The sequence below is a fragment of the Pongo pygmaeus genome, chromosome 3, assembly GCF_028885625.2.
Source record: "Pongo pygmaeus isolate AG05252 chromosome 3, NHGRI_mPonPyg2-v2.0_pri, whole genome shotgun sequence".
Taxonomy (NCBI): domain Eukaryota; kingdom Metazoa; phylum Chordata; class Mammalia; order Primates; family Hominidae; genus Pongo; species Pongo pygmaeus.
Genome location: NC_072376.2, coordinates 79,175,889 through 79,247,977, shown reverse-complemented (window position 1 = coordinate 79,247,977; position 72,089 = coordinate 79,175,889). Strand labels below are relative to the sequence as shown.

Below are 72,089 nucleotides of genomic sequence, written 5' to 3'. Positions count from 1 at the left end.
GCCACCGTGAGGCCTGAGCTGGGCCTGGGGAGCTTGGCTTCAGGAAGTTGTGGGCCTACCAGGGCCGCCAGGAGCTGGGCGGGAGCTGAGTCCAAAGAGGTTGTTGGGAGGCCGGAGTCGGGCCTGGAGACGCAGCCGGGAGGAAGAACTGGGCCCAGAGAGGATGCCGGGAGGCTGCAAGTGGGTCTGGAGAGGCCGACTTGAGGAGGCCCAGCCTCTGCCTCCCTCATGGCGGCCTCTGCAGGCCCAGCTCTTCCTCCTGGCTGCATCTCTCAGCCCAGACCCTGACTCCCAGCAAGCAAGCTCTTTTGGCTCAGCTCCTGCTGGCATTTGTAGGCCCCGAAGCTTCTGCAGCCAAGCTGTTCATGCCCACATCCTGCCTCCCGGTGGCCTGTACAGGCCCAGCTCTGGCTGGAGAAGAGCCTCTGCAGGCCCCACTGTTGCCTCCCAGGGGCCTCTCCAGACCCAGCTGTCGCCCCACGGCGGCCTCCCAGGACCAAGTCCCCGCCTGCCTCCCGGCAGCCCGCGTGCAGCGCAGCTCCTCCCTCACGGTGGCCTGTTCAGGCCCAACTCATGCCTCTGGCACCCTGCCCAGAGGCGTGAGCCCCTGCCTCACACTGGCCTCTCTCACGCTGAGAGAGGTCCTCCATCACGCTGGCCTGTTGAGGCCCAGCTCATGACTCCGGTGGCCTCTCCAGGCCCAGCCCCTGCCTCGCGGAGGCCCTCCGGAGGCCAAGCTCATGCGTCACGGCGGCCTCTCCCGGCCTGCGTTTGCTCCCTTGCATGCGCTCCAGAGCCTGCATTTCCTCCAGTCGGCCTCTCCAGGCCCAGCTCTTCCTCCCAGCCACCTCTACAGGCCCAAGTCTTCCTCAAGTTGGCCACCCCGGGCCTGCAGAGGCCACCGGGAGGCAGGACAGGCCGACTTGACGACAGTCTGGGCCTGCAGAGGCCGCCGGGACGCAGGACAGGCCGATTTGACGACAGTTTGGGCCTGCAGAGGCCGCCGGGAGGAAGAGCTGGGCCTGGAGAGGCCGACTGGAGGAAGTGCAGGGCCTGGAGCACATGCAATGGAGCAAACGCCAGGCCGGGAGAGGCCGCCGTGACGCATGAGCTTGGCCTCCGGAGGGCCTCCACGAGGCAGGAGCTGGGCCTGCGGAGGCCGTCCCGAGGCGGGAGCCTGGCCCGAGGAGGCCACGGCGAGGCAAGAGGTGGGCCTGGAGGGCCCACTGTTGAGGTAGAGGCTGGGCCTCTAGAAGCCGCCAGCCAACAGGCAGGGACTGGGCCTGGAGAGGCCACCAGAGTCATGAGCTGGGCCTCAACAAGCTACCATCAGGGAGGACCTCTCAGCGTGAGAGAGGTCCTCAGAGAGGGGTCCTCTCTCACGCTGAGAGAGTGGCTCTGAGAGGGGTCCTCTCTCACGCTAAGAGAGGTCCTCTGAGAGGGGTCCTCTCTCACGCTGAGAGAGGTCCTCTGACAGGTCCTCTCTCACACTGAGGTCCTCTCTCACACTGAGAACTCCCAGCGTGAGAGAGGCCAGTGTGAGGCAGGGGCTCACGCCTCTGGGCAGGGTGCCAGAGGCATGAGTTGGGCCTCAACAGGCCAGCGTGAGAGAGGCCCTCTGAGAGGGGTCCTCTCTCACGCTGAGAGGTCCTCTTAGAGGGGTCCTCTCTCACGCTGAGAGAGGTCCTCTGAGAGGGGTCCTCTCTCACGCTGAGAGAGGTCCTCTGAGAGGGGTCCTCTCTCACGCTGAGAGAGGTCCTCTGAGAGGGGTCCTCTCTCACGCTGAGAGAGGTCCTCTGAGAGGGGTCCTCTCTCACGCTGAGAGAGGTCCTCTGAGAGGGGTCCTCTCTCACGCTGAGAGAGGTCCTCTGAGAGGGGTCCTCTCTCCGCTGAGAGAGGTCTTCTGAGAGGGGTCCTCTCTCACGCTGAGAGAGGTCCGTTCTCACGCTGAAAGAGGTCCTCTCTCATGCTGAGAGGTCCTCTAACATGTCCTCTCTCACGCTGAGAGAGGCCAGTGTGTGGCAGGGGCTCACGCCTCTGGGCAGGGTGCCAGAGACATGAATTGGGCCTCAACAGGCCAGCGTGAGGGAGGACCTCTCTCAGTGTGAGGGAGGTCCTCTGAGAGGGGTCCTCTCTCAGGGTGAGAGAGGTCTTCTGAGAGGGTCCTCTCTCACGCTGAGAGAGGTCCTCTCACAGGTCCTCTCTCACGCTGAGAGAGGTCCTCTCACAGGTCCTCTCTCACGCTGAGATCCTCTCTCACGCTGAGAGAAGTCCTAGCGTGAGAGAGGACCTCTCTCAGCGTGAGAGAGGCCAGTGTGAGGCAGGGACTCATGCCTCTGGGCAGGGTGCCAAAGGCATGAGTTGGGCCTCAACAGGCCACCATGAGGGAGGAGCTGGGCCGCTCGCAGGCTGCCGGGAGGCAGGCAGGCAGTTGGCCCCGGGAGGCCACTGTGGGTCGAGCGCCGGGCCTGGAGAGGCCCCTGGGAGGCAAGAGCGGGGCCTGCAGAGGCTGTTCTCCAGCCAGAGCTGGGCCAGCTCAGGCACCGGGAGGCAGGAGGTGGGCCTGAAGAGCTTGGCTGGAGAAAGTTCGGGGCCTACAAAGGCCAGCGGGAGCTGGGCAGGAGCTGAGCCAAAAGAGCTTGCTTGCTGGGAGGCCGGAGCTGGGCCTGGAGAGGCCGACTTCAGGATGACTTAGGCCTGCAGAGGTTGCCAGGAGGCCCAAGCTGGGCCAGGAAGAGTCCACTGACCGGACGCCATTTGGAGCCTGGAGACGCCATCGGAGGGCAGGAGGTGAGCCTGGAGAGGCCACTGTGAGGCCTGAGCTGGGCCTGGGGAGCTTGGCTTCAGGAAGGTGTGGGCCTACCAGGGCCGCCAGGAGCTGGGCGGGAGCTGAGTCCAAAGAGGTTGTTGGGAGGCCGGAGTCGGGCCTGGAGACGCAGCCGGGAGGAAGAACTGGGCCCAGAGAGGATGCCGGGAGGCTGCAAGTGGGTCTGGAGAGGCCGACTTGAGGAGGCCCAGCCTCTGCCTCCCTCATGGCGGCCTCTGCAGGCCCAGCTGTTCCTCCTGGCTGCGTCTCCCAGCCCAGCTCCTGACTCCCAGCAAGCAAGCTCTTTTGGCTCAGCTCCTGCTGGCGTTTGTAGGCCCCGAAGTTTCTGCAGCCAAGCTGTTCATGCCCACGTCCTGCCTCCCGGTGGCCTGTACAGGCCCAGCTCTGGCTGGAGAGAAGCCTCTGCAGGCCCCGCTGTTGCCTCCCAGGGGCCTCTCCAGACCCAGCTGTCGCCCCACGGCGGCCTCCCAGGACCAAGTCCCCGCCTGCCTCCCGGCAGCCCACGTGCAGCCCAGCTCCTCCCTCACGGTGGCCTGTTCAGGCCCAACTTATGCCTCTGGCACCCTGCCCAGAGGCGTGAGCCCCTGCCTCACACTGGCCTCTCTCACGCTGAGAGAGGTCCTCCATCACGCTGGCCTGTTGAGGCCCAGGTCATGACTCCGGTGGCCTCTCCAGGCCCAGCCCCTGCCTCGCGGAGGCGCTCCAGAGGCCAAACTCATGCGTCACGGCGGCCTCTCCCGGCCTGGCGTTTGCTCCCTTGCATGCGCTCCAGACCCTGCACTTCCTCCAGTCGGCCTCTCCAGGCCCAGCTCTTCCTCCCAGCGGCCTCTACAGGCCCAAGTCGTCCTCAAGTTGGCCACCCCAGGCCTGCAGAGGCCGCCGGGAGGCAGGACAGGCCGACTTGACGACAGTCTGGGCCTGCAGAGGCCGCCAGGAGGAAGAGCTGGGCCTGGAGAGGCCGACTGGAGGAAGTGCAGGGCCTGGAGCGCATGCAATGGAGCAAACGCCAGGCCGGGAGAGGCCGCGTGACGTATGAGCTTGGCCTCCAGAGGGCTTCCACGAGGCAGGAGCTGGGCCTGCGGAGGCCGTCCCGAGGCAGGAGCCTGGCCCGAGGAGGCCACGGCGAGGCAAGAGGTGGGCCTGGAGGGCCCACTGTTGAGGTAGAGGCTGGGCCTCTAGAAGCCGCCAGCCAACAGGCAGGGACTGGGCCTGGAGAGGCCACCAGAGTCATGAGCTGGGCCTCAACAAGCTACCGTGAGGGAGGACCTCTCTCAGCGTGAGAGAGGTCCTCTGAGAGGGGTCCTCTCTCATGCTGAGAGAGGTCCTCTGAGAGGGGTCCTCTCTCACGCTGAGAGAGGTCCTTTCTCACACTGAAAGAGGTCCTCTCTCACGCTGAGAGGTCCTCTGACAGGTCCTCTCTCACGCTGAGGTCCTCTCTCACACTGAGAAGTCCTAGCGTGAGAGAGGCCAGTGTGAGGCAGGGGCTCACGCCTCTGGTCAGGGTGCCAGAGACATGGGTTGGGCCTCAACAGGCCAGTGTGAGGGAGGACCTCTCTCAGCATGAGAGAGGCCCTCTGAGAGGGGTCCTCTCTCACACTGAGAGGTCCTCTTAGAGGGGTCCTCTCACGCTGAGAGAGGTCCTCTGAGAGGGGTCCTCTCTCACGCTGAGAGAGGTCCCTTCTCACGCTGAAAGAGGTCCTCTCTCATGCTGAGAGGTCCTCTAACATGTCCTCTCTCACGCTGAGAGAGGCCAGTGTGAGGCAGGGGCTCACGCCTCTGGGCAGGGTGCCAGAGGCATGAATTGGGCCTCAACAGGCCAGTGTGAGGGAGGACCTCTCTCAGTGTGAGAGAGGTCCTCTGAGACGGGTCCTCTCTCAGCGTGAGAGAGGTCCTCTGAGAGGGTCCTCTCTCACGCTGAGAGGAGTCCTCTCTCACGCTGAGAGGAGTCCTCTCTCACGCTGAGAGAGGTCCTCTCACAGGTCCTCTCTCACGCTGAGAGAGGTCCTCTCACAGGTCCTCTCTCATGCTGAGAGAGGTCCTCTCACAGGTCCTCTCTCACACTGAGGTCCTCCCTCAAGCTGAGAGAAGTCCTAGTGTGAGAGAGGCCAGTGTGAGGCAGGGGCTCACGCCTCTGGGCAGGGTGCCAAAGGCATGAGTTGGGCCTCAACAGGCCACCATGAGGGAGGAGCTGGGCCGCTCGCAGGCTGCCGGGAGGCAGGCAGGGAGTTGGCCCCGGGAGGACGCCGTGGGTCGAGAGCCGGGCCTGGAGAGGCCCCTGGGAGGCAAGAGCGGGGCCTGCAGAGGCTGTTCTCCAGCCAGAGCTGGGCCAGTTCAGGCACCGGGAGGCAGGAGGTGGGCCTGAAGAGCTTGGCTGGAGAAAGTTCGGGGCCTACAAAGGCCAGCGGGAGCTGGGCAGGAGCTGAGCCAAAAGAGCTTGCTTGCTGGGAGGCCGGAGCTGGGCCTGGAGAGGCCGACTTCAGGACGACCTGGGCCTGCAGAGGTTGCCGGGAGGCCCAAGCTGGGCCAGGAGGAGCCCACCGACCGGACGCCGTTTGGAGCCTGGAGACGCCGTCGGAGGGCAGGAGCTGAGCCTGGAGAGGCCACCATGAGGCCTGAGCTGGGCCTGGGGAGCTTGGCTTCAGGAAGTTGTGGGCCTACCAGGGCCACCGGGAGCTGGGCGGGAGCTGAGTCCAAAGAGTTGTTGGGAGGCCAGAGTCGGGCCTGGAGACGCAGCCGGGAGGAAGAACTGGGCACAGAGAGGATGCCGGGAGGCTGCAAGTGGGTCTGGAGAGACCAACTTGAGGAGGTTCTGGGCCCGAAGAGGCCGCCGGAAGGGAAAAACTGGGCCTGGAAAGGCCATTGTGAGGAATGAGCCCCATGGGCCTGAAGATGCCACTGGCAGGCGGGAGCTGGGCCTGCTGAAGCGGCTGAGAGGCAGGAGCTTTGGACTGGGGAGGCCACAGTGAGGCGAGGGCTAGCTGGGCATGGATAGTCTGCTGTGAGGCAGAGGCTGGGCCTGTGCAGGCCTTCGGGAGGCAGGAGGCCGGGCCTGGAGAGGCTGACTGGAAGTCAAATTCGGGCCTGCAGAGGCCGCCAAAAGTCAAAAGCGGGGCCTGCGAAGGCCGCCAGGAGGCATGAGCTGGGCTGGGCTGAAAGAGGCCACTGGGAGGCAGGAGGAGCTGGGTCTGGAGAGGCTGACTCGAGGAACTTTTGCACCCGGAGAGGCCGCTGAGAGGCTGGAGCTGGGTCTGTGGAGGCTGACTTGAGGACGACCTGGGCCTGCAGAGGCCGCCGGGAGGCAGGAGCTGACCCTGGACAGGCCGACTTGACAACAGTCTGGGCCTGCAGCAGCCACTGGGAGGAAGAGCTGGGCCTGGAGAGGCCCACTTGAGGAAGTTCTGGGTCTGGAGATGCTGCCAAAAGGCAAAAGCTGGGCCAGAATGGCCACTGTGAGGCATAAGTTTGCCCTAGAGAGGCCATTGAGGTAGGAGTGGGGCCTGTAGAGGCTGCTGAAAGGCAGCAGATTGGCCTAGGGGGTTGCGGTGAGGCACATGCTGGGCTGGGAAAATGTGCTGTGAGGCAGAGGTTGAGCCTGTAGATGCTGACGGAAGGCACGAGTTGGGCCTGGAATGGCAGACTTGAGAAAGTTCTCGGTCTAGAGAAGGTGCTGGGATGCAGGAGCTGGGCCTGGAGAGGCCACCAAGGCATGAGCTGTGCCTAAAGAGGCCAATGTTAGGCAGGAGCTGTGCCTGGAGAGGCCGACTTGAGGAAGTTTTGGGCACGGACAGCCTGTCGAGGGGCAGGAGCTGGGCCTGGAGAGGCCATGGTGAGGTATGAGCTGGGCCTAATGAGATTAGTGTGAAGCAGGATCTGGGCCTGTTGAGGCTGCTGGGAGGCAGGTAGGACCTTGTTTGGGGAAGGCTTCTGTGAGGCAAAAGCTGGGCCTGGAGAGGCCATTGTCACGCAGGAGCTGGGCCTGTCCAGGCCATTGGGAGGCAGAAGGTGGGCCTGGAAAGCTTGACTTGAGGCAGTTTTGGGCCTACAAAGGCCACTAGGAGCTGGGCAGGAGCTGAGCCAAAAGAGGTTGTTCTGAGGCAGGAGTTGGACCTCCAGACACAGTCAGAAGAAAGAGCACGGCCTGTAGAGGCCACCTGGGGGCAGCAGCTGGGCCTGGAGATGCCAACGAAAGGCAGGAGCTGGGCCTTGAGAGGCCAACTTGTGGACATTTTGGCCCTGGATTTTGTGGCCTGGACTTGAGGACATTTGGGCCTCCTGCAAAGAGGCAGGAGCTGGGACTAAAGAGGCTGTTGTAAGGCAGGAGCTGGGCCTGTACAGGCTGACCAGAGTCAGAAGATGGGCTTCAAGAGGCCACTGTACAACAGGAGCTGGGTCTTGGAAGGTGGCCGTGAGGCAAAAGCTGGCCCTTGGGAGGCCAATGAGTGGCAGGAGCTGGGTCTGGTGAGGTCGACTTGAGAAAGTTCAGGGCCTGGAGAGAAGCCTGGGAGGCAGGAACTGGGTCTAAAGAGGCCATTGTAACGATGGAGCTGTGCCTGTGGAGGCTGTTGTGAGGCAGTAGCCTCATCTGCGGAGACTGCCATGAGGTAGGGTATGGGCCTAAATAGGCCATTGTGAGTCATGAGCTTGGTCTGTAGAGGCTGACTGGAGAAAGTTCTGGGCCTGGAGAGGCTGCCGGGAGGTAGGAGCTGGGCCAAAAGATTTAAGCACATTACATTTATTAGGCACTTTATTTCCATTATTACACTGTAATATATAATAAAATAATTATAGAACTCACCATAATGTAGAATCAGTGGGCGTGTTAAGCTTGCTTTCCTACAAGTAGATGGTCCCACCTGAGCGTGATGGGAGAAAGTGACAGATCAATAGGTATTAGATTCTCATGAGGACAGCGCAACCTAGATCCCTCTCATGCACGGCTCACAACAGGGTGCGTTCTCCTATGAGAATCTAATGCTGCTGCTGATCTGAGAAGGTGGAGCTCAGGCGGGAATGTGAGCAAAGGGGAGTGGCTGTAAATACAGACCAAGCTTCCCTCACTCCCTCACTTGACACCACTCACCTCCTGCTGTGTGGCTCCTTACGGCTCCATGGCTCAGAGGTTGGGGACCCCTGCTCAAGTGCATCCAAAACAACCCTTCCCACACCAGTCTTCATAGTGGTCAAGTGCAGCAACCACTTAGCTCCCAAGGCATGAGCCTCAGCTGGCATTTTGTCACAATCAACAGTAAGTGGTAGCTTGAGTCATTGTGAGGTCACTTCCTGGAAATCACCAGCATCCCATTTCCCACTGGCAAAGAGCTCAGCACTGCCCCCTGGGAAACCAAACCTATGTCCAAATCCCATCTGTGTGGGTTTATCTCCTGGGACCCTTCCTAGCATATTAGTCAGAGTCCAATCAGGAAGCATAAACCACTCAAAAGTTTAAAGTGGTAAAATTTAATACAGAGAATTATTCATTATAACAGGTGAACAGCATAATGAGAGATTGGCTAGCACAAAGTAAAGAGAACTCTAGAGAATATAGGACTAGCCCAGGCCAGGCATGGTGGCTCATGCCTGAAATTCCAGCAATTTCGGAAGCTAATGCAGGAGGATTGCTTAAGGCCAGGAGCTAGAGACTGCTCTGGACAACACAGTGAGACCCTGTCTCTATCCAAAAAAAGAAAAAAAATTAGCTGGGAGTGGTGGTGCACACTTGTAGTCCCAGCTACTCAGAATGCTGAAGTTTGAGCCTGGCAGGTCAAGGCTGCAGTGAGGCATGATTATGCCACTACAGTCCAGCCTGGTGACAGAGCAAGACCCTGTCTCAAAGAACAAAACAACAACAACCATTTACAGACAAAAAAGAAATAGAGCTAATAAGCTAAGGAAAGATGTTGAAATGTGACAAGTAAAGTAATATGAGGTCTTTTATCTATTTAAAATAATCAAACAAAAAATGACTTACTAAATTATAATACCCTGTGCTGGCAAAGGTGCAGTGAAATGGGCACTTTCTTATACTATAAGGGGTGTTTAAATTGTGTATAAGCCTTCCAGGGTAAAGCTTGTCAATTTTTTAAAATAATAGAGACAGGGTCTCACCATACTGCCATACTGCCTCCTCCAACTCTTGGCCTCAAGCAATCCTCCTGTCTTAGCCTCCCAAAGTGCTAAGATTATAGCTGGGAGGCACCCAAAACCTTGTCAATTTACATCAAGGGTAATGAGAATGTCCATTCACCGTGACTCACAGTAATCTTACTTCTGGGGAGACAATTCAATCTAAACAAAAGGTCATCTGTACAAACACAGTAAAAATCTGGGAGTAACTGAAGACAGAGTTGGTAAGTGAAATAAGAAACAGTTATAAGAAATTAAACTATGGTATTAATAGGTACCTGGTAAAAGGTCAGTTGATGTTAGCTGCTACTTTTTTGTCGTTTTGAGACAGGGTCTCACTCTGTCACCCAGGCTGGAGTGCAGAGGCCTGATCATGACTCACTGCAGTCTCAGCCTCCCTGGGCTCAAGTGATCCTCCCACCTCAGCCTACCAAGGAGCTGGGACTACAGGAACATGCCACCACACTAGGCTAATTCATGTATTTTTCTGTAGGGATGGCAACTCCCTTTGTTTCCAAGGCCTATCGCAAACTCTTGGCCTCAAGCCATCCTCCTGCCTCAGCCTCCCAAAGTGTTGCGATTACCAGTGTGAGCCACCACACCTGGCCAGCTGCTACTTTTATCAATATTATTATTATTCCACTCAATTAAAAATTATTATTTTCAAGGCTATGCAACAGTATGTATCCTACAGCATAATTGTAAAAACATATACAGTCGTCACTCAGTATACAGAATTAGTTCCAGCCCCCCATCTCTGCATATACCAAAATCCATGCTTACTCACGTTTCACTGTCACCCCTCTGGAATCCATGTATAGGAAAATTCCGAATATTAGCTGGGCATAGTGGAAAGCACCTATAGTCTCAGCCACGTGGGAGGTTGAGATGGGAGGATCGCTTCAGCCTGGAAGTTTGAGGCTGCAGTCAGCTGTGATAGCACTACTACACTCCAGCCTTGGACAACAGAGGGAGACTCTGTCTCAGAAAAAAAACAAAATAAAACAGGTTAGAAATTGTAATGAGGTCTGTTGGGCAAAATTCCATATAAGCAAAGTATAAATTAATAAAGCAAATGGTGATAAATTAGTATGATTGACTTTCTGGAGTTTCTGACAATAAAAATAAGAAAAATGCAAAACACAAAGACAGAGGGTAAAAAGAGAAATTAGGAAAGCATTCTACATGTTTAACAGGAAGACACTGGCCATGTTCGTGCAGCAGCAGTATGTCATGATATGACATACCTTGGAGAGAAGTTAACAGATGAGGAAGTTGATAAAAATCATCAGAGAAGCAAAATACTGGTAGCGACACTCAAGTAAACAACGAAATTTCCATAACTTATGTCAGCAAAATGGGAATATTGTACGGTGTGTGTTGAAGTTCGTATACAACATTGTTTATCTGCCTTTTGTTTGTTTGTAAGGAATGTATATACTAAAAGTTCTTCTTGCTGTCAAAAGAATATGTGTGAATAAATCATTTTAACTTATTCTTCTGTTTTTCTTTTATCTTCCTGCCATCATCCCACAGCCTTACTTTAGAAATTTGTTTTTTAGAACATTGAACAAGTGCTCCTTGTAGTGGCACACACCTCTAGGATGGGAGGCAGGGGTGGAAGGGTCACTTGAGGCCATGAGTTTGACACCAGCCTGGCCAACAAAGTGAGACCCCACGTCTACAAAACAATTTAAAAATTAGCCAAGTATCATCACGTATACCTACAGTCCCAGCTACTCAGGAGGCTCAGGTAGGAGGATCCTTAGCCCAGGAGTTCAACGCTGCAGCGAGCTGTGATAGCACTACTGTACTCAAGCCTGGGTGACAGGGTGAGACCCCATCTCCTAAAATAAAAATCAAAGAAAAAAATAGTTCAAGTAGCAAGTAGTATGTGGCTTACTCTGAATATTTCTAAACTAGAAATTCTCAATCTTTTGGGATCTAACATCCCTTTACATTTTTTAACTTTATTGAAGATCTCTAAGACTATTTCTTTCTGTAGATAATTATATTAAAACTAGAAAATAAGACACAAGTTCTTAAATATTATTCATCACATATTAAAGCCATTACATGTTGATATAATACAAGATTTTAAAAATATTTAATATTCATTACATATTAATAATAAAACCATTACATGTTGATATAATACTTTTTTTTTTCTTTGAGACAAAGTCTTGTTCTTTTGCCCAGGCTGGAGTGAAGTGGTGCAATCTCAGCTCATTGCAACCTCCGCCCCGCAGGTTCAAGCAATTCTCCTACCTCAGCCTCCCAAGTAGCTGGGATTACAGGGGCCCACTACCATGTCCAGCTAATTATTGTATTTTCTTAGTAGAGAAGGAGTTTCGCCATGATGGCAAGGCTGGTCTTGAACTCTTGACCTCAGGTGATCCACCCGCCTGGGTCTCCCTAAGTGCTGGGATTACAGGTGTGAGCCACCGCGCCCACGCCGATTAATATATGTTTTAAAACACTGATTAGTCAGGCAACAACACCGGGCAGGGGTCTCCTCATTCTCAGTGACACAAACCCCACTGCACGGCTGAGGGGTTGCAAGTGCTGCAGAGCCAAAAGGCTCTGACTTGAGATTTCATTATTTTACTTGTATTTTTATTTGTATTGTGAGACAGGTCCTGCTCTGTCACCCAGACTGGAGTGCAGCTGTGCCCTTATAGCTCACTGCAGCCTCGACCTCCTGGGCTCAAGCCATCTTCCTGCCTCAGCTCCCCAGTAGCTGGTAGTACAGTTGAGTGCCACCATGCCTGGTTCCTTTTTAATTTTTTTGTAGAGTGAGGGGTCTTGCTATGTTGCCCAAGCTGGCCTCAAACTCCTGACCTCAAGAGATCTGCCCACTTCAGCCTCCTGAGTAGCTGAAACTACAAGTACACATCACCACGCCTAGCTACATTTATTTAATTTTGAAAAATATTTTTGTAAAGAGCAGATCTTGCTGTGTTGTCCAGGCTGGTCTTGAACACCTGCCCTTAAAAGATACTCCCACCTCTGCTTACCAAACAGCTGGGACTACAGGCATGAGCCACCGCAATGAGCCTGAAGAGATTTCTTTAATCTAGCATCCCATACTTGGTAGAATTGGGAAAGGCAGTAGTGTTTTTTAAAATTACTTAATAATTTCAGTAACAATCAAACTCAACCTTGACCCCGGCCTTCTCTCACACCCCATATCCAGTCTGTCAGGAAATCCTGTTGACTGTCTTCGACATGTACTAAAGGTCCCCACCCAGCAACTCCCTGGCCTCCTCCCCTATTTCTCCCCTCTGACCATCTCTCAACACCACCATGACCCTGGTCAGGACCACCATCATCTCCCGCCTGGATGTTGCCAAAGCTTGGCCCCCATGCTTCTACCCACATCTTCCCATAGTCTTTCTCAACTCAGCAGCCAGAGAATGCTTTTAAATCAGGAGACAGAGCACGTCGTCACTCTGCTCAGAATCCTCCCGCAGTTCCCATCTGAGTCAGAGTAAAAGCCAAAGCCCCAGCAATAACCTCCCGGGGCTTATGTGATTTGTACTGATCCCCACCCAGCAACTCCCTGGCCCCCTCCCCTAATTCTCTCCCTCTCTCCGTCTGCTCCATGGGCCTCCTTCCAGAGCCTCAGACACACCTCAGACACTTTATTCTATTGTTTCTGCCTACAGTCCTCTTCCCTCAGCACCTTGACCAGCTCCTTCCCCTCCTTCAAGCCTTTACTCAATTTTCACTTAGGAGGCCACCCCTGACCATTCTATTTAACATTGCCATCTGTCCCCATGCCCACCATGCTCATTTCTTCTTTACTTTCTTCTTTTTTTCAAGATCTCACTGTCACCAAGGCTGGAGTGCAGTGGCACAATCACAGCTCACTGCAACCTCAAATTTCCAAGCTCAAGCGATCCTCCCACCTCAGCCTCCCCAGTAGCTGGGACTCCAGGTTCATGCCATCATGCCTGGCTAAATTTTTTAGTATTTTATTTTATTTTATTTTGAGACAGAGTTTCACTCTTCTTGCCCAGGCTGTAGTGTAATGGTGTGATCCCGGCTCACTACAACCTCCACCTCCCAGATTCAAGTGATTCTCCAGCCTCAGCCTTCCAAGTAGCTGGGATTACAGGTGCGTGCCACCACACCCAGCTAATTTTTGTATTTTTAGTAGAGCCGGGATTTCGCAATGTTGGCCAGGCTGGTCACGATCTCCTGACCTCAGGTAATCTGCCCGCTTCGGCCTCCCAAAGTGCTGGAATTACAGGCGTGAGCCACCACGCCTGGCCAATTTTTTCATTTTTTGTAGAGACAAGGTCTTACTATGTTGCCCAGACTGGTCTTGAACTCCTGGCCTCAAGTGATCCTCCTGCCTAAATTCCTAAAGTGCTGGGATTACCGGCATGAGCCATCATGCCTGGCTTCATGTTCATTTCTTCTTGCCGTTGCAACATAGTTTGCAGTTTCCTACATTTAGTGGCTTAAAACACCACAAAACTACCATCTTACGGTTCTAGGGGCCAGAAACCCAAACTAGGTCTATTAAGGCTAAAGTCAAGGTGTCAGCAGGGCTGCATTCCTTCTGGAGACTCTAAAGTGTTCCCTTGGCTTTTCCAGCTTCTACAAGCCACCCCCATTCCTTGGATCATGGCCCCTGACTCCATCTTCAAAGCCAGAAGTGAAGCATCTTCAAATCTCCCTCTCTTACCTCTGCTTTCATCACCACATCTCCTGCTCCAATTCTGAATCTCCTACTCTCTTTCTTTTATAAAGACCCTTGTGATTGCTGGGCATGATGGCTCCCACCCAGAATCCCAAAACTTTGGGAGGTCAAGGCAGGAGGAACACTTGAGGCCCGAAGTTTGAAACTAGCATGAACAACATAGTGAGACCCCCACCTCTAGAAAAAAAATAAAAATAAATATTAGCCCGACATGGTGGTATGTGCCTGTAGTCCCAGCTACTTGAGAGGCTGAAGTGAGACAATCGATTTAGCCCAGGAGTTTGAGATCAGCCTGAATGACATAACTAAATCGCATCTCTACAAGGAAGAGGTGGGAGGATCACTTGAGCCCAGGAATTTGTGGCCAGCCTGGGCAACAAAAGAAGACCCCATCTGGCCAACACGGCCAACCTGGCAACCATGGTGAAACTCCAACTCTACAAAAATGAGCTGGGCATGGGTGACATGCATGTGTAGTCCTACCTACTTGGGAGGTTGAGATGGGAGGATCGCTTGATCTCAGAAGGCCAAAGCTATAGTGAGCTATGATCACATCACTGCACTCCAGCCTGGATGACACAGGGAGATTCTGTCTCAAAAAAAGAAAAGAAAAGAAATATATATTTCATCTCTGTCCCTGGTTCCTGGCACAGAGCTTCTAAAGCTCTTAGAAAGACCTCAGTGATAGATGTGACAGGAACATCTTTTGTTTTAATATTTGGTCTTGGTCCCAGGTTTCTAACACAAGAGCCTCTAAGAACTTTGGGATCTCCAGCATGGTAAGAATGCATTTGGGGATGTTGTTGAGATGACTGGGTGACTGCAAGCTCCTACATTTCTTCAAGAGGAGGGCTGATTACCATGCAACCACATGGTAAGAGGCTTGGAACTTTCAGCCTCATGCACTGAACTCCAGGAGGAAGAGGGGCTGGAGACTGACTTAATCACCAACAGCCAAAGATTTTATCAATCATGCTTGCATAATAAAGCCTCCATAAACACCCTGAACGGGGTTTGCAGAGCTTTCAGGGTTGCTGGACACAGGAGATGCTGGGAGGGTCGCATGTTCAACAGAGGGCATGGGAGCTCTGTGCTCCTCTGAACTTAACTTGCCCTGGGTATCTTTCTTTTTTTTGAGACAGGATCAGCCTCTTTTGTCCAAGCTAGAGTGCAGTGGCACAATCTCAGCTTACTGTAACCTAAGCCTCCCCAGTCCCCAGCTCAAGGCATCCTCTCATCTCAGCTTCCCTAGAAGTTGGAACTCTAGGTGCACAACACCACACCGGTTATTATTATTATTTTTTAATTTTTTATAGAGACAGGTTTTCACCATGTTGCCCAGGCTGGTCTCAAACTCCTGAGTTTAAGCAATCCTCCCACCTTGTCCTCCCAAAGTGCTGAGATTACAGGCATGAACCACTGCATCCAGGATGCACGTCTCTTTCATTGACTGTTTCTGAGATGTATCCTTCACAATGAACCAGTAATAGGAAATGAACTGGCCGGATGTGGTGGCTCACATCTGTAATCCCAGCACTTTCAGAGGCTGAGGTGGGAGGATCACTTGAGACCAGGAATTTGTGGCCAGCCTGGCCAACACAACAAGACCCCATCTATACAAAAAATAAAAGAAACTAGCCAGATGTGGTGTTGCAGGCATGTAGTCTCAGCTACTAGGGAGGCTGAGATGGGAAACCACTGGAGCCCAGACAATCAAGGCTGCAATGAGCTATGACTGCACCATTGCACACCAGCCTGGGCAACAAAATAAGACCCTCTCTCTCAGAAAAAAAGAAAATAAACTGTTTTTCTGAGTTCCATAAACTGTTCTAGCAAATTATTAAACCCAAGAAAACAGTTATGGGAACCCCCGATTTGTAACCGGTTGGTCAAAAGTACAGGTGACAACTTAGGACTTGCCATTGGCATCTGAAGTCAGGATGGTCTCATGGGACTGAGGCCCTAACTTGTAGGGTCTGTGCTAACTCCAGGTAGTGTCAGAATAAAGTCATGGGACACCCAGTTAATATCCAGAGCACTGAAGAGTTTGGTGTAGAAACTCCATACATACATTCAGTCAGAAGTGTACGAGTAGAGACAAACATGGGCTTTTCTGTCACCTGTCTACCGCTTAACTGCATAGGAGAGGCAATACGTGGTGCTCATGAACAAAGCAAACATTAAAGTCAGACCAGACCCAACATTTGACTCAGTCTTAATATCCAGGTGAGCTTGGGCAAATCATTCATTATTCCCAAGGCTTCATCACTCCATTCATCAAATAGGGATAACTGTGGCACCTACCTGTGATTCTGTGAGAATTAACGAAATATTATGCTTGGGGTTATTGTGATCATTATACCCATTCCAAACTATTTGACAAGGACAGTGATGGATGATGACATCAAAAAATCAGAAACTGCAATGAGGTCTCTTAGGCAAAATTCCATACAAGCAAATTACTGTCTCTACAAAGCATTCCTGCCACACTTAATTCACCATTCCCTGAACAAAATATGCCATCTTCGTTGTTCAGGTCTGTACAGTGCTGGTTTCCCTTCCTGGGCAGTTTGCTTCATCCCATCCCAGCCCATTCCCCATCCCGCCATCTCCCCCTTCCCTCCCCACTCTTATACAACTCTTCCTCATCTTTCAGGACTTGGCTTCAAGGTCACCTTAACTGGAAGCTTCTCTCACTCTCCAGAAGAGCTTCCCGTTGCACTTGATGCATGCACTATCATTTGATCATTTTTGAGTTACAGTCCAAATCTTTTTGTACCTGAATAACATGTTGCCCAGTCAGTCTCTCTTCCTGGATTCAGAAGTCGTTCATGGTAGATCCAGCTGGAAGTGACAAAAAGACATCTTTTGACATAAAGGGATGACACAGACAGACATAAGTTCTTAAACGTCTTAAATGTTATGTGAAAATTAAACAGAATTCAAAGATTTGTGGGGAACACTTAGGAGGAAAAGTTACTGGGAACATCATAAAGGGTTAATTTGTATTTTATTTTATTTTTTGAGACAGTCTCATTCCGTCACCTAGGCTGGAGTGCAGTGGTGCAATCAGGCTCACTGCAGCCTTGACCACCTGGGCTCAAGTAATCTCACTTAATTTTTATTTGGTTTAAGAAAGTCTTGGTTGAGGGTGGTGGCTTATGCCTGTAATCTCAGCACTTTGGGAGGCTGAGAGAGGTCTATTACTTGAGGCCAGGAGTTTGAGATCAGCCTGGGCAATATATTAAGACCCTGCCTCTACCAAAAAACAGAGTGAATGTGTGGAAGACAATTTTTCCACAGACTGGGAGTGAGGGAATAATTTCAGGATGATTCAAGTGCATTACATATATTGTGCACTTTATTTCTATTATTACTACATAGTAATATATAATGAAATGATTCTACAACTCATTATAACGTAGACTCAGTGGGATCTCTGAGCTTGTTTTCCTGCAACTAGACTGTCCATCTGGGGTGATGGGAGACAGTAACAGAATATCAGGCATTAGATTCTCATAAGGCGTACACAACCTAGATCCCTCGCATGCACACTTCACAACAGAGTTTGTGCTCCTATGAGAATCTAATGCTGCTGCTGATCTGACAGGACATGGAGCTCAGGTGGTCATGCAAGCGATGGGAGGGGCTAGAAATACAGATGAAGTTTCCCTTCACTCGCCTGCCGCTCACCTCCAGCTCTGTGGCCCTGTGGTTGGAGACCGCTGCTCAAGTGCATTCGAAAGGATCCATCCCATGCCATTCTTCAGAGTCATCTTTACTGCTGCAGTGGTCAACCTGTAGCACCCCTAAGCTCACAGGACATATGCTTCAACTGGCATTTCACAATCAACAGTATATGGTAGCTTGAGTCATTGTGAAGTCACTTCCTGGAAATCACCAGCATCCCATATCCCATTAGCAAGGAGCTCAGCACTGCTCCTTGGATAACCAAACCTACTCCCAAATCCCATCTGTGTGAGTCTATCTCCTGGTACCCTTCCTAGCATCGACTCTGTATTTGTAGGAGTCCAATCAGGAGACACAAACCATTCAAAAGTTTAAACTAGAATGAGCAAGGTGGCTCACACCTGTAATCCCAGCACTTTAGGAGGCCAAGGTGGGTGGACTGCTTTGAGCTCAGGAGTTTGAGAACAGTCTGGGAAACATGGCGAAACCTCGTCTCTACGAAAAACACAAAAATCAGCTGGGTGTGGTGGCACTTACCTGTAATCCCAGCTACTCGGGAGGCTGAGGCAGGAGAATTGCTTGAGCCTGCCAGGTGGAGGCTGCAGTGAGCAGAGGTTGTGCCACTGTACTCCAGCCTGGGTGACAGTGCGAGACCCGGTATCAAAAAGAAAAAATGTATATATATGTAAATTTAATATAAAAAGTATTAATTTTGGCCAGGCACAATGGCTCATGCCTGTAATCCCAGCACTTTGGGAGACCAAGGCAGACAGATCACCTGAGGTCAGGAGTTCGAGACCAGCCTGACCAGCATGGAGCAACCCCATCTCTACTAAAAATACAAAATTAGCTGGGCATGGTGGCACATGCCTGTAATCCCAACTACTCGGGAGGCCGAGGCAGGAGAATCGCTTGAACCAGGCAGGTGGAGGTTGCGCTGAGCCAAGATAGCGCCATTGCACTCCAGCCTGGGCAACAAGAGTGAAACTCCATCTTGAAAAAAAGAAAAGGTATTAATTTTTACAGAGGATCAGCACAATGAGGGACACACTAGCACAAAGTAAAGACAACTCTAGAGAATACAGAACTATCAGAGGCCAGGCATTGTGGCTCATGCCTGTAATCCCAGCAATTTGGGAAGCCTAGGCAGGAGGATCACTTGAGGCCAGGAGTTGGAGACCAATCAGCACAAAATAGTGAGACTCTGTGTCTACCAAAAAAAGAAACATTAGCCAGGTGTGGTGGTGGTGCACACCCGTAGTTCCGGCTACTTGGGAGTCTGGGGTGGGAGAACCCCTTAAGCCTGGGAAGTCTGCACTACAATGAGCCAAGATTGTGCCACTGCACTCCAGCCTGGGTGACAGAGTGAGACTCTGTCTCAGAAAGAAAAAAGAAAAGAAAGTGTTAATCCCCCTGTGAGAATCTCCTCTTCTCCTGCCTTCTCTGGAACCTCACTTGTCAGTTCTTCCTCCCACTTTCCTGTATCTTTAACCTATCCCCCACTTTTAGCTCCTTCCCATCATCATTTAAATTACTCAAACTTCTTCTGTTTAAAAAACCTCTCCCTAAACTCAGTGAGAGGTCTCCTGCACACCCATTGAGCCATCTGCTCTCCCTGGTGCCTTCTCTACAGCAGCCTGAGCCATGTCTCTAATCCATGAATCTCATCATGTTACTCCCCCATTTACATCACTTCTCCTTGCCTCAGGGATTAAGTCCAAACTCCTTAACAGCCCCTGCTCTGCCCTGCCTTGCAAGGCAGCCTCACTGCTTGCCCCTCTCCATTTCATCTGCTATGGAGTCCAACTGAGCCTCATCTGCCCCTTCAATGCAAACTCTTTCTCCTCTGGGAGTCTCTGAAGTGGGTGATATCCTCTGCTTATAATATGTTTCCCCTTAAACCTCTACTCTCTTCCTAGCTAGCTTTGACTCCTCTGTCACTTGTCCGCTTTGGCATCACCTCCTCATGGAAGACTTCTTTGACTCCCCAGATTCTCAGGAGCATGGCAGGTGAGGTGCTCCTCCCAAGAATGGATGGAGATTAGGGAGTGTGTGTTATTCATGCTTAATTCACCAGTGCTTAGCTGAGTACCTGGCATAAAATAGTTACTGTGGTGGCCAAAGTAATAACCCCCACCCCCACTAATTGCTCATGTCCTATGTTACACAGCACAATTACATAGAAAGGTGGAATTAAGAGTGCAGATAAAATTAATGTTGCTCATCAGCTGACCTTAAAACAAGATTATCCTGGAGTATCTAGGAGAACCCATGTAATTACACGCATTCTTTAAAACTGGAAGAGGGAGGCAGAAGGTTAAGAACCAGAGACGGTGGGCACAATGGCTCATGCCTGTAATACCAATACTTTGGGAGGCCAGGTCAGGAAAATCCCTTGAGTGTAGGAGTTCAAGGTCAGCCGTGGCAACATACTGAGGCCCCATCTCTACAAAAAAATAAAAACGAAATTCACTGAGTGTCACGATGCTTGCATGTAGTCCCAGTTACTGGGAAGGCTGACATGGTAGGACTGCTTGAGCCTAGGAGTTTGAGGCTACAATGAGCCACGATTGGACCACTGAACTCCATCCTGAGTGACAGGGCAAGGTCCTGTTTCGAAAGAAAAAAAGGACATTGGAATCAGGGTCCTCTCCATCCTGAGGTGCCTACAAGGCATCTCTCTCTGCAAATGAGTAAACATCACCCTCCAACTCCTTACAGAGTGGAGCAGCAGGAAAACTCCTTCACCTCATTTCTGTGCTGTTTGGGAGGCCTGGACAGCCCAATAACAAGCTCCTTGCTGATGAAGCAATCAGGAAATGGCTCGAGTTGAGCTAAGGAGAATTTGGATCCTTCTTTTGGTTCTCAATAGGCAGGGTAGGGGCCAGGCATGGTGGCTCATACCTGTAATCTTTGCACTGTGGGAGGCCAAGGTGAGAGGATTGCTTGAGGCCAGGAGCTCAAGACCAGCCTGGGCAACATAGCAAGACCTGGGTGGCATACACCTGTGGTCCCTACTACTTGGTAGGATGAGGAGGGAGGATCAATCACTTGATCCCAGGAGTTTCAGGCTGCAGTGAGCCATGATCACACTACTGCACTTCAGCCTGGGTGACAGAGCCAGACCATGTCACAAAAAGTTAGAAAGAAAAAAAAAAGAGAGAGGGAGAGAGACTATACACAGGCACCACCACATTTAGCTAATTTTTAAATATTCTGTAGAGACAAGGTCTTGCTAGGTTGCCCAGGCTAGTCTAAAACTCCTGGCGTCAGGTTGGGCATGGTGGCTCATGCTTGTAATCCCAGCACTTTGGGAGGCTGAGGCAGGCAAATCACCTGAAGTCTGGAGTTCAAGACCATCCTGGCCAACATGGTGAAACTCTGACTCTATCAAAAATACAAAAATTAGCTGGGCAGTAGTGGCATGTACCTGTAGTCTCAGCTACTCGGGAGGCTGAGGCAGGAGAATCACTTGAACCTGCGAGGCAGAGGTTGCAGTGGACCCCATCACTGCACTCTACCCTGGGTGACAGAGTGAGACTCTGTCAAAAACAACAACAACAACAACAACAACAAAAACTCCTGGCATCAAGACATCTTCCTGTCAGCCTCCCAATGCCCTGGGATTATACTGTTTCCTATAATTGAAGACACTTGTTCTCATACTGCTTTAAGGTATAAAGGAAAAAAAAAACACAGATAATGGCAAATGTTGGTAAAGGCCGGGCATGGTGGCAGCCTGTAATTCCAGAACTTAGGGAGGCTGAGGTGGGCAGATCACTTGAGACCAGGAGTATGAGATCAGCCTGGGCAACATGGTAAAATCCCATCACTACAGAATAAAATATAAAAATTAGCCAGGCATGGTGGCATACACCTGCAATTTTCAGCTACTCAGGAGGCTGAGATGAGAGAATCACTTGTGCCTGGGAGGTCAAGGCTGCAGTGAACTGTGATGGCATCATTGCACTGCAGCCTGAGAGACAGAGCAAGCCCCTATCTAGAAAAAAAAAAAAATGTCAGTGAAGATGTGGAGGAATTGGAACCCACATATATTACTGGTGGGAACATAAAATCGTGTAACCATTTTGTTTGGGTATTTCTTTTCTTGTCATTTTAATTGGATTTTTTAAAAATCAAGACAGGGTTTCACTATCTTGCCCAGGCTGGTCTTGAATTCATGGGCTCAAGCCATCCTCCTAGCTGAGCCTCCTGAGTAGCTGGGATTACAGGTGTGAGCCATTGCACCCAACTGGTGTAGCCACTTTAGAAAACAGTCTGGCAGTTTCTCAAAAGGCTAAATGTACAGTCATCCTATAATGCAACAATTTCACTCCTAGGCATATATCCCAGAAAAATAAAAATATATGTCAACACAAAAACTTGTACAACAATCTTCATAGCAGCATTATTCATAATGACCAATACATGGAATACATGGAAACAACCCAAATATCCACCAACTGATGAACAGATAAACAAAATGCAGTGTGTCTCTACCATGGAATGCTGCCATAGAAGGAATGAAATATCGATACACACTATGACATAAAGGAACTTTGAAAACACTGTGCTAAGAGGGAAAAAAAGCCACAAAAGATCACATATTGTACAATTCTATTTGTCCAGATTAGGCAAATCTATAGTGACAAAAAAATTAATCAATGGTTGCCTAAGGCTGGGGGCGAAGGTAGGTGGGGAGAGTAGGAGGTAGTGGCTAAGGGGTATGGATTTCTCTATAGGGTAATGAAACGTTCTAAAAGTGACTGTGGTGATTGATGCACAGCTCTGTGAATATTCTAAAACCTACTGAATTGCAGATTTCAATAAATAAAGTGAATGGTATGTGAATCATATTTTAATAAAGCTATTATTTAAAATAATGATAATAGGGGGCTGGGCACAGGTGGTCATGCCTGCCTGTAATCCCAGCACTTTGGGAGGCTGAGGCAGGAGGATCACTTGAGGTCAGGAGTTTTGAGCCCAGTCTGAGCAACCTGGCAAGATCCCGTCTCTATGATAAAAAATGAAAACATTAGCTGGACATGGTGGCACATGTCTGTAGTCCCAGCTACTTGGGAGACTGAAGTGAGAAAACTGCTTGAGCTCAGGAGTTTGAGGCCACAGTGAACCATGATCATGTCACTGTACTGTAGCCTGAGCAACAGAGCAAGACCCTGTCTCTGAAAACGAAAGAAAACAAATGCAAGTTTTTATCACTTTGTGAGTGTAGCCAAGTTGGAGGAGAAATAGACAATAGTAAAAGAGCACTGAATAACGAGGGTGAGTGGCTGGTTAGGCTCAGTTGCTAGCTAAATGGCTTCTAAAAAATTCATTAATAAAGTTACAGCTCTGGGGACAGTCATGTAGTCAAAGAATAAATGCTAAATTCATTACAAATGCCCATGGTCCTTCTTTACATGCCTTCTAGTGAAAAATTCCTAAGTGCCTAAATAGCAAGTCTCCAATGATAGCAGCTGTTTATTAAAGACTACAAAAAAGAAATGGAGGCCAGGTGTGATTGCTCACATCTGTACTCCTTGCATTTTGGGAGGCTGAGGCAGGCAGATTGCCTGAGGTCAGGAGCTCCAGAGGAGCCTGGCCAATATGGTGAAACCCCATCACTACTAAAAATACAAAAATTAGCTGGGTGTGGTGGCGGGCACCTGTAATCCCAGCTACTCGGGAGGCTGAGGCAGGAGAATTGCTTGAACCCAGAAGGTGAAGGTTGCAGTGAGCCAAAATCGTACCATTGCACTCCAGCCTGGGTGACAAGAGAAAGACTCTATCTTAAAAAAAAAAAAAAAGAAAAAAAAGAAATGGCATCTTCTTCAAGAATTACATTGTGTTTCATGATAAGCTCTAATTTTGCATTTGTTCAAGTATTGATGAGATTTAGCCAATATGACACCCAACTTGGATAAAATGCAAACAACACAATTTCATTTTCTCATTAACAAAACTGATTAGGTAGTCTAATATCAACTCTGATCTTATTAAAAACTGATCAGATTTTAAAATTACAGAATTATGGAGCCAATAAGATGTTACAAGCTGTTCCAAGGGGAATTCCAAAATCCACACATATCTGAGACCATCAAGTATGATGAAATATATTTGATTACTATATTGAAAAATAAACTGATTACAAAGCCGACAATTGGACAGGGGTCTCCTCATCCACAGCCACACAAACCCGATCATGCAGCTATGTGGTTACAAGGCCTACATAGCCTAGAAGGGACTGGTCTGACTTGAGATTTCATGTGTATTTGTATTTTGAGACAGGGTCCCACTCTGTCACCCAGGATGGAGTGCAGTTGTATAATCATAGCTCACTGCAACCTTGACCAACTGGGCTCAAGAGATGCTCCTGCCTCAGCTGCCCCCATACCTGGGAATACAGGCAAGTACCACCATGTCAGGCATTTTTTTTCATTTTTGTAGAGAGAGACGTCTTGCTATGTTGCCCAAGCTGGCCTCAAACTCCTAGAATCAAGAGATCTGCCCATCTCAGCCACATGAGTAACTGGGGCCATAGGTACATACCATCATGTCTGGCTATATTTTTTTTTTAATTTTTTTTTTTGTTTTTTTAGAGAGGAGGTCTTGCTATGTTGCCCAGGCTGCTCTCAAACTCATGGCCTTAAAACATACTCCCATCTCTGCCTCTCAAACTGTTGGAACTATAGGTGTGAGCCACTGCACCTGGCCTGACTTGAGATTTCTTTTATCTAGCATCCTTTACTTGGTAGGATTGGGAAAGGCGGTAGTGTTTTTTAAAATTACTTAATAATTCAATTAGAATCAAACTCAACCTTGACTACTGCCTTCTCTCACAGCTCACATCCAGTCTGTCAGGAAATCCTACTGACTGACTTCAACATGTATCCATGCTCTGACCATCTCTCACCACCACCATGAACCCGGTCAGGATCACTATCATCTCCCACCGGGATGTTGCCACAGCTTGGCCCCCACGCTTCTACCCAAATCTTCCCATAGTCTTTCTCAACTTGGCAGCCAGGTCGTGCTTTTAAATCAGGAGACAGACCATGTCGCCTCTCTGCTCAGAAGCCCTTGGTGGTTCCCATTTTGGTCAGAGTAAAAGCCAAAGCCCTAGCAATAGCATCCCAGGGCTTACACGATCTGTACCAATCCCAGCCCAGTAACTCCCTGGCCTCCTTGCTGACTTTGCTCCCTCTATCTCTTTGCTCCACTGGCCTCCTTCCAGAGCCTCAGACACACCAGAGAGTTTCCTACTTTATCCAACAGGATAAAGATCCTGTTGACTCAGCCTACAATGCTCTTCCCTCAGCACCTTGGCCAGCTCCATCACCTGCTTCAAACTTTTGCTCAATATTCACTTATGAGGCCAACCCTGACCACTCTACTTAACATTGTCATCTGTCCCCATTCCCACCATGCTCATTTCTTTCTTTCTTTTTGAAACAAGGTCTTGCTTTATTGCCCAGGCTGGAGTACACTGGTGCAATCACAGCTCACAGCAACTTCAACCTCCCAGGCTTAAACAATCCTCCCGCCTCAGCCTCCCTAGGAACTGAGACTACAGCTGCATGCCACAACACCTGGCTTTTTTTTTTTTTTTTTTGAGATGGAGTTTCGGTCGCCCAGGCTGAAGTGTAAGGGTGCGATGTCGGCTCACTGCAATGTCTGCCTTTTGGGTTCAAGTGATTCTCTGCCTCAGCCTCCTGAGTAGCTGGGATTACAGGCACCCACCACCACACCTGGCTAATGTTTGTATTTTTAGTAGAGATGGGGTTTCACCATCTTGGCTAGGCTGGTCTTGAACTTCTGACCTCGTGATCCACCCTCCTCAGCCTCCCAAAGTGCTGGGATTACAAATGTGAGCCACTGAGCCTGGCCTTTTAAAAAAAATTTTTTTAGACATGAGGTCTCATTATGTTGCCCAGGCTGGTCTTAAGCTCCTGGGCTTAAGCGATCCTCCTACCTCAGCCTCCTAAAATTCTGGGATTACAGGCATCAGCAACTGTAACATGAGGTCCCAGCTTCACGTTCGTTTTTGGTTGTTGCTACAACAAAGTACTCTACATTTAGTGGCTTCAAACACCACAAATCTACCATCTTACAGTTCTGGGGGCCAGAAGCCCAACTAGGTCTATTAAGGCTAAAGTCAAGGTGTCAGAGGGGCTGCATTCCTTCTGGGGGAGGCTCTAGATAGAATGTGCTCCTTTGCCTTTTCCAGCTTCTAGAAGCCACCCCCATTCCTTGACTTACCTCGTGACTCCATATTCAAGGCCAGAAGTACAGCATCTTCAAATCTCCCTCTCTGACCTATTCTTCCATTATCACATCACTTTCTCTAATTCTGACTCTCCTACCTCCCTCTCTTATAAAGATCCTTGTGATTGGTAGGTATGGGGGCTCCCATCTGTAATCCCAACATTTTGGGAGGCCAAAGAGGAAGGATTGCTTGAGGCCAAGAGTTAGAGATCAGCCTGGGGAAAATAGGAAGACCCTGTCTTTACAAAATTAAAATTAAAATCAGCTGGACATGGTGATGCACACCTGTAGTTCCAGCTACTGGAGAGGCTAAGGTGGGAGGATTGCTTTAGCCTAGGAGGTCAAGGCTGCAGTGAGCTATGATCACATCACTGCACTCCAGCCTCAGTGGCAGAGTGAGACTCTGTCTCAAATATAAGAAAAGAAATATACATTTGGTCTCTGCCCCTGGTTCCTGGCACAGAGCTTCCAAAGCTCTTAAAAAGCCCTTTGTGACAGAGGTAATAGGAGCATTTTCTAAATTGATATTTAGTCTTAGTCCCAGGTTCCTGACACAAGGGCCTCTAAAGTCTTTCAGATCTGCAGCATGGTAAGAATGCATGTGGGATGCTGTTGAGCTAACAGGGTGGCTGCAAGCTCCTAGACTGCTTCAGGAGGAGGGCTAGCTGCCAGAGAAAGCAACCGCATTTTTTTTTAAATGGAGTTTGGCTCTTGTAGCCCAAGCTGGAGTGCAATGGTACAATCTCAGCTCACTGCAACCTCCACCTCCCGGGTTATAGCAATTCTCCTGCCTCGGCCTCCCGAGTAGCTGGAATTATAGGGATGTGCCACAACTTCTAGCTAATTGTTGTTATTTTTAGTAGAAATGGGGTTTCACCATGTTGGTCAGGATAGTCTCAGACTCCTGACCTCAAGTGGTCCATGTGCCTCAGCCTTCCAAACTGCTAGGATTACAGGAGTGAGCCACCGCACCTGGCCCCAACCACATTTTTTGAGGCTTGGAACTTTCAGCCTCACCTGCTGAACTCCAGGAGGCAAAAGGAACTGGAAATTGACTTAACTACCAATGGCCAATGATTTTATCAATCATGCCTCCATAAAAACCCAAACAGCAGGGTTTGGAGAGCTTCTGTGTTGCTAAACACAAGGAGGTCCTGGGAGGGTAGTGTGCCCAACAGAGAGCATGGAAGCTCTGTGCCCCTCCCCACTTACCTTGTCCTGTGCATCTCTTTCATTGGCTGTTCCTGAGATGGAGCCATTACATTGGGCCAGTAATAGAAAATAAGGTGGCCAGATGCGCTGGCTCATGCCTGTAATCCCAGCACTTTGGGAGGCAGAGGTGGGTGGAATCACTTGAGCCTAGGAATTTGAGACCAGCCTGGGCAACATAAGAAGACCCCATCTATACAAAAAATAAAAGAAATTAGCCAGATGTGGTGGTGGGAACCCTATAATTCCAGCTATGTGAGAGGCTGAAGCAGGAGAATCACTTGAGCCCTGGAGGTTGAGGCTTCAATGGGCTATGATTGCACCACTGCACACCAGCCTGGACAACAGAGCGAGGCCCTGTCTCTTGAAAAGAAAAAAACCTGTTTTTCTAAGTTCTGTGAGTTGTTCTAGTAAATAATTAAACACAAGAAGAAGGTCATGGGAAACCCTGATTTCTAACTGGTTGGTCAAAATACAGGTGACAACCTAGGACTTGCAACTGGCATCTGAAGTGAGGGTGGTCTTGTGGGACTGAGCCCCTAACCTGTGGGTTCTGCGCTAACTCTAGGTAGTGTCAGAATGCAATTGCGGGATACACGGTTGGTATCCAGAGAGTTGGAGAATTGGTGTAGAAACTCCGCACATACATTTGGTCAGAAGTCTGTGAGTAGAGAGAAACATGTTGCGGGAAGTCAGGGACCCCGAATGGAGGGACCTGCTGAAGCCACGGATGAGGAACATAAATTGTGAAGATTTCATGGACATTTATTAGTTCCCCAAATTAATAATTCTATAATTTCTTACGCCTGTCTTTACTGCAATCTCTGAAGATAAATTGTGAAGATTTCATGGACACTTATCACTTCCCCAATCAATACCCTTGTGATTTCCTATGCCTGTCTTTACTTTAATCTCTTAATCCGGTCATCTTCGTAAGCTGAGGATGAATGTCCCCGCAGGACCCTGTGATAATTGCATTAACTGCACAAGTTGTTTAAACAATATGAAACCTGGGCACCTTGAAAAAAGAACAGGATAACAGCAATTTCAGGGAACAAGGGAGATAACCTTAAACTCTGGCTGCCTGTGGGCCGGGTGGAACAGAGCCATATTTCTCTTCTTTCAAAAGCAAATAGGAGAAATATTGCTGAATTCTTTTTCTCAGGAAAGAACATCCCTGAGAAAGAGAATGCATCCCTAAGGGGAGGCCTCTGAAATGGCCGCTTTGGGGACGGCTGTCTTTTACAGTCATAGATAAGGGATGAAATAAGCCCTGGGCTCCTGTGGCACTCCCAGACTTATCAAGATGAGGAAATTCCCGCCTAATAAATTTTGGTCAGATGGGTTGTCTGCTCTCAAACCCTTTCTCCTGATAAGATGTTATCAATGACAATGCGTGCCCGAAACTTGATTAGCAATTTTAATTTTGCCCCGTCCTGTGGTCCTGTGATCTTGCCCTGCCTCCATTTGCCTTGTGATATTTTATTACCTTGTGAAGCATGTGATCTCTGTGACCCACACCCTATTCGTACACTCCCTCCCCTTTTGAAAATCACTAATAAAAACTTGTTGGTTTTGCAGCTTGGGGGGCACGACGGAACCTGCCGACATGTGATGTCTCCCCTGGACACCCAGCTTTAAAATTTCTCTCTTTTGTACTCTTTCCCTTTATTTCTCAGACCGGCTGACACTCAGGGAAAATAGAAAAGAACCTACATGAAATATCAGGGGTGAATTTCCCCCAATATCACACAGGCTCTTCTCTCACCTGTCTATCTGCTTAACTGCATAGGAGAGGCAATGGATGGTGCTCATGAACAAGGCAAGCATTAAAGTCAGACCAGACTAACATTTGACTCAGTCTTAATATTCAGGTGAGCTTGGGCAAATCGCTCATTAACCCCAAGTCTTCATCATTTTGTGCATATAATGGGGATAACTGTGGCACCCACCTGTTTTTGTGAGAATCAATGAAATATTATGCTTGATGTTATTGTGATCATGATACTATCTGACAAGGGCAGTGATGCATGATAACATCAAAAAATTAGAAACTGTAATGAGGTCTCTTGGGCAAAATTCCATACAAGCAAATGACCGTCTCTCCAAAGCATTCCTGCCACACTTAATTCACCATTCCCTGAACAAAATGTGCCATCTTCATTGTTCAGGTCTGTATAGTGCTGGTTTCCCTGCCTGGGCAGCTCACTCCATCCCATCCCAGCACAATCCCCATCCCTCCAACTCCCCCTTCCCTCCCCACTCTCATACAACTCTTCCTCATCTTACAGGACTTGGCTTCAATGTCACCTTAACTGGAAGCTTCTCTCCCTCTCCAGAAGAGCTTCCCATTGCACTTGATGCATGCACCATTATTTGATGATTTTTGAGTTACAGTCCAAGTCTTTTTGTACCTGAATAACATGTTGCCCAGTCAGTCTCTCTTCCTGGATTCAGAAGTCTTTCATGGTAGGTCCAGCTAGAAGTGACAAAAAGACATTCTAAAAAAAAAAAAAAAAAAAAGAGGGATGACACAGACAGACATCAGCACTTAAAAGTTTTAAATGGTATGTGGAAAACAAAATTTAAGGGCTTCTAGGAGAAACGTAGGCGGGAAGGTGTTACTGGGAAATATGATAGAAGATTAATTTTTATTTTATTTTATTTTTAGAGAAAGGGTCTTGCTCTATCACCTAGGCTGGACTGCAGTGGTGCAATCACAGTTAACTGCAGCCTCAACCTCCAGGGCTTGAGCAATATTCCCATCTAATTTTTATTTTGTTTAAGAAATGCAGTCTTGCTCTTAGCAAAGCTAAAGTGCAATGGTGTGATCATAGCTTACTGCAGCCTCAACCTTCTAGACTCAAGTGATCCTCCAGTCTTAGCCTCCCCAGTAGCTGGGACTACAGGTGTGCACTGTAACGTGTAGCTCATTTTTTTTTTTTTTAATTTTTAGTAGAGACAAAGTGTCGCTATGTTGACCAGGTTGGTGGTGATCTCCCACACTCAGGCAGTTCTCTCACCTCAGCCTTCCAAAGTGCTTGGATTACAGGTATGAGCTGCCACACCCGGCTGAGGGGTTTAATTTTTAATTATATAAAGAGCTCAAAGCAAATATTAGAAGGAGCCTAAATGCCTCCAGCAGTTGACTGGTACTGGTAAATTGTGATACATCCATATAATAAAATATTATGCAACCATGAAAAGGATTAAGATAGATCAATAGGTATTGGCACAAATGTCCACAAAATATGAAAATGTGAAGTGATGTTCAATCACCATGTACGTATCTTGAAGGATATGGCCCATTTTCTCAATAGCAATTATTTCCTGAGATAAGATTATGGGTCTAAAGAGTGAAGGAAATTTTTCACTTATTTAAAAGTATTTACCATTTTTATAATTTAATAAAAGATTAAACAGATCATTGAATTAGTAAAAGACAAAGTAACTCTATAAATAAATGGAAAAGACACAGATACCCCAGGCATGGTGGCTCATGCTTATAATACCAGTACTTTGGGAGGGGGTGGTGGGGGGATTGCTTGAGGCCAGGAGTTCCAGACCAGCCTAAGAAACAAAGCAAGACCTCGTCTCTAGTAAAAATAAAAAAATAAAAATAATTGGCCAGGCATAGTGGCATGTACCTATAGTCCCAACTACTGAGGTGGAAGGATCACCTGAGCCTAGGAGGTCAAGGCTGCAGTGAGTTGAGACTGTGCCACTACACTCAGGCCTAGGAGACAGAGCGAGACTTCATCTCAAAAAAAAGGACAATAAAGAAATAAAGCTAATAAGCTAACATAAGAAAAGATAAAATATGTGACAAATAGGCTGGGTGCATGGCTCGCAGCTGTAATCAAGCACTTTGAGAGGCTGAGGCAGGTAGATCACGAGGTCAGGAGTTCGAGACCACCCTGATCAACATGGTGAAACCCCGTTTCTACTAAAAATACAAAAATTAGCTGGGCATGGTGGCATGTGCCTGTAATCCCAGCTACTCAGGAGGCTGAGGCAGGAGAATCACTTGAACCTGGGAGGCAGAGGTTGCAGTGAGCCGAGATCACACCACTGCACTCCAGCCTGGTCGACAGAGCAAGACTGTGTCTCAAAAAAAAAAAAAAAAAGGGGTGACAAAGTAAAAGTAATAATATGAGGTCTTTCATTTATCACACAGAAAATAACTTGTTAAATTACAATACCTGTGTGGGCAAAGGTGCAGTGAAATGGCCATTTTCTTGTAGTATTAGTGGTGTTTAAAATGTATATAAGCCTTCCAGGATAAAGCTTGGAAATTTTTTTTTAATCATACAGACAGTGACTCATTATACTGCCTCCTCCAACTCCTGGCCTCAAGCAATCCTCCCATCTCAGCCTTCCAAAGTGCTGGAATTACAGGCTGACAGCCACCATGCCTGAAAGCTTTGCAATTTACATCAAGGGTAATAAGAATGCTCATGCCCTGTGACTCGCAGTAATCTCACTTCTGGAAATTTCATCTTTGGATATAATTCAACCTAAACAAAAGGTCATATGCACAAACACAGTGAAAATCTGGGAGTAATTTTTTTCTTTTTTTAAAAAATATGGAATGCTTCACAAATTTGCATGTCATTCTTTCACAGAGGCCATGCCAATCTCTCTACTGTTCCAACTTAAGTATGTGTGCTACTGAAGCAAGCATGAGTAATTTAAGATAGAGTGGTTAAGTGAAATAAGGAAGAATTATGGAGAATTTAAAAATCTATGCTATTTATAGGCACCTAGTAACAGCTCAGTAAATATTAGCTGCTATTATTATTTTTATGGTAATTTCACTCAATTAAAAATTGTCATTAAAAATTACCATTGTCATGGAACATAATGTCTCCTACAGTATAATTGTAAAAACAGATACAATTAGTCCCTTGGTATATGGGGGGATTAGTTCCAGCTCTCCCATTTCTGTGTATACCAAAATCCACGCATACTCAAGTTTTCAAAGTCAGTCCTGTGGAATCCACATATAACACAAATGGGAAAATTAGTGAGGTGTGGTGACAAGCACCTGTAGTCTCAGCTACTTGTGAGGCTGAGGCAGGAGGATTGCTTGATCCCAGGAGGTTGAGGCTGCAGTGAGCCATAATTGCACCACCGCACTCCAGTCTGGGCAACAGAGTGAGACAGAAGGTTGACTTTTTAATAGAATTTTTCTGTTCACTTGAAGATATGGTCAGGATTGTGGCATATGAAAATTCTTCATAAAATAACTATCTAATTCAATTAATGTTGGAATTGGGAACAGCAGAAGTGTCATCTCAGAGCTACTCACAATGAAAGGTGATGTCTGGGGCTCAGGTGTGTTGAGGTCCCCATGCCTGGACTATGGGTGCTGAGTGGGATTTACTTGTCCATCATTTTCTATATTCCAGCACTGGGAAACTAGGGTTTATCCATCTTCATAAGATGTCATTTAAATTCCACTTCACAAGAACCACAAATGGAAGAAAGGTCATGAAACCACAGGACAGTACTTGTTCTCAAGGGAATCTTCAGCTTAGGTGGCTCTGTAAAAGAGAAATTACATTGTTGAAAAATCGTTGCAGGTCAGGTGAGGTGGCTCATACCTATAAACCCAGCCCACTGGGAGACTAAGGCAGGAGGATCCCGTGAGGCCAGGAGTTCAAGACCAGCCTGAGCAACACAGTGAAACCTCATCTCTACAAAAAATTAGAAAATGAACTGGGTGCGGTAAAACATTCGTATAGTCCCAGCTACTCTGGAGGCTGAAATAGGAGGATCGCTTGAGCCCAGGAAGTAGAAGCTGCAGTGAGATCTCATCTCACCACTGCACTCCAGCCTGGGTGACACAGTGAGACCCTGTCTCAAGACAGACACACAAACACACACACACACACACACACACACCCCTAATCTCAGTCTGTCCAGCCTTGACTAATCAAAAGGGCCTTCTGGGTTACAGAAGACGTATGCTCTTTTGTAGGATAGGGAGAAACCAGCAAGCTTGTTCACAGACTTTTCCTCATCCTCTGCTTAGTTTTCCAAGAACCCTCACAGTGGAAATGGAGTCTCTGGGAAAACGACCTAAATCTTTGGGTTACCAGGGGAGAAATATGCCTCCTTTGTCAATTAATAAATGGAACACCTGCCTTAAAATCCAGGGAGTTCTGCTAGAATGAATCACTCCCTAAGACCCTGACCTATGCATGGAACATGAAAAACTGAAGTTTAACTGGGCACGGTGGATCACATCTGTAATCCCAACACTTTGGGAGGCTGAGGCAGGTGGATCACCTGAGGTCAAAAGTTCTAGACCAGCCTGGCCGACATGGTGAAACCCCATCTCTACTAAAAATACAAAAATTAGTTGAGCATGGTGGTGGATGCCTGTAATCCCAGCTACTCGGGAGGCTGAGGCAGGAAAATTGCTTGAACCTGGAAGGTGGAGGTTGCAGTTACTTCTAGAAGAATTTCCATTAGCCCTTTGAAATCCTTCAACATTCATGAAGGCCAAAGAGTTTTCACCTAATTTAATCTGATGGGTATGTGACCAAAGTCTTTCTAGGGAATACAGACTCCCAAACCGTTCAGCTGGGAAGTGAGGATAGAATTTATTACTCAAAATCAAAGGGAAATGAAAAGAGGCCAACATAGAATTGTCATTATTCTTTCTTGGTGGGGAATGGATTCCAGAGTCATTCTGTGACCTTTACATGACCTCCTTATTAGCATCTAAAAGCTTCCAGTGTAGGATGCAGCCAGCTAGGTTCTCTTCTAATGTAATAAAATTTGCTTCAGCAAATCTTATGCAGAGCCATCTCCAGACTCCAGAAATAATAGGCTATAAATTACTGGATCTCCCATTTGATATAATGAAGTATAAGCACGGTCCTGAATGACTCCTCTACATACTGCTCTGGGTGGCTTGAAGTGAATTTGATACAAGAACTGGAGCGAGCGCAAAGCAGAGCTAGATCTAGGATTAATGTGCTTGGGCCCAGCTCTTCACTACTCACCTATGAGTCCAGTTCCAGAACCCAAGTAGAGGGTGGGGAAACAAGGCTTCTAACTTTGTTCCCTAATGTCTGCATCTCTTTCACATTTCTTATCTCCTTGCAAAGAAACTAAACAGGCTCAACTGAAATAATGAAATGATTAAACCCTATACAGAGAATCTCCAAAGACTGACAAAACATCATTCAAGACTGTTACACAGACAACCTTGAGGATGACTTGATGTATCAATACCATATTTGGGATCATTCCAAATTCCCATCAAGGATCTGCCTATATCAACACAGGAGCCAAGGACCAACCATTCAAATGGGCCCTGCTGCCAAGCCTTTTTTTTTTTTTTTTACAATGCCATCTCTTCATGTTGTTCCATTTAACAAAACTGCAGCCTTTCACCTATCCTTAAGTCCCTCGGCCAATGGTACAGAGCCAGAGTATGCTACTCCCTAGCAGGAAATCAACAGGATGACCTACTAAATACCATTCAGAAGATGCTAAGACCCATGAATTGCAACAAGAAAGACGGAGAATTAGTCAGATAGGTACATGCTGTGCCAAAAATGCACTGCAGCCCCCACCCAATTCTGCCTAATCCTAGCTGGGCTGACACCAACCTGATGAGACAGGCCTATAAGATCTCAAACTAAAACAGAAACTCCTGAACTGGGTTCTTTCGAACCCAGGAAGCAGCAGTAAATCATTAAAGAACAGATAAGTTCTTATGGTGAGGGAGAGTTTCAGATAAACGGAATGCTGGTAGAACACAGGGCCTAAAGGAGCAAAAGTTAACCTAAGCCCAGGTAGAACCTTGTTTACTAGAGTATTAGGCATGGGTTGGGGCAACTATTCTAACCAGAGAAACTGGCTTCAGTGAGGGCAAGTTGGCAATCCAAGGTATAGCATGCATAGGGCTGGCAAAATTCAGGGTGACTGAAGCAAAAGCTTCAGAACCAGAAAGACCACATCTGGGGGTAGAGCACAAAACTCTCGAGATGAATCTTTGTAAGAGTGAGGCAGAACTATATAGCAGTTTTAGGAGACCTGTTGGTGCCCAGCAAGAGCTCCAAATGGGCTATATGCAGGGATGCAGGCTGTAGTCTCAGGAGAGGAGGTTCACAAAAGTCATTCAGTCCAAGACCTCAAACTGTGTTCTCTACTAAAAGGAATCAAGGTTCCCTAGAGAAATGGCTGACTCCATGTATGGTGCAGTATATTGATCCTGGAACATCTTTTTTGCCAGAAAGCAAGGAAGCCATCAAAGTCCAACAGGATCACATCAAAAAGACATGAAAGTCAACTTGAAGAGATAATTATTAACCTAGATGAGACAATGTAAGCATCCAAAACAATAAAGACTGCAATGGCCTGAAATACATCAAATGCAAACAATAATCTATGAGTTCATAATGGTATTCAGAAAAAAAACTACTGGTCATTAGAGGGAAGGTTACTAGGTCACTAACTCACTACTCTGAAAAGTGACTTAAGATGAGAGGTAGGGCGGAGAATTAGCCATTTATTCAGTTTTTCCTGTACAAACATAAATTTTTAGGGAGATTGAAGCAGATGAAACAAATCTGGAAAAATGGAGGTAACTGCTTAATCTGTGAGTTGGGTGCATGGAGGTTCAACATATTTCTTTTGTGTGTATTTGAACCCCCTACAAAAAAAAAGCACATGATAGAATGTGAGCCAAGCAGCTTAGGGTTTAGGCAAGGCTTCTGCCTACAAGAGACACTAGGATATGAGGGGTAGTTTTAGCCCTGATGGGCTGAGCCAACTGGAGGTATATACGGATGTGCTAAATTGCAGCGGTATCATGTTGCCCAGCACTTGATCAAATCCTAGATCCTAGGTCTCCTTGGTAGCATGCTTCCTAGGTAGTGGATCTGAGGCTATCTATAGAACTTCCTTTGCAGTCATAATTCGCTCAGAAACTACAAAAGTGCTTGCTCTTGAAAATGGAGTCTGTCTTTGTCCATTTCATGCTTCTATAAAAGAATACCACAGACTGCATAATTTATAAAAAGGAAAAAAGGAAGGAAGGAGGGAAGGAGGGTAGGAAAGGAAGGAAGAGAAGGAAGGAAAGGAAGGAAGGGAAAGAGGGAAAGAGGGAAGGAGGAAGGGAGGGAAGGAGGGAGGGAGAGAGAGAGGGAGGGAGGGGAAGGGAAGAAAAGGGAGGAGAAGGGAAAGGAGGAAGAAAAGGAAATGAAAGGAAAGGAATAAATTTTATTTCTTAACAGTTCTGGATGTTAGGAAGTCCAAGGTTGAGGGGCCTGCATCTGGTAAGGGTCTTCTTGCTGCATCATCCCACTACAGAAGGCAGAAGGAAAAGAGAGTGCAAGAAAGCAAGAGGGTAAAAGGGGCTGAATTCTGTTTTATAATGCACCCACTCTGTGATTACTAATCTATTACCACAATAACAACATTAACTCATTCATAAAGGCTATTTTATTAGGCCCCACACCCCAACTGTTGCATTGAGGATTGAGTTTCCAGCACATAAACTTTGGGGGACACATTTAAACCATAGCAGAGCACTTAATTCAACCAAGAGGAGCTGGGAAAATCAAAGGCATGAGAAAGACAGCAAAAGCTAGCAGACAGAAATGCACAGGTTAAGGGAAAAAGTCACAATGAATCCTGTAGTGCAGGCTACTTTATCAAAAGCACCTAAAAAAGATCTCATTAACTCCCCCAGATCACCTCCAACCACATCTAAAGAGCCACACACAGCACCACCAAAGACAGCACAATGAGAACAGCATTTTCCTCAACAGACAAGCTGGGAGTATCTAGACACCTGACCTCTATAGCTCTAGAACAGCCCTAAAACAGCTCCTCCCTAACCACCACTCAAGTCACCAGCTTGGAAAGTATTCAGAAAACCCAAATCCTGACACACCACTATGAAACAACTTAAAACAGCAAAGAACAACCCGTTTAAACAGCAATGCCAGCTGCTGGGAAAAAAAGGAACAATAAGTAGAGGAGAAACAGACCTCTTGTGGTCCACCAAGACCCAGTCTCTCAGCTTCAGCACTTTCAAATGCAGAATCCATACCCCTCTGGGGCCTGTGGAGCTCCACAAGGTATGTCGTCCTCAAAGATAAATGAGCAGGCAAGCTGGCTAGAAAACCACTAAGGGTATTATTCTTTAAAGAATCTTTATAGGGTCAAAGAGGAATGGGTCTTAACTGGCTATGTGAACTCCCCACAGATTCTGAGGATGATGTCAGTATCCCTTTCCAGATGTGTTTAACACTTTGCAGTCACTTGTATTCCTGCCACCGAGTGCCAGTGCTTTGCTAATTTGAACTGATTCCAGCTCACGCTGACCCCAGCTCCCTGGATGTTACCATTAGCCAAGACTGTCACCCATACTGTACCCTTCCAAAGAGTCCTAAAAACAGCTCTTCACCTACTCTTCCAAGACAAGTAAAAATGTCTGCCAAAGAAATGGGGAAAAAAGATTCAGAGAGTGAAAACAATTAACATACTAACAAGAGAGCAAAAAGCAAAGGGGGAGGAGAAACTAGGAAAATCATATATGGGCTCACATCTATTTCCAAAGCTGGGCTAATGTCCTTTTGCTTGTGTCTGAATAAGGCACCAATTTTAAGCTGCTAATGAAAAAAAAAGAAAAAGAGAAAGAAGCAGGCCCAGGCCAGGCGTGGTGGCTCATGCCTGTAATCCCAGCACTTTGGGAGGCCGAGGCGGGTGGATCACCCAAGGTCAGGAGTTCTAGACCAGCCTGGTCAACATGGTGAAACACCATCTCTACTAAAAATACAAAAAATTAGCCAGGCATGGTGGCGCATGCCTGTAAATCCAGCTTCTCAGGAGGCTGAGGCAGGAGAATTGCTCGAACCGGGAAGGCAGAGAATGTGGTGACCTGAGATCACGCCATTGCCCTCAAGCCAGGGCAATGAGAACAAAATTCGGTAAAAACAAAACAAACAAAACAAAACCACCATAAAATAACTCAGACTTAATTAAATACAACCCTAGTGGTGAATGACTAAAGATGGATTACTCATAACAGAGATAATAGTCCAATAAGAATCTAAGAATCTGACCTTTTAATAACAAAAAAATCCTTTCCTTCGAAAGTAATATCCTCTCAAGGCCAGGAATTCCATTAGTAGAAAGCCTTTCTAAAAAACAAAATTCCTGGCCAGGCATGGGTTCACATCTGTCATCTCAGCACTCTGGGAGGCCGAGGTGGGAAGATCACTTGATGTCAGGAGTTTGAGACTGGCCTGGCCAACATGGTGAAACCCCATCTCCACTAAAAATACAAAAATTAGCCTGGTGTGGTGGTGGGCACCTGTAATCCCAGCGACATGGGAGGCTAAGGCAGGAGAATTTCTTGAACCCAGGAGGCAGAGGTTGCAGTGACCAGCAAGGTTGCACCATTGCACCCCAGCCTGGGCGTTAAGAGTGAAAATTCCATCTCAAAAAAAAAAAAAAAAAAAAATTCCTTTGGGAAGGCCTTCTACATAAAAATCTTCAACGTGAGACTGGAAAAAAGGGTATGGGATCATCACCGGATCTTTGGCTTTTACAGCTCGAGCTATAAGAACAAAAAGAAAAAGGGACATCATTTAAACACAGTATGTAGAAAAGAATAATTATTGAATCTGTACTGGTCTTTAACTTTTACACTTTGATCTTTAATTCTGTTATTGTGATTGAGTCCAAAGAAAAATAGTATGAGTAAAATAAAAAGAACACCAAAAATGTTAATATTCTGTTTACCAAAGTCTGTAGTGAAATATCCCATTAAATCCAAGTGCAGTGACTCACACCCATAATCCCAGCACTTTGGGAGGCTGAGGCTGGTCAATCTCCTGAAGTCAGGAGTTCGAGGCCAGCCTGGCCAACATGGTGAAACCCCAACTCTACTACAAATACAAAAATTAGGCAGGCGTGGTGGCAGAGGCCTGTAATCCCAGCTACTTAGGAGGCTGAGGCAGGGAGAATTGCTTGAACCCAGGAGGTAAGCTTGCCATGAGCTGAGATCATACCACTGCACTCCAGCGTGGGCGACAGAACAAAACTTCAACCTAACAAAAAAAAAAAAAAAAACCAACAAAAAAAAAAACAGCTAGCAGGTGACATTTGCTACGGGGAGACTACAGATATAATCTTGCTGCAATCCTTCCATTTTAGTAAATCTAAACAGTGTGAATCCATTCTGTTTCATCCCCACTCCACTCCAGAGCCAAAACAAGAAAATCAATTATATTTCTATTTCTTTAAAAACATATCTAACTAAATCATCTAATTAAAAGATAATATGCATGGTTCCATACTCTAAAAGAAAACTTATGTCCTGCATATCATGGACATTTGATGAATGCTTATTCAGTTGACTGGCGTAGACTTCAATAATAACCTGTTCAATGCATTATGCCAGATGAATCTTGCATCTCAAAAGTAGAACAAATATTGTTCTTTCAGTTTGGTCTACCCATAAATGCAATATCTACTAATAAAAAGAAAATGAATTCATTGTTCTAGAGAGTATGAGAATTTTGACAACATGAATTCTCCTGTCCTAGGACATAATTAATACTTAGAGGCATACTATTTCATGTGGAAGCTACCATTAAATCAATGTTAAGTGTTAATTACTTCACATAATCTTCTAATCTGACTTAAGACTGAAGATGTACCTCACAAAGCTGATTTATCAAGTTGTAAATCTTCACCTGTTGAATTCATAAGTTCATGTCTGAAAGGTGAGAATACTTAATATTCACTAGGCAATATTCAGCAAAGTAATATCCACTAGTATATATTTAATATTTCATCATGAACTGTGGGTGTGAAGAGAAAAGACAGGCTGGGCACAGTGGCTCACACCTGTAATCCCAGCAGTTTGGGAGGCCGAGGCAGGCAGATCATGAGGTCGGGAGTTCGAGACCAGCCTGGCCAACATGGTAAAACCCCATCTGTACTAAAAATACAATAATTAGCTGGGCATGGTGACAGGCACCTGTAATCCCAGCTACACACGAGGCTGAGGCAGGAGAATTGCCTGAACCCAGGAGGTGGAGGTTGCAGAAACCACGATCACGCCACTGCATTCCAGCCTGGGCAAAAGAGCAAGATTCTGTCTCAATCAATTAATCAATAAAAATATAAGGAGGAAGCATTTACTGGGTATTTATATGTCTGGTATTATGTGAAGCACTTTACTATCTTATGAAATCTTCGGGACAGATCTTCAGTTCTCATGACCACAAAAGAGGATACTAAAGCTCAGACAGGAGAGGAGACATGGCCAGCCTGTGTCCCCAGGGCCTATTGTCTTACCACTAGGTTACAGTGTTTCCAGGTGTCACATGTTGTGAGATTTTTGTTTTAAAATGAACCAAAAAAAAACCAACGGCGAAAAAGGCATAAGCTATTAAAAAGTGGGAGAAACACTAAGAGAACCTTAAGCATGTAACTAAAAATATTATGGAAATGTTATTGAATTCATTAGCAAATTTAATGCTAGGTTTTCATTGAGGAGTAGGTTATATTACTCATGATGAAGAAAAATGTTCATTTTAAGTATATTAACGTAAATACCATCAATATGGTTTATCATGTTTAAATGTCCACTTAAAGCAATTCAGTTAAAATTCTGCATATCATACAATTTTATAGTTTGCTAGTAGGTTACAAGTAGTCATCCAAATAAAAACATCATGTGTTTTCCACTGGTTGTTGCTCTTTTTAGGTGAGCATTTGATGTATACCAACAGAGAGGATAATAACAAATCGCTAATTTCTTTCATCATTATATAAAGGTGGCTTCAGCATAGAATAGTATAAGGGCAATGATGAATTTGAAATCTAACATCAATTCAGTGATGCATCAAGATAAAAGTAGAGACAACAGGAGCATCTTGGTGAGTACTGAACATTTTATTTATTTATTTATTTTGAGATGGAGTTTTGCTCTTTTTGCCCAGGCTAGAGTGCAATGGTGCAACCTCGGCTCATCACAACCTCTGCCTCCTGGGTTCAAGTGATTCTCCTGCCTTGGCCTTCCGAATAGCTGGGATTACAGACATGTACCACCACGCTCGTCTAATTTTGTATTTTCAGTAGAGACGGGGTTTCTCCATGTTGGTCAGGCTAGCCTCGAACTCCAGACCTAGATATCTGCCTGCCTTGGCCTCCCAAAGTGCTGGGATTACAGGTGTGAGCCACTGCACCCAGATGAATTCCAAATTTAACAAAGCAGACTAAGAGAAACAATTCATTTAAAAAAAAAAAACATTTGGCCAGGCATGGCGGCTCACACCTGTAATCCCAGCACTTTGGGAGGCTGAGGTGAGTGGATCAGGAGGTCAGCAGTTCAAGACCAGCCTAGCCAAGATCATGAAACCCTGTCTCTACTAAAAATACAAAAATCAGCCAGGCACGGTGGCTGGCGCCTGTAATCCCAGCTGCTCGGGAGGCTGAGGCAGAGAACTGCTTGAACCCGGGAGGTGGAGCTTGCAGTGAGCCGAGATCGTGCCACTGCACTCCAGCCTGGGCGACAGAGTGAGGCTCCGTCTCAAAATAAATAAATAAATAAATCAATGAAATCCCTAAGATCCAGGGCTTTGCAATAAATATGTAAATAAATTTCCAATCTCCATACTGAAAGTTTAAAAGAAATGCTAACTAATAATTAAAGAAATACAACTTTTCCTCAGCTTTGCAGCAATCTAGAAACAAAGTGTGTAGACACTACAAACCACCTTACAAGGAGAAACGTGTAAGGATGGCATGACTCGCCGGCAGCCCTCGGCTTGTCCACGGTACCCCCATGATGAACAGTAACTCCATTGTGCAAATGCCCATGAACATAAGATTACAGGACTTTTCCAGTTTAGACATACCATATTTTCTTTCAGACAATTCTTGAATTTGTTTACGTAGATCAGCAATACGATTATTCCATTTCTCTGAAAATCAAGCAAAAGTTGATTCTCAATAATGCGTCCCTATGTCAGAGCAGCACTAACATATAATGACTTATTTCATATATTTTACATTCTAACAGTCCATGTCATTTTACTGCTTTCAAAAAAAATTTTCTCTTTTGTGGTGGTTCTTAGAATTGATTTAATGGGAGACTATTAGAGAAGCTGAAAAGCAGGAGGGCAGAAAAGTTCAATCAAATTAAACACAACAACAGGGAGGTCACAATGAGGAGGTCTCCAGGGGTCTTTTAGCAAACTTCCTAAAACATGTGTCAGCTGTGTGAAATAAGACTTTACAGCAGCCAGGTGCAGTGGTGCAGGCCTGGAATACCAACACTTTGGCAGCAGAGGCAGGCGGATAGCTTTGAGCTCAGGGCAACACAGCCAAAACACCCCCTCCCTAGCCCGAACCCCACCCCGTCCCTACCAAAAATACAAAACAGCAGGGCATGGTGGCGGGCACCTGTAGTCCCAGCTACTCAGGAGGCTGAGGCAGGAGAATCACTTGAACCCAGGAGGCAGACATTGCAGTGAGCCAAGACCACGCCACTGCCAGCCTGGATGACAGAGCAAGACTCCACCTCAAAAAAACAAAAACAAAAACACAAGGTTAAGTGGGACACCAGAACTTACAGATACAAGTTTAAGAGGGACCCCTAAGCAAAAAATGCCAACCCTTTTTCTCCCAATCACTGAAACACCAGGAGGGTGTAATAGTTTTGCAGCCTAGCTGTAGCAGGCTGATGCCCCCAAGATGCCCATATCCTAATCCCGGGAACTGGTGAACATGACCTTATATGGCAAAATGGGCTTTGCAGATATAATGAAGTTAAGGGTCTTTGGCTTTTGGGGTTGATGTACTCACCCGGATCCTTATAAGAGCAGAGCAGGTGATGGAGAGGGTGGGAGGTGTAGTGACAGAGCAGGAATCTCCAGTCCTTTGAGACGGGCAGCACAAGCTGAGGAGAGCAGGCCACCTCCACGGCCAGGAAACAGATTCTCCCGCAGAGCCTCGGAAGCCACCAAGCCTGCTCCCACCTTGACTCAGCAGGACTTACTGTAGAATTCTGGCCTTCAGACCTGTAAGGGAATACATTTTGGTTGTTTTAAGTCACTAAGTTTGTGGTAATTTGTTGCAGCAGCCACAGGAAACTGGTATTGTAGTGAAGCCTCAAAACCCCCCTGAAGGGGCTGGGCTCAGTGGCTCATGCCTGTCATCCCAGCACTTTGGGAGGCTGAGGTGGGTGGATCACTTGAGGTCAGGAGTTCGAGACCAGCCTGGCCAACATGGCGAAATGCCATCTATACAAAAAATACAAAAATTAGCCAGGCATGGTGGCACATGCCTGTAATCTCAGCTACTCAGGAGGCTGAGACAGGAGAACTGTTTGAACCCAGAGGGGCGGAGGTTGCAGTGAACTGAGATTCCACCACTGCACTCCAGCCTGGGTGACAGAGCAACACTCCATCTCGAAAACAAAACAAAACAAAAAAACCCCACCTGAAGGTTTCCAGTTCTGCCAGCAGTCTCCCACCCAACCCCCAGAAGCAGACATTCCATTGCTGTGGGCCACGGACAGGCAGAAGGAAGCGCCTCCTCATGGCAGAGGCCTACCCAGGAGAAACCCAAGGGAAGGCACTGCCGGGCTGGCCCCTCTCTGCCAAGGCCATATTCTTTTCTTTTTTTGAGGCCCAGTTTCACTCTGTCTCCCAGACTGGAGTGCACGGGCACAATCTTGGCTCACTTCAACCTCTGCCTCCTCAGTTCAAGTGATTCTCCTGCCTCAGCCTCCTGAGTAGCTGGGATTACAGGAGTGTAGCATGCCTAGCTAATTTTTGTATTTCTAGTAGAGATGGGGTTTTGCCATGTTGCCTAGGCTTGACTCGAACTCCTTGCCTCAAGTAGTCCACCTGTCTCAGCCCCGCAAAGTGCTGGGATTACAGGAGTGAGCCACCGCACCCAGCATTTGCGAAGACCTTTGATGGCAGGCTTTTTCCAGGTGATCAGTCCTTGTCTGGTCTGGTTCTGCCCCACTCTCCTACTTACCTAGTTGGAATCCCTAGCTACTTTTCAGTAGAGGACAGTGTGTACCTCAATCCCAGCTTGGTTCAGATCTGCATTTAACTCATGGAACCTGGCTGCTCCCCAGGTCCTGAAGAAAAAAAGGGTCTCTCTGTGGGTATGATAAAGGATGGGCCTGTCCCCAGGACCCTGTAAGAGGGAAGCCCAATGTCCCACCAGGTTGGCAGGGCTGGGGAAGGGAAAGTGTTATGGTAGCCCCAAGGAAAAAAAGAGGCAGCAGAGGGAGCAGGACAGTGCTCACATGGAACTCATGCCACTGCCTGAGTGAGGGGAGGGAGGAGTGCACGCCAGTGACATCGGGGGCAGAGAGGCGCAGTTCCAGGGCAGCTTTCCCCCTCACTTCCTGCCATGTTACTCTGATCACCTCCAGGTGAGCCTGCCTACTTTGTGCCCAGGGGCCTGTAGAAAACCACAGCTCCCCATGGTTATGGCACCAGGAGTGGGGCACAGCAGGCAGGAGTCCTGGACAGAGGAGAGGCAGGGGCAGGAGGGAGTGGGCCTCAAACTCTAGGAGGGGGCCCTTCTCATGGGTCCTGCTTTCTGGCTTCTCCTTCCTTACCCCTGGGCTGATCACTCAGGGAAAAACTGAGACAAAGTTTCTCACCCTCAGGCCCAGGGGGTTTAATTACTGGGCCCTTAGGGAGGTGTGAGCCCCCTGAAAGGATGCAAGGTTTTGTTTCGTTTTGTTTTTTTGAGACAGACAGAGTTTCGCTCCTGTTGCCCAGGCTGGAGTGCAGTGGCGTGATCTCACCACACTATAACCTGCGCCTCCCGGGTTCAAGTGATTCTCCTGCCTCAGCTGCCGGAGTAGCTGGGATTACAGGTGGCTGCCACCACACCTGGCTAATTTTTTGTATTTTTAGTAGAGACAGGGTTTTGCCATGTTGGGCAGGCTGGTCTTGAACTCCTGACTTCAGGTGATCTGACTGGCTCCACCTCCCAAAGTTCTGGGATTACATGAGCCACTGTGCTTGGCCACGATGAAAGGTTTTGTGTGGAGAGCATGTACATGCCTTTCTGGGAAAACAGTCCACAGCTCTTATTCTCAGCAGGCTTCAGGGTCAAAAAAGGTTAGAACTCTTGCTACACAGCTGTGGAAGCAGCTAGGTGAGAGGCCTGCCAAGGGCACTCTGGGCACTACCTGGGCACTCTCGAGCCCATCATCCCCTAGGCAGGCTGCACTACTTGGTATTTGCAGAGCTGAGGGGGTGGGGCATGTGGGGACTGTGAAATCGCCCTGAGATGACCCACAGTCCTCAGCTGGGAAGTGAGCGGTGCATCTCCTGCAGCATCCTCCATCCCTAGAGCCATGGGGCCAGGAGAACTGGCCCTTGCAGCAAGTGAAAAGCCTATTATTGACTCCCTCCCTAGCCATGTAGACAGTGAACCAAGACACTCATATCAGGTAAATGCCTTGGTCTCTGTCACCGAGGTCACCAGTAGGCATTCCCAGATACAGTGAAGGTCCTCACACCAAGATATGCACCTGGCCACCTGAGGAAAGAGAAAGGACTATCTGAGGGGATCGGGCTGAGCTGGGTGTGGAGTGGTCCTTGTGGGTCTTGGTGAGAGGGAGGGGGTGCAGCATGAGCCAGGCCTCGAGGCAGAAGGACAACCAGGAGACAGCCTGGAAAAAGTGCTGGGCCCACAAGGGCTCAAGGCTGGACAGAGGGGAGGTGGGATAGGCTGCAAAGTCCTGAGGTCTGAAGATTGGCCCTGGCAGGAAGAAACCAGGTAAGGTGGGGAGTTACCTACACCCTCGGGGCCAGATGCAGGCCAGAGCCAGCCAATTACCAGGCCCTTAGGGAGGTGTGAGCCCCTTGAAATGATGCAAGGGTTTTTGTTTTTGTTTTGGAAACGAAGTTTCACTCTTGTCGCACAGGCTGGCACCTTTGCCCAGAGTAGGCACCAAGATTTCCAGCTCTGGGTGTGACCTCAGTCTGGTGAAAAGCCCCAGCCCCCACCAGGACCACCTACCCCCTAGACTACTTCAGGTGCTGAGCCCAAGCCAGGGGCAGGAAGCTAGACTGATGCCTAGGGTAATCCCAACAAAGTCCCTGGTTCCCTGCAGCTATCGGGCTGACGGGGAATTACAGCCCAAACCCCAGATGCTGGCTCTCAAACTAACACTGATCCCTCAGTGCCCACAGGGAGGTACAATCAGCACACTTTCCAGATGGGGAAATGGGCTCAGAGAAGTGCAACAGCCTTGCCCAATGCCCCAGACCAGGGCTCCAGGCCCAGAGTGTTCTTTTGTCACTATGTCCAGAGGGCAGCAGCTGCTGTGATGTACCCACCTGAGCCTGGCAGCTTTCTCCAACTTTGGAAGCCCAGGAGCATGGCCCCTGTCCACAGATGCAACCTGGCATGAGGCGTGCCCAGAGGGACAGAGGCAGATGATTTTCATCTCCTCCACTGGATTGTGAGGGCCTAGAAGGAGACAAGGTTCTGCTTGAGAAGGCAGTGAATAGTGAGCAACCTGAGGCAGTGCCCCTCTGGATGGATCCACAGTGCCTGGATGGAACCTGGCTCAGACAGAGCTCAGTTCTGCATGTCCCTGAGGCATGGAGAGTTCACAGCTACCAAGTGTAGGAGTCTGGATTCAAAGCCAACAGTGTGACTCCAAAGTCCCTGCCCTAGCCCCTGGACCACCCTTGCAGGCCCATCAGATGCTCAGGCCAGCAGCACAGCCGGCCAAGACCAGGGAAACTTGGGGAGCCTCAGAGCACCCCCAGGTATTCCAACCTAATCCTGGTACCCCTGCCACTCACCACCCTTCTTCCTGCTTTAACCTCAACCCCTACACAAAGCCTGGGCCACTTAATGTGGCATCAAACAAATGCCTCAATAAATCAGAGTCTAATCTTGAAAAAAAAAAAAAAAGACTTAACAGATATACAATTGCACATTAGAATGCTAAAGACCATAAACATATAACAACTTAAAGTACATATAAATTCAATATATATCCAATCATTGTGACTATGACACAGTAGAATATTAAAATACTATTTTCAAAATGTATACAAGCTTAATGTTCTGTGTATTCAAACTATTTATTCAAAATACAAATCATCAACATAATTTGCCACTAATATTCAGTCCCTTCACAGGACACATGATTCACTGGGAGTTAATAAATTAGCAGCCGGCAGGCAGTGACACACAGCAAAAATGAAAACCAAGAGGTGAAATAGTTCTGAAATAAAGGTTTTAACGCTAACAGAAATCACTGAATTACTAAGTCATTAGCACTAATTTTGAGCCAACTAACTAATTAATATGAGATGATACAATGTCCTATACTTTGGTAAATACGGACTATGTTTAAACAATGTCTGTAAGGTGACTTTCAAAATGCTCCTGGCTTTACAAAGATGTGATTAAGATGTAGTAATACATGCTAAACCATTTCCCCCTGCAGAGCATGTGGTAACTTTCATCAGTCACATTGAGAGTCCAGAAGATAAAGGAAAAGGTCGTGGATTTCGCTGAGAACTTACCAAAGTTGAACTCCCTCATTTTCCATTCCCCAGCATTGGCGGGTTCTGGGACTGGTGGCTGTGGTGGCTCGTTGATCTCTGTCTCTTAGAAGGTGGGGAATAATCATCATCTTGAAAAAGAAAAAATGGTCATTACTGAAGGAATCATCTTTGGTTACAGCCACCTCTGGGTCAATTCCCAACATTCAAAAGCTGAGCAGGGCTTTAAAGCTATCTTATTAATAATTATTTCTGTATTGCGAACTTCAGCATACTTTTTTCTAGTTACATTTGAAATGTTATTCTTTTGGGATGTGCTCAAGTGAATACTGCTTTTTCCTCTGTCTTGCTTCATTACTTTTTAGTTTGCTTCATTTGAATCATCACTGTAAGTCTCCCCTTCTCCTCAAATAACTTTCAAATTGCTGCCAAGAACTATGTTCTATTTTAAGGCTTTTGAGAAAAAACTTTCAATGAAGATAGCCACCTGAAGTTATACAAATATAGAAGAAACAGGATAAAATAAAGCTTAGATTGGAAAAAATATTTAAGATTATACAAAATTCAAGCTAAACAAGGGAAGCTGAGTAATTGTATGTTCAAATACTTTTAACAAGTGCAAAACATGTAGGCTTAAAGACATAGAGCTGGCCAGGCACGGTGGTTCACGCCTGTAATTCCAACACTTTGGGAGGCCGAGGCAGGCAGATAACTTGAGGTCAGGAATTTGAGACCAGCCTGGCCAACATAGTGAAACCCCCTCTCTACTAAAAATACAAAAATTAGGCCAGGAGCGATGGCTCATGCCTGTGATCCCAGCACTTTGAGAGGCTGAGGCGTGTAGATCACCTGAGGTCAGGAGTTTGAGACCAGCCTAACCAACATAGAGAAACCCCGTCTCTACTAAAAATACAACATTAGCCGGGTGTGGTGGCACATGCCTGTAATCCCAGCTACTCGGGAGGCTGAGGCAGGAGAATCCCTTGAACCCGAAAGGCAAAGATTGTGGTGAGCTGAGATTGTGCCATTGCACTCCAGCCTGGACAACAACAGCGAAACTCCATCTCAAAAAAAAAAAAAAGAAAACATTAGCCAGGCGTGGTGGCGCATGCCTGTAATCCCAGCTACTTGGGAGGCTGAGGCAGGAGAATCGCTTGAACCCAGGAGGCTGAAGTTGCGGTGAGCCAAGACTGCACCATTGCACTCCAGCCTGGGTAACACAGCAAGACCCTGTCTCAAAAAAAAAAAAAAAAAAAGAAAGAGAGAAAAAGAAAGAAAGAAAGAGGGCTACATTATTTATGAAACAGATACTGTTAACTCAGTCACCAGAAAGCCTGTGTATAAATGAGCAGTGAGATATTTAAGCACAGCACACACACACTTCTCAGGACAGCTGTAGTGAGAGTTCCATGCTTGTTTCCTTCTGGATACATCAGCAACTCACTCTGCTATGATCCTGCAATACATCTCATGTTAGAATTAGAGACATCTGGGCCAGGCACAGTGGCTGACGCCTGTAATCCTAACACTTTGGGAAGCCGAGGCAGGCAGATCACCTAAGGTCAGGAGTTCGAGACCAGCCTGGCCAACATGGTGAAATGCTGTCTCTACCAAAAATACAAAAAATTAGCTGGGCATGGTGGCAGATGCCTGTAATCCCAGCTACTCGGGAGCCTGAGGCAGGAGAATCTCTTGAACCCGGGAGGTGGAGGTTGCAGTGAGCCAAGATCGTGCCACTGCACTGCGGCATGGGTAACAGAGCAAGGCTGTCAAAAAAAAAAAAAAAAAAAAAAAAAACAGAAAAAGAAAAAGAAAAAAGAATTAGAGACATCTGGATCAAATCAGCTGCCAGTCTCGCAAAGTGTTGGGTAACATTCTATTAAGATTGCTGCTTACACATCATCTATAAAATACTGAAAATATCATTTTAAGAAATCTTTTTTTTATTTTGAGACAGAGTTTTGTTCTTGTTGCCCAGGCTGGAGTGCAATGGTGCGATCTCAGCTCACTGCAACCTCTGCCCCCTGGGTTCAAGCAATTCTTTCCTCAGCCTCCTGAGTAGCTGGGATTACAGGCATGCACCACCACGCCTGGCTAATTTTGTATTTTCAGTAGAGACAGGGTTTCTCCATATTGGTCAGGCTGGTCTCGAACTCCTGACCTCAGGTGATCCACTGACCTTGGCCTCCCAAAGTGCTGGGATTACAGGTGTGAGCCACCATGCCTAGCCAAGAAACCCTTATTTGAAAACAAGCCAGGCGCGGTGGCTCATGCCTATAATCCCAGCACTTGGGGAGCCAAGGCGGGTGGATCACTTGACGTCTGTAGTTTGAGACCAGCCTGGGCAATGTGTTATAACCCCATCTCTACTAAAAATATATTAAAAAAATTAGCTGGGTGTGGTGGCAGGCACCTGTAATCCCAGCTTCTCAGGAGGCTGAGGCAGGAGAATCACTTGAACCTGGGAGGTGGAGGTTGCAGTGAGCAGAGATCATGCCACTGCACTCCAGCCTGGGTGACAATAGAAAGACTCCATCTCAAAAACAAAACAAAACAAAACAAAACAAAAAACCACTAAAAAAAAGACTCCATTTCAAAAACAAAACTAAAACCAAAAACACAACACAAATGAAGTATACAAATGAAAATAATTACTGTGTTAAACACAGTTTCATAGAAAATAAAAGACCAATCAAATACAATAAGCTGCCTTCTTAGATGGGTATGTTATTCTTTTACAGCTAAAGAAACGGGCTCAGAGAATGTTCTTTGATTGGACTGTGTTGCATCTCTGGACAGTGCAGCTGAGATCAGACTTTGTGTGTAACTCCACTAGCCTATCAGGGTGCCTCTCATAAAGGTAAGAAATGTAAATTTGGCCTAATATACAAAGTTGCCAGGGCAGCACTGGGTCAATTCTACATACAGTACTTCTATGTTCATCAAGGGAAACCTTAAAGGGAAGTGAAAATGCTTCTAGAAGGCGACTGGACACCAGCGCCTTTGCTTGTTGCCTTTGGGCTCTTCTTCTAAGGCCAACAGTGACCTGAAATTATTGACTAACTTTTCCAATCAAGTGGACAAAATGGTACCAAGGTTGCCAACATCAGACAAATTCACTTGAGGGCCTTATCTATGTACTTTGAAAGACAAAACTGCTTTTGTAAAGGATACTGTATTTCAGAAAAAAATCATATTAACAACTAATAACACTGTAAAATGCTGATGTGTTGAATGCTACTTTAGAAAAACATGTTCAAATCTAGGGAAAAAATTTGATTCAAAACTACATATCAATTATCTAGCTAGCTAGCTAGCTATCTAGAGACATGCTTTCATTCTATTGCTCAGGATGGGAAGCAGTGGGATTACCATAACTCACTGCAGCCTTGAGCTCCTGGCCTCAAGTGATCCTCCTGCCTCAGCCTCCTAACTAGCTAGGGTCACAGGTGGACACAGTTACGCCTGGGTTTTTGTTTGTTTTGTAGAGACAGGGTTTCACTATATTGCCCAGGCTGGTGTCAAACTGGAGTCTCGCTGTGTCGCCCAGGCTGGGGTGCAGTGGTGCGATCTCAGCCCAGTGCAACCTCCGCCTCCCGGGTTCAAGTAATTCTCCTTTATCAGCCTCCCAAGTAGCTGGGACTACAGGCATGCGCCACCACACCTGGCTAATTTTTGTATTTTTTGTAGAGACTGGGTTTCACCATGGCCAGGCTGGTCTCCAACTCCTGACCTCAGGTGATCCACCCGCCTCGGCCTCCCAAAGTGTTGGGATTACAAGCGTCAGCCACTGAGCCTGGCGGAGCACTTTCTTCTGTTATTAAGTAGCCTAACCCAGGTGGGGCGTGGTCCCTCACGCTTGTAATCCCGACAACTCTGATGGCCAAGGTGAGAAGATCGCTTCAACTCAGGAGTTCGAAACTGGCCCAGGCAACATAGCGAGGCCCCCCCCCCCAATCTCTAGAAAAATACAAAAATTAGGCCAGGTGCGCACCACGCCTGGCTAATTTTTGTATCTTTTGTAGAGACAGGGTTTCGTCATGTTGCCCAGGCTGGTCTCGAACCCCTGAGCCCAAGCCATCCATCCTCCCGCCTCGGCCTCCCAAAGTGCTGGGATTACAGTAGGGCCCAGCCAGCCTCATGTTTTATTTAGCAGTCCCTCCATGTTGCACACTTGGATAGTTTCTTAATTTTTTTAGACAGGGTTTACCTCAATCTCGCAGGCTGGAATGCTATGGTTGGATCATAGCTCACTGGAGCCTTGAACCTTTGGGCTCAAGTAGCTGGGGGGCTGAGGTAGGACTACAGAGATGGGGTTGCACCATGTTGCTAGGCTGCTCTTCGCCTGAAGGGTCCTCCCGCCTCGGCGGCGCCAGACATAGTTTTCTATTTTTGACTAACATAAACACTGTGCTGGGTCTGAATTTTTCAGCTACCCTTCTTCAGCCGGCAACACACAGACCTGGCGGGGAGGTCGCTGTTACCAGCCCCCACTCTGACGAGAAGACTGCCCAGCTCCAGGCACTGTAGCGCCCCAGTGAGGTAGCCGAACACCCGGCGCCTGTGACGTCACCGAACGCCCACCTCTACGGTGTTGGCGAAGACGCGCCCTTGTGACGTCACGGAAGGCGCGCCCTTGTGACGTCACGGAAGGCGCGCCCTTGTGACGTCACGGAAGACGCGCCCTTGTGACGTCACGGAAGGCGCGCCCTTGTGACGTCACGGAAGGCGCGCCCTTGTGACGTCACGGAAGGCGCGCCCTTGTGACGTCACGGAAGGCGCGCCCTTGTGACGTCACGGAAGGCGCGCCCTTGTGACGTCTCAGGGGACCGCCACTCACGCGGAGCCAATCGGAACTCGCGGCGGGGCTGCTGGGTCTTCCAGGAGCGTGCATGGGCGGACGCTGGCTACGGGTGGCCGGTCGGGATGTAAACGGCTGCTGAGCTGGCAGTTCTGTGTCCCGAGGCTTCGGCCGGCCGCAGCCGCACATACGCTGCGAGGAGGAGCTTTACGACTTCCTGGTCTTCGGGGCTAGGCGCAGCAAGGGCCAGACTCTGCCCTAGCAGGCGCTGCGCGCCAACCGGCGGGCACCTGTCGCAGAAGGTGCAACCGATCGCACTGTCGCGCAGAAGCTCCTCAATGGCCAGCTCCAGCTGCAGCCCCAGCCGCCCACTCGCCTCTCCTGAGCCTGGGTACGTGCGTCCCACAACACCTCCCCCAGCCAGGGCCCGGGGACCCCCGGGAGCGTCCCCGGCTACCTGGCGCCGCTCATCCTGGGCAGGGTTGGCCCCCTCTGAGGCTGCCGGGCATGAGGGAGCTGCACCGCTGAGCTTGACCTCTGACGGCCTTTTGTAATAGCATTAAGTCTTTGAAACTTTGTGGTGAGGTAGAAGGGGCTAGGAAACGAAGAAAACATCTTTTTAAAAATATAAGCGATCGGCTGGGTGAGGTAGCCCACGCCTGTAATCCCAGCACTTTGGGAGGTCGAGGCGGGTGGATCATGAGGTCAGGAGTTCAAGACCAGCCTGGCCAGCATGGTTTCACTGAAACCCTATCTGTACTAAAAACACAAAAATTAGTCGGGCGTGGTGGCAGGTGCCTGTAATCCCAGCTACTCGGGAGGCTGAGGCAGAGAATTGTTTGAACCCGGGATGTGGAGGTTGCAGTGAGCAGAGATCGCGCCACTGCACTCCAGCCTGGGCAACAGACCAAGACTCTGTCTAAACAAACAAATATATGTGTGTATATATGCGATCGAGCCCGGGAGGTTGAGATTACAGTGAGCTGAGATTATATAAGCGATCAAGCACGGGAGGTTGAGGTTACAGTGAGCTGAGATTGCACCGTTGCACTCCAGCCCGTGTAACAGAGGGAGACTCTGTCTCTAAAAAATTATATGCAAGTGAGAGCTTTTCTTCCAGCCTTCATGCTCAGACTGAAGAAAGTAATTAGGCCAGGCCCTGTGGCTCACGCCTGTAATCCCAGCATTTTGGGAGGCGGAGGCGGAAGTGGAAGCGAGTGGATCGCTTGAGATCAGGAGTTCCGGACTAGTTTGGGCAACATGGTGAAACCCTGTCTCTACAAAAATACAAAAAATTAGCTGGGCATGGTGGCACGCACTTGTAGTCTCTGCTACTTGCTGGGCTGAGGCGGGAGGATCGCTCAGCTGCAGCCTCGACCTCCTGGGGCAATCCATTTCAGCCTTCCAAAGTGCTGAGATTACAGGAATGAGCCATCGTGCCTGGCTTTACACTATGTTTTAATACTTTTTTTGAAAATGGCAACTTTTACAGGCAATTCACTTCCTTCAAACTAATGATAAGGAAGTGATGCTGTTCTGTTCTGTTTTGTTTTTTGTTTTTGTGGTTTTTTTTTTTTCTTTTTTGAGATGGGGTCTTGCCCAAGTTGGAGTGAGGTGGTGCAAACAAGGCTCACTGCAGCCTTGACCTTCGGGCTCAAGGAATCCTTCCCCGTCAGCCTCCCCGGTAGCTAGGACTACAGGTGCATGCTACCACGCTTGGCTAATTCTTTTTTTGAAATGGAGTCTCACTCTGTCTCCCAGGCTGGAGTGCAGTGGTGCAATCTCGGCTCACTGCAGGCTGGTCTCAACCTCTGACTCGGATGGTCCACCCACTTCTGCATCCCAAAGTGCTGGGATTACAAGTGTGACCCACTGCGCCTGGCGATATTGCTCATTTTAGATACTAGAACTTTTTAATTTATTATTTTTTTTTTTTTTCTGAGATGGAGTCTTACTTTATCTCCAGGCTGGAGTGCAGTGGTGTAATCTCGGCTCACTGCAACCTCCGCCTCCTGAGTTCAAGCGATTCTTCTGCCTCAGCCTGCCAGAGTTGCTGGGACTACAGGTGCGCACCACCACACCCAGGAGTTCAAGGCTGCAGTGAGCCATGATCGTGCCACTGCACTCCAGCCTGGGCAACACAGCGAGACCCTGACTCCACAAATAAATAAATCAACATCATATGATCTGTACCAGGGTATAGGCAGGTGCTATGATCTCCACTTTTCATCCTCAACTCTAAGTTGAGTCATACATCAACCTCTAGTAAAAAGTGGCATGCTCTCAGTCAAAGGGGTAAGCCCAAACCACGTGGAGAGAATCTTATCTCTTTTGAGAGCTAATATAAAAAGAATTCCTCCTAGGCGTAAAAATATTGTGACATCAGTTACTTAGGCTAAACATGCCTATTATGCTAAGTGAGTTATTAACAATAAATACTTTAACTTTGTGCCATGTTAATTATCATAATCTGATTTATAATTTGTTTTAACCTTAGGTTAAACAATAACCTAAGTAATAAACAATATCTTAAAACTTGAAATATATGCTTTTTTGTTAAAATAAAAAACAGTTTAATTTGTTTGAGACATTTAATTTGTTTGGCATGATTATTTCTTTTCTCATAAAATATATATTAGTGCTTAAGAATTTTAAGAGGTATAGTCTTTCCTTTTATAATGGTGGTTGTTTTTAAAATGAATCTGTTATTTCTGTTACATGAATACAGATACTCCTTGACTTACGATGGAGTTACATCGCAATAAACCCATCGTAAGTTGAAAATACTGTAAGTCAAAAATGCACTTAATACACTTACCTTACAAACATCACACCTTTGCATAGCCTATCGTAAACATCCTCAGAACACTTACATTAATATTTGGGCAAAATTATCTATCACAAAGCCTATTTTATAATAAAGTGCTGAATATCTCATGCAATTTATTAAATAGTGAACTGAAAGTAAACAACAGAATGATTGTATGGGTACTCTTAAGTATGTTTTTAAATGTGGATCACTGCATGCAGATGACATTCATACTATTGTAAAATCAAAAAAAAGTAAATTGTACCATCATAACTGAGGAAGTCTGCAGTTTATGATAATGTAAGGATTTTGGAAAACTGTTGCAAATATGTTAAAATTAATTTGTACTAATCTCTTGCACATTTGTATATTAATTGATTAAATGCTTCACCTATAGTTTTTTTCACAGAATTCATTTCATTTAAAATTTTAAGCTCAACTTTGAAAATTATAAACTGTGGGTTGAAATATTATAAATAATACTTTTTGCTTATTTTCTTTAAAAATATAAACCTATATCAAATATATACATGATATATGTGTGTTTTTATGTATAGACACTCTGAATGCAACACATATTTTTATTTTACACTACATCTTTTCTTTTATTCCACAAATCTTGTATTAATACTAAATATCAGTCGAATTCCCAAGATACTTTTTTATGTGCCTGCAAATAAGAATTATCCTACCTGATCTTTTCAAAGTAACTTTACCAATGAAATAAATTTGACTTTGTTTAAACATTTCCAATCTTGAGAGCTTCAGAAATCTCATGACAGAAGGTGTCCATCCATTTAGTATTTGGCAAGTTACAATTTCCGAGTTTCTTGTTTCCCTTCTGAGACACATCAGGCAAATGAGCTTTTTACTTGGAATTAAACAGATTGTTTTATATGTTGTGCTTCTATCGTGTTAATAAAAAGTTTCATTAGTCTGTCCCTAGTGACTAAATGTGGTAATTAATAGCAACAATATTGGGTGGGTGACTGTGTGAGTGTGCATGTAGTATATATTTGTGGTCTTTAAAGCTATTTGTTTCAATAAAGATGACAGCATCCAAGATCCCCAAAATTTCCATTCTGAAAGTATTTTAACAATACAGTTTCTAAAACAACCTGCTAACTTTTCTGTTAATGCACCTGTTGTTCTCTGACATGAGAAATGCTGCACTCACATAAATTGAACTGAAAATGTTTAAGTTCTTCCTTAAAGTGAGAAATTAGCTTCCCCTCAAAATCATCGGCATAATAAAAATATTGTATCATGAGATGAAAGTAATTCAGCAACTAATATTCTCTAAAGAGCTAGGCCAAGATGTATTTGACACATAATGTGCTAGACATTTTGAAGAAAGTAATACAGTTCTTGACTTAACCAGAGTATAGCTAGGCACCTTCAGTGCTCAACTTCACTGAAATATCACCCATCTATTAAGAAACTTGACGCATAGTGGGCAAAGTTTAATATGTTTCAGATATGGAAGGGAATCTAAAGTAGTGAGGGGACAAGTGCAAGTTATAAGACACAGAATGAATATTGTTTTGTGTCACTAAGTGAAAAGCCAAATGTACACTCTGAGATTTATGACATAAGCCAAAAAGAAGAAAACATTTGCAGTCCTGAACATCAATATTTTCTTCAACTATGTGAGCCAATGAAAGAGAAACTCTGAAGAAAGATTTATACAAAATTCACAGCTTAAAAGGGGCCAATGGTAATAGTAATCTTTTAAATAACTCTATAAAACATAACAATTCAGGTGAAAGACGGGCCATGGACATAGACCACATATTCTATCTCTGTCACCAAATGAGTTAGTTTTCTACCGCAATATAGTTATCTTAGGTTATATATACACAATAATTTAGCAAAGAAGGGAGTGGCCATTAAGGGAACAAATCTATAACTAGGAAGAAATTTTCCCTGATAAAAGGTCCTGACAGTAGCTTTAAAAATACAAAACTGATGACTGCTATCACTCTGCTAACTTTCCATTATTACAGCTGTTTTGATAGATACGTAACTATCTTCAGCTATGAAGCATAAATTTTATGTCAAGCAAGGTAATGTCTGTTAGTGACAACCTAGCCATATTTCAAAAACTGTTGCTGCAGCGCAGGCAATGAAATGTTTAACTCTAGTAACTCTTTTAAGGGATATGGTCAAGGTAACTCAGTGGAGTATGTCCAAGGGGCTTGCAACTTTCATAGCAACCATCACTTGATGGCATGTTACCTCCTCATTCATGAGAAGCTGTGGACAGAGACAGAAAAATCAAGGAAACTGGAGCAAAGTAAACCTGTGTTCTCCAGACTGCTTAATAGGGGTGGTAGCCCAGCGTTTTAGTTTTGTTTTGTTTTGTTTTCAGCTTTGGCATTAATTACAGAGATAAAGAGAGGAAAACGATTACAGATACACTAGGATTCTTCATTTTAGCAGTTGTGTTTTCTGAATACAATAGGCAACGAGCCATATGTTTAAATACCGTAACCTAATGACCCCTTTGCACACTCAAACCCCTTACAGGACGGGGAGCGTGCAGACTGGCAGGTACATGAGCTTAGACGAGTGCTTTGGGGCTCCAGCCCCGTGGTAGCATTTAGAGGTGAGTGCCTGTGACTCCCAAAGCCCACATGGGTGTGGCCTGTCTTACCGTGTGCTCTTTTAGCTTTGACATCCACATACGGCTTAAGTGTTCACCAGCTCAGTGCCCTCTTGGCACCCAGGTCTTTGTCCAATATCCAGGAAGAATCATGTCACACATGAACATGAAGATTGTGAATGCAGGGGTTTTACTGAGTGGTGGAGGTGGTGCTCAGCAGGATGGATGGGGAGCTGCAAGGGGATGGAGTAGGGAAGATGATCTTCCCTAGGAATTTGGCTCTCTGGTGGCCAATCTCCTCTCTGACCACCGACAGCCAAACTCCTCTCAGCATTCAGACACTCTTTCTCTTCTTTCTGCTGCGCCGCTCTGCTGTTCTCCGGCTCTTCTGTTTGTCTCCTTCTCATCTGCTTCTAGAGCCTGGGGTCTGGGGTTTATATGAGTATAGGATGGGGGTCATGACAGGCCAAAAGGTAACTTTTGGGAACAAAAACAGGAATGTCTGTTCTCATTTAGGGCCACAGGTTTCCAGGATTGAAGGCGGGGCGTTTGCCAGGGAACTACCCTCTTCAACCCAATATTTCCCTGTCTCCTGTCCATATCAATTGCTGGGAGAATTAATTTGAATTTAATAGCTTTTCTGAAGCCTGTGAGTCCTTCTAGTGAGTCAGCCTTCATGTTGTATTGAGAATCCCTGACACCCTATGCAATTTTAATTGTTTTCTTCTACACAATTGAAAATTTTAATTACTTTTAAAGGAATGGGGTTTTACATTTATTCATTCATTAATAAATTATTATTGAGTGCCTTCTATGTATCAGTCTTATTTTAGGTTGTAGAAATACCACAAAGTATGAAATAAAATTTCTATCTTTAATATCCATTTAAAACACAGAATACAAAAGGAAACAAATTAAAATAATATTCTAATATAATTTGCATTTTACCAAATAAATAGACTTTGTGTGAAGAATTTATATTAAAGCTATTGGAGAGAACTGATCCCCCTTAAGGAATTTCTTTTTTGTATAGCAGATTATCTGAAGGTGTAATATCAGGGCTTTCTTCCCTGCTAGGAGTTTGATTTCAATTAATGCAAGTATCAGATGTAAAGAAGGGCAATAGCAAGTGATAAAGACTTACACTCAAGTGCTACTCTATTATACTTGGGGATGAATATTTCATGGTCAATTCTGGAAGGGGTTAAGTATAGAAATTGAACAGTGGTAAGTGGCTGCCTCAGGAGAAAAGGTAGCAGTAATTACCTCTGAAGGGAAGAAGATTCAATAAACAAGGATGTTGGAGAGCTTTGGAAATAAGCTTTACATATCACAAACTATCTATTAGTGGAATGTGCCTAGTAAAAAAGAATAAAAAATGTAATTTCCACAGGATTCTCTATGCAGAAACAAAACACAAAAAGGGGAAAAAAATGGCCTTTTCTTCCCACCCACTCAGGGTAATTTCTTAAGTCTTTTATGATCTGATAAGAAATGGAAAAGAAATTCAATTTGTAGTTAGTTAGAAAAGAAACTAAAAATTAATCACCTAAAGAAAAAAGTTTACAAATTTTTCATAGGTATAATTTTTTAAAGGTTCCATTGTGCTTCATTTAGAAAACTTAAATATGATTTAACAATTTGTCATTTTGGTGAAAGAACTATTTTATTTCTTTTATAGACCCATTGATTTTGTCCTCTAAATTACTGCAACTAAATGGTTTTCTTCTCAACAAATCATGATTTTTTCTTCCTTTTGTTCAAAGTTGTGAGGGCTTTTCTTTGCTATTTACATCTGTGAATTCCATTCATTTGAACAAACTGTAAAAATGTAAATGAAAATAAAGGAGTAGGTGTGGAGAATTATAAGTTTGTAGTAGAGTGGGATTTCTCAGCCTCAAATCTCTTCATACTTATTGAAATTTATTTAAAGTTTAACACTTTGGAAAAAATCAAAATTAACAAAAACATTCTTAACACCTACAAATTTCTATTTACCTCTTAATTTTACTTTCAAAAACATTTTAATCCATATATTTTATTAGAATGTATTCAATAAAGAGAAATATTTTTCTATGGTACATATTCCCAGGTCTTCTTATTTCCTATAACTAAATAAAATGAGAATGGAAAATAGTCAGTGAAGATTTGAACTTCTCTTCCACTAAAAGAAGATATCAAAATATTTTATTAGAAATCACAAAGAAACTGGTGAGTTCACTGTTCCTATTTTAAGTATGAAAACTAAAAACAGGTACACAAAATAATTTATAATCTTTAATTTTCTAAGTTAACTATATTCATTTATTTCTTTGTATATTTTATGTTATTACTCACATGCATATAAACATGTTTAAGCAAAAATTTATGTAAAATATCATTGTTACCGGCTGAATTGTTCCTGTCTTGTCCCCCTCCTCAAAAACATTTCTATGTTGAACCTCCCGGTATCTCAGAATGTGACTGTATGTGGAGACAGGTGTGGGGTTGAGATAGGTAAGTAAGCAGGAAGGAGGAAGGGGCCCCAGGTTGGGACAAACAATTGTTCTGAGAGACAGCTAATCACAATCCATTGGCACAACATTCTGTTCCCAAATACCTGGTTCCCCACATAGTCTCTTCAGCACCACCTTATAAAACTTCCCTCCAGCCCCTGCCACTTTCCAGGCAGCCCCTTCTCTGCCATACTGCCCATTGCTTTTTTGCAATGTACTTTTCCTCTAATAAATCTGCCTTTCTTCCCCAACAACTGTGTTGCTAGGTTCCTTTACCAACAGCAATGCTGGCCGTGGCCATTGCACCCATGACAATAGGGTAGTTGCAGAAGTGGTTAAGTTAAAATAAGGCCCTTAGGGTGGGACCTAATCCAATATAACTGGTGTCCTTATAAGAAAAGGAAACTTGGACACACAAAGAGACACCAGAAATGTGCACACACTGAATACCATGTGAATATATAGCAAGAAGGTAGCCATCTGCTAACCAAAGACAGTGGCCTCAGGAGAAACCAGACAAATCAATCCTTTGGTCTTGGACTTTCAGTCTCCAGAACTTTGAGAAATAAATTTCTAGTGTTTTTTGTTGTTTTAGCCAAGCAATCTGTGGCATTTTCTTATGACCATCCTGGCTAACTAATACAATTATTAAACAATTAAACTTTCTATAAAAATTATGCTTAATGTTCTATTATGATGATTAAAGAATACTCTATCAAAGAGTGTTATATTTAATGTAAAAAAATAAGACATATACAAATATAAAGAACAAAAGTAAAATAAGGTACTCTCTTACTCCAAAGATCCAAGAATCTATTGTAAATTTCAATATGACAGTGGAAGCCCCAGTGTATTTGGTTCCTAAAGAAAGAGAGATTTGGGGCCCTTTGGAACATTTCATAACTGTGGGCCAAATAGGAATGTGACTAGACCATGTGAAAAATAACAATAAAGAAATCATCATATTTTAGAATCTTAGAACAGAGCTAAAGTAGTATACAAATGAAAACAGAGCATAAAATACATGTTCTACAAGAATATAAGCCTTGTATAAGAAAAATAGATTAATGGAATGTCTGATTCCAGTAAACACTCAAAAAAGAAACAGTGACGTAAACTATAGGAAAGAAAATGAAAGAGGTAGTAGAACATACGGATGAATAAGATTATAGTAAAATAGCAAAACTATAAAAAGTTTTATTTTTAGAGGAAATGATTAACATGTGTAAACTGACAATTAATATGCATTGGAGGGGAAAAATTAAGAAGGTATAACTTGCTCCAGAAGAGAAAGATCACCTAAAAAGGACTGAGTGAAATTAAAAAAAAAAAATGAAAAACAAATTGCTGAAGAGGCTCATGAAACATGTTCACCGTGCATCAATTACCAACTTGTCTGAGTCCAGTGACACTGGACACCCCCCAACTCACAGAAGGAAATAGAACCAGTTTACTGGAACACAGGTCAGTAGTGCACATACAAACTAAATCACCAAGAAAAAAATATGAGAACAATTCAGAAACATTGCAAGAGGCATGAGGAGCATGCTGAATAAATCTGATTCATGTGTATTTGCGATTTAAGAGGAGAGCACAGGGACTACGGAGCAGAAGCAATCTTTGAAAAGATAATGAATAAGAATGTTCTAAAACTCTATTAAAGTCAGCAACTCACATACTGAAGAATTCTGCAAACTTCAAGCAGGGTAAATAAACAGAAAAACACATTTAGGCCCAATGTGGTAAGAATGCGTAAAATAAGTACAAAGAAAAACATCTAAAAGCCTGAGATAAAAGGCAGATTACAATGAAAAGATAAACAATCAAATGAACCATGACTTTATTACAAGAAATTATGATTTCAATGCCACTCAGTCATATATCACCAGGAACACACCTGTAGTTGAACAAATTGGGTTTATTCTTTTCAGTGAGCAAGGACACACATCATGGGAAGTCAGCTGGCTTTTCAGTAGTGAGTATTAGGGAGGACTTTGATGGGATGATTTTGGAGACCATCCAAGGAAGCAGGCACTCACTATGCATTGGGTGCTCTTAGGAAGTAAGGACCATTCTATGACTGGTTATTTCAGTAAATCTTACCTAGGAAGAGGAGCCCCTAGAATGAAAATAGAGCTTCAATTTGCAAAGAAGAGCAGTCATATTAGCCAGGAGAGGATTGTGTTTGGTATTTTGTGGGTTGCACAGTGACTTTGGTTTTGCCCACTCTCAGACACAAAATTATAAAGTGAGCTCTTGTGTCTCACCTTCCCATGGCTGCAGAGTGGGCTTTGCTGGTGGTGGTGTGGGGTGAGAGTGTGTGCATCTAACAGGCAGACAGCATATCCTAGTTGTTTCCTTGCCAGGCCAGCCTTAAATGACACTGAGTCTAACAGTAAGTGCAGACCAGTTCCAGATGCCACCACTGCTTTTGAAAATTATAAAATAATTGAGTGTCACCTTCAAAGTGTGAAGAAACAAAAACTGGAAATCCAGTATTCCAAACTAATGAAAGTATCTTTCAAAATTAAAGAAGGCTGAAGACATTCTCAGACAGACAAAAAACTTTGGGAGCACTGTCTTCATTGGGTCTGCCCTGAAATTACTAAAAAGAACATCTGTCAGGCAGAAGAAAAATGATTCAAAATTATGAATCAAGGATAAAGAAAGAATTAAATGTAATATAAAAGATAAAGCTACAGATACATCTAAATAAATACTGACTATATTAAAATAAGAATACTAATGTCTGGTGGAGTGTTTGTGTGTGTACATAAATACTTATGTATATGTGTGTGTATATATATACTTATGTATATATGTATACATGTGTATATACATGTGTTTATATATACATCTATATATGTGTATATATACATATACTTAACATAATATCTAGTGTGGCAAAAGTGAAAGTAATACAATTAAAATATTCCAAGAGTCTTTTATTTTTTGGAAGGAAGAAAAAGTCCTAATTTGTTTTAGACTAAGGTAAGTTAGGATAAACTTTATGATGTCTACTAAAATAATAAAGAAATAGCAATAGTCTAATTATCACATTAATAAAATTGCAAAAGAAATGATAAATAGCTGATAAGGAGGAATAAATTCAAGAGATATATTATTCAACATGGGGACTATAGTTAATAACAATATAAAAATGAAAGTAATAGATTAATCAAAAAGAGACAAGAAAGTAGAAAAAAAGTAACATAGAAAAGTGGCCTCAGTAGAAAAAGAATAGTAAGTTGGTATTAATCATGATATTAAAAACAAATGTATCACATGCTGAAATTAAAAGGCAAAGATTTACATATATACACATATACATAAATCATTTCTGTTCGACTTTCAAAATAAGGATGTTGTAAGTAAAATGTATATAAAAAGGTATTTATGATTAGTAACCTAAGGAAATGGGTGCCTTTATACTAAAGCAAACTAACGTCTTCTTGAAACCAAGAAGCACAGCTAGAGTTAAGGTAGGACATTTCACAATAATGAATCAATTCATTGTGGAAATATTACAATTTTATACTGTTATGTACATAACATAGCTTCGTAACCTTAAAATCTTAAAGAAATTCAAAGTAGCTAATACAAAATAGTAAGAAAAGCAGACTAAAGAAGTCAGTAAGGAAATAGAAAATTGGAATGTCATTAAGAAATGTAAGACAATAATGTCAAATGTGAACATATGACTCCAGCACTCATGCTTGTCAACTGCACAAGGAGCACTTAGCAAACTTTTATGCTGAACAGCAGGCTATAAAGCAAAAACTTCAGTAATGTTGAGGAACTGAAATCATAATGGGTAGGTTTTCTTACCATTGTAGAATTAATCCAGAAATTAAGTACAAAACAATAACTTTTAAAATTCGAAAATGTTTAGTAATTAGCAATGCATTTAAACATAAAACATGTATCATAAAGGAGTGATTAAGTTAGGACATATATTCCACTGAGTACACGCACACAAAAAATAGATACTTAAGGATGTGAAAGTCACCAAACACATCCAAAAGAGAAATATTTATAGACATTCATGCATCTATGATCAAAGAAAAGCTGAAAATCAGTGATTCAAGCATTTTGTTCAAAGAAGAGAGATGTAATCTTAAAGAGAATAGCAGATAGATAATGAAATATAAAATATAATATGGATAATTAAATCAAAGGTGGGTCTTTTGAAAAGACTAATACATACTCTTCAAAATGCTGACAGTGTGGGCTAATAAAATGAAAAACAAATGCACAACACTCCCTCCCCTAAAGTAGTCTAGAGGCATAATTTGTCAGTACCAATAATAGAAACAGAGATATCCTTTAAAATTTATGGTCACCAAAAGAAAAATAAGAGAATGGGATAAACACATGTATGCTAAAAATAAGTGAAATGAGGCCAGGTACATGGTTCACACCTATAATCTCAACATTTTGGGAGGCCCAGGTGGGTGGAGCACTTGAGGCCAGGAGTTCGAGACCAGTCTGGCCAATATGGTGAAACCCTGACTCTACTAAAAATACAAAAATTAGCAATGCACGGTGGTGCACAACTGTAGTCTCAGCTACTAGGGAGGCTGAGGCAGGAGAATCGCTTGAACCCGGGAGGCAGAGGTTGCAGTGAGCCAAGATTGCCCCACTGCATTCCAGCCTGGGTGACAGAGTGAGACTCTATCACAAATAATAATAATAATAATAATAGTAACAATAAAATGAAATTAATCCTCATATAAAAATGAACGCAGTGACAGAAATGACAAAATGCTGCATCTTGATCAAGCTGGGATTATTCTCGAAATGCAAGAAGGATTTAGCATTCATATATCAACCAATATAATATGCCATATTCACAAAAGATAAGTAAACAATAGAATAGAAGCTAAGACAAATAGAAAACTTCTGTCGTATTTTCAATAAAGGCAGAAACAATCCATTTCATAAAATTCATAATATTATCATAACATTTCTTATCCACCTAAAGATTGAAGAAACTTCCTATTTAAGAGCTTCAGTTTTGTTTTTTTGTTTTTTTGACGGAGTCTCGCTTTGTCGCCCAGGCTGGAGTGCAGTGGCATGATCTCGGCTCACTTCAACCTCTGCTTCCCGGGTTCACGTCATTCTCCTGCCTCGGCCTCCTGTGTAGCTGGGACTATAGGCACCCGCCACCACACCCGGCTAATTTTTTGTATTTTTTAGTAGAGACGGGGTTTCACCCTGTTAGCCAGGATGGTCTGGATCTCCTGACTTCGTGATCCGCCCACCTCGGCCTCCCAAAGTGCTGGGATTACAGGCGTGAGCCACCGCACCCTGCCAGAGCTTCAGTTTTTGTTAGAGCCAAGGTGGGGTGGGGGGAAGAGGCAAAAAAAAAAAAAAAAAAAAAAAAAATCCTACGGTAAATATCAGATTAAATTAAAACAAATTAAAAACTTTCCTTGCAAGATCAGAAATAACACATTGCTGTCCACTGTTACTACTTTTATTCTCCTATGTAATATTGTAGTGAAGCCTCAGCTAGTTTAATCAAGCAAATAAATAAATGATAAATAAATATCAAATAGAAATATATAAATAGTATTACTTGATAGTTACATAAATATAAAATAGGATATTAAAAATCTACAAATAGGCTATTAGAATTTCTAAAGAAATTTAGCAAACTTACTGGATGCAAGTAAATATTTTTAAAAACTGTTTCTAAACACCGTACCAACAACAGTTTAAGAAAAAAATATGGCTATTACTTCCAGTAACATCAAAAACATCCCATTCCTAGGAATAAGTTGAATGAAAGAGCTACAAAATCTCTATGCCAAAAATAACAAAAATAAGGGAGTAAAATTAAAGAACCAAATCAATGTAAAGACTATGTTCATTATTGAAAGACTCCGTATTCCAAAGGACAGAATTTTACCCACGTTGTTCTTCAGATTCCATGAAATCCCAATCAACATTTCAACACGTTGTGTATGTGTGTGTGTGTCTATGTGTGTGTAAATTAAGAAGATGATTTGTATGGAAATACAGTGCTTAGAATAGCTAAGAAAATCTAAAAGAAAGAATAGAATAAAGAACTTTCACTTCCAGACCTTAATACTTATTAGAAAGATCAGTAAAGTGACTGTGTGATACTAGTGTAAGCATAAACATTTAAGCCACCAAAATTGAATGACAAGCCCCCAAACAGAACCACACATGGACAGAGTCTTGATTTGTAATTAAGGTAGCACAACAGGACACTTGGGAAAGATTAGACTTTCCAATAAACCTTGCTGAGTAAACTGGTTAGCCATATCAGGAAAACAAAGCAAAAGAGAACAAGACATAAAGTTTGCCTAACTGTACACCCCCAAACACTTTAATTACAGATATCATTGTAGAAGATAAAAATATATAAATATTTTGGAATATAATATAGAAAAATATGTTTATGCCTTTGCCAAGACTAAACACCAGGAGCAATAAAAATAAAGAAGAATAAAACACAAAGAGCAATAAAAATAAATAAAAATTAAAAAAAATAAAGAGAGCAATAAAAATAAAGAAAAAGATTGGTAAATTTAGCCTTTAAAATTTAAAACAACTTTTCATAAAAAAACTATCTACAAAAAGAACAGAATATATTTATAGTACCATACCTAGCAAAGGACTTGTTTCTAGAATATAAAAAAACCCTTTAAATAATCAAGAAATAGAAATGTGGTAGAGCAAATGGAGAGACATTGGAAAAAGGACTTCAGCTAAAACGCTTTGTAGATTAACAAAGACATACGAAAAGCTGCACCACCTGGTCATCAGGAAAATGCAAAATAAAACAACAGTGAAGTACGAACACATACATCAGTGCAGGTAATACATTCTTTTTTCAAAGACCGAAAACACCAATTTTAAGTGAGGACCTGAAGTAAGCAGAGCTCTTATACACTGCTGAGGGGAGTATCCATTTGGAGGATTTTTGATGTTATTGAGTGAATTGAACATGCATATCCCCAGCCATCCCTTACCAGCTTTATTGGACCCATTGATTTCCCTGGGATGACTCACCTGTGCTTGCACACAGTGGCTGTGCCCCAGGAACCACACATGGTCCTTCCTCTTGTTTCTCTACTCTTAATAAGTAACTCTTGCTTGCTTTCAAATACTCTTCTAATATTCTTACATAAAATGTTTTAAGACAGGTTGGAAACATTTGTCATAAATTCTCAATCCTGGCAGGGGGTGGTGGCTCAAGCTTATAATTCAAACACTTTGGGAAGCTCAACCAAAAGGATCATTTGAGACCAGCCTGTGCAACATAGCCAGACCCTGTCTCCACAAAAGTAAATAAACAAATACACAATCAACGTCTTATGTTAAATACAACAAATCAGAAAACAGACCTTATTTTCATGTTGGAGATTTATCAGAAAAACTGTTCTAGCTAAGATAGTGAGGCAGCATGCCTATTACTTAAGAGAAGAAGCATCATAGTGAAGTTCCTTGGAGATCAAATCCTCATTCTACTATGTTCTGAGTCAGTGAACCTGGGCAAATTATTTAATCTATCGGTGGGAACTCATGGCTACATTCTACACAGCCTGCAGCAAACTGAGAACTGTGTGTGATCCTGTGGCATGAACACATAGGTGTGTTCATATTGTGGAATACATAGAGCTGCATTTTTATAATTTCTGTATTTTTCTGAAATAAAGGTTTATTTTAATATTAAAACTTATGTTTTCAACTTAAGGATTTCATAGATTTTCATAAAGTTTACTGCACTAAACTCCAGTGCTGAGCATCGCTCAGTGCTTCAGTTCAGGTGTGAAAATCTAGGAAGGAGAACCTGACCTGATTGGTTGCTCAGAATTTGGGGCAATTACATTTGCAGTTCCAATTTCCCACTGGGTGGGGGAGGGCTAATATAATTGGCGGTACTAACAGAATCTTCTAACGGGTGCATGGTAGATCAGCCCCCTAAGTTATCTGTGATGGTAATAATGTTGCCAAGAATCAATACTAGGCATGGAAAATGAATGAAAATCAAGAGGTGTCTACAACCCTAAATGTTCATCAACAGGCAGTGTTTAAATTAATTATTTTATGTCTACTCTATGTTGTATTAAAAAAAGATATATATGGCAAATAGTGACAAAGAATCACACCAGATTCAGGGGAAGATGAAATGTAAATTTTATGGAAGTATTCATAGGCAGAAACATCAGTGTAGTCCACAGCTCTCTGATGTCTCAGCTTTCCTTGAAAGTGACATACCAGATACCACTGTGGAAATTGCTCCAAGGGAAGGATCCAACCTTCCTACCACTATATAAATCTATAGGCAAGTTGAGAAGAGCCCATGGCACATCCCTTGAGTAGTTCATTGTATAACAAAGGAACATCTCTCGACAGAGATATGGGCTTGTTAATCTAGAGTTCAGGTACCAGCTAGAGGTCTCCGGTTCTTCTGCTCTGATAATTCTGCAGATCTATCAAATTAGACAAGAGGAGAAAAAATTAGCCTCTGGGGACATCCAGGTTTGTCTCTCCTCTGACTGTCCTCTGTCCCTTGAGGACTTATTGGATACACGATCCTACATTCCAGTAAATGTCAGGTTGTAACAATTTCTACAATATGGTCTGTAAGTGGATAAATCAATATGTTTTCTTGCAGCTGGGTCCAGTACACTAAGTAACTTTTGTACAACATTGCTACAAGTTCCCTTTATGTGCAACGGTCTAATGGCACTCAACTACCTGCAATCTCTCTTTTTCAACTTTTTTCCTCACCCATGGATATATATTTTATACATCTTTATGTAATCATAAATTCTTCTTTATCTTTCCCATATTTAACTTCATTTTAATATTGAAGTAATGCTATATTTATGAATGTTTTATATGTTGTATAATATCACGATCTCATGCTATCCTAAAACGTGAAACGTTTTTGCCTTTTCTCAAATAGTTTGAGCTTTGGCTCAAAAATATTGCCATTATTTTTAAACTGTTTTCTAGTTTTTTGGTAGTTTAAAAATATTTTTATGATCAATTACATAGCTTTTAATTGAAATATTGATGGAATTGAAATATAAATCCTTTATTTTTCAAAATGTTGTATGGTGTAAAACATCATGGGGTCATAGAAACAATGAACAAATGTGACATTTAAAATATTTTATTTCATGTTTACCATAGCACAATATAACAATAATAACCAAAATAACAACAATAATAATATATAATATTTTAATTGATATTTACTCTTTTGGGGGTTATTGTAAGGGTTTTAGTTCAACCTATCATTTAAACTTCAAAAGACCTACCTGAACTTATTATTATAATCATTTAACAGGTAGGTGAACCAATAACTGAAACACAGAGATTAAACAATTTACCCAAGTTCACTTAATTGGAACATATTAGAAAGAGGGTGTTACCCCAACTAGCCTTTCTCCAACACCTCTTCTCTTAACTAACATTGCCCAAAAGACAACCATGTTCTCTAAATAGTAGAAAAGAGAGCTTTATTGGTGCCATCAGTTTGCACACTGGGAAGTGAAAGACTCCATCATGGGTTAAAGGTGCTCTCTATTTTTTTTTTTATTTCCAACTTTTATTTTAAGTTCAGGGGTACATGTGCAGGATGTGGAGGTTTGTTACATAGGTAAATGTGTGCCATTGTGGTTTACTGAGTAGATCATCCCATCACCTAGGTATTAAGCCCAGCATCCACTAGCTATTCTTCCTAATACTCTCCCTCCTTCCACCCTCAACCCTCCAACAGGTCCCAGTGTGTGTTATTCCCCTGAATGTGTCTGTATGTTCTCATAATTCAGTTCCCGTTTACAAGTGAGAACATGTGGTGTTTGGTTGTCTGTTCCTGTGTGAGTTTGCTGGGTGATCTCTCTTCAAAACAGGTTGGTTTCATGCCTCACAGAACCTGTATCACACAGTAGAGTCATACATATTCAGCAGGTTTGAAGGTAAAAGCTATAGATATTTATGAGGTGAGCCAAGCACACGTGGAATGGATGAACATATATGTAACATATATCCCATGTTCACTTTGGGGCAGGTTTTAGCATTAAAATATGGTGGACTTTGGCTATTTAAACCAAAAGGTGAACTGGAGCACACAAAGACAGTTTGTGCACAGCCTCTGTAAGCTGCTGGAATGGGCTTAAGACCTGCAATTGCTTATCAGGAAAGAATGTCTGTAAGGCTGGTCATCTCTCCAGTCAGAGTTGTAGTGGTCCAGGTTGTAAGTCAGAATTGGGAGGGGTCTAATAAATTGCATGACAGCTCTTATTATTAGGGTGTTTAGCAAGAGAGTGTTTTTGTCTTGTAGCTGTAGGAACTTGGAGAGTTGCCATGCCAGCAAACACCTGAGCCCTCAAACTGTAGAGAACTTTTGTTTCTTTAACTTCAGAGTTCACCTTGGTTGATAAAAGGGCATCTGTTTTTGTCTCTCAGATCACACTAATATGCAACCTACCTTCATAACTATCTTAGCTACCATGATGTTTCTGCTAAAGAGGAATAGACAAGACTTGTTGAAGTAGGAAAAGAAGAGGAATGAGGAGAAGGGAATGTGTAGTTCCCAGGGTAGTCACCATAGTAGTGTCAAGAAGGAACATCATATCAAATCAGTAGATCCAATCAAATCAAAGCTTAGTTGGGGGATAAGTCCAAGAAGACGTCTACTGACTGTCATCTTTCTCTCTTTCAAAAATGTTCTTTAATCTGGTCCAATTTTCATGTCAACTGAAAAAAGAAAGGATAGCAGAAAACACTTTTTTTCTAAAACTGAAAACAATAACCAAATGGGACATTATATGTTGGCAGAAATGGGGTAAATAGAGTTAAAAAAAAAAACAAACAAACATGAACACACACACACAGAGACACACACACACATACAAACTGAGAATTGAGATGCTTGACTGCCAGAAGGGAAATAACATCCTAGGAGACAAACAGGCAGAACATCAGACATGGGGAAGTGGAAAGAAGCCTGTGGGCAGAGAAGAGAGCCTGTGTTCCTTTGTAGAAGAGAGAGAATAAGAAGACAGAAAAATTAGACATTACCTGATGTGAATTAAAAAAGAAAGGAACGGTACGTTAGGCGCGGTGTCTCATGCCTGTAATCCCAGCACTTTGGGAGGCCGAGGCTGGTTGATCACGAGGTCAAGGGATCAAGACCATCCTGTCTAACATGGTGAAACCCTGTCTCTATTAAACATACAAAAATTAGCTGGGTGTGGTGGCGGGTGCCTGTAGTCCCAGCTACTCAGGAGGCTGAGGCAGGAGAATCGCTTGAACTCGGGAGGCGGAGGTTGCAGTGAGCCGAGATCGCACCACTGTACTCCAGCCTGGCAACAAAATGAGACTCCATCTCAAAAAAAGAAAATACAAAACAAAAAAGAGAGAGAGAGAAAAAAAAGGAAAGGAAAGGTAAGGGAAAAGTGATGTAACTGGAATTCTAAAAGATGCAAAAGTGAAGGGAATATATTCAAAAATCCAAATGAAAGCATAATTAGGTATAGTAAATGAATTCATAAGTAATTTGCACAGTAAATTTGAAATAATTTTACCAGCAAATTTAACTATAGACTGACCTATATAAGGTGATAAAACACATGCTAGATAATAAACAAAGGTAAATTATAGATAGACAACTTCAATAGGATATGTGAATGGAATGATTCAATAAGAGCTTAATTTTCAAACGTGAGCTTAATTTTCAAACAGTAAGCTTAATTTTTTAATTGTGAGAAATGTACATAACATAAAATTTACCATTTTAACCATTTCAAGTGTTCAGTTTAGTGGCATTAAATGCATTCACAGTGTTGCACAATCATCACCACCATCCTTCTCCATAAATCTTTTCATCTTGTAAATATTGTTTTATAAGCTACCAAGTTTAATTTTTTAAAAATGTGTGCAGTATGCAAACCTCTATCATTTGAGGATTGCAACTAAAATCCCCAAACCTTAATTAACTAGACCAAATACAT

General features: G+C 44.6%; 1 long non-coding RNA gene and 3 pseudogenes across 2 annotated transcripts; all 4 read right to left on the bottom strand.

The window, feature by feature from the left end:
• Nucleotides 1–3,158, bottom strand: part of LOC134739509 (putative uncharacterized protein FLJ44672) — a 3,426-nt pseudogene extending 268 nt beyond the window's left edge.
• A 1,792-nt stretch (nucleotides 3,159–4,950) lies between these two features.
• LOC134739422 (nascent polypeptide-associated complex subunit alpha, muscle-specific form-like) lies at nucleotides 4,951–6,337 on the bottom strand (annotated as a pseudogene).
• Nucleotides 6,338–17,357: 11,020 nt separating this feature from the next.
• On the bottom strand, nucleotides 17,358–42,797 carry LOC134737572 (uncharacterized). Of its 2 annotated transcripts, XR_010126059.1 has the most exons (7): nucleotides 42,678–42,797; nucleotides 41,729–41,794; nucleotides 37,919–38,415; nucleotides 32,137–32,371; nucleotides 29,240–29,326; nucleotides 26,829–27,018; nucleotides 17,358–17,551 (listed from the first exon to the last, which is right to left on the bottom strand). It is a non-coding gene; the product is annotated as an uncharacterized LOC134737572 (long non-coding RNA). The 2 variants fall into 2 exon arrangements; XR_010126060.1 differs by lacking the exons at nucleotides 17,358–17,551; nucleotides 37,919–38,415 and having other exon boundaries at nucleotides 26,540–27,018.
• On the bottom strand, nucleotides 31,406–31,505 carry LOC134739545 (U6 spliceosomal RNA; annotated as a pseudogene).
• Nucleotides 42,798–72,089: the final 29,292 nt, after the last annotated feature.